Here is a 72,089-nt window from a genome sequence, read left to right as displayed (position 1 = left end):
TCCTGTGCATATAGAATAGCATTGTTCTTGGCAGCGTGTGTTCCCAGGACAATGTGCGGCCAAGACAAATATTTAAAAGCGCCAGTCACCCCCTAAATGCCAATTAAACTGTATAAACATTTTTTGGGGGAACGTAGCCCATATCAAATCATGCCAGGTAGATACAGGTTAACCTAATAATGAAAAATCTTCTATTTATTTATTTTTTGCAGTGAGGGGGCATTGTGCACTTTTGTCGCGGTCTATGCTATAAACAAAAGTGCATCTTTTATCAAATGTTAAGTTGAGCTGTGTACACCTGGTATGATTTCTGTATGGGCTGTATACACCTGGTGTGATTTCTGTATGGGCTGTATACACCTGGTGTGATTTCTGTATGAGCTGTATACATCTAGCATAATTTCTGTATGAGCTGTATACATCTGGTATGATTTCTGTGTGAGCTGTATACACCTGGTGTGATTTCTGTATGAGCTGTATACACCTGGTGTGATTTCTGTATGGGCTGTATACACATGTTATGATTTCTGTATGGGCTGTATACACCTGGTGTGATTTTTGTATGGGCTGTATACACTTGGTGTGATTTCTATGGGCTACGTTCCTTATTATGAATGTTTATGCAGGGTGATAAGCATTTTGTGGGTGACAGATTTCCTTTGAATCGTAAAAATGTTACTATACAAACAAATATTTTGCTCCTGCATCGGGTGATTGACGGCTTGTTGAGGTAGACCGATAATCCATAGCAGTGTAAACGCACCTTAAAGTGAGACTTAATGTTTTATAAATTATTTTATATGTTTTAGGGTAATTAATTTTGAGCAGACCTGAGGGGAACCCAGTCCCGTTCCTCCACAATCGCTCTAAAGACCTATTAGAAAAGTGCAGGAGAGCAGACAGAGCAGCGCGGATTCAGTAGAAAGTCAGAGTCCTGTCTCCTGAGCCATGCACTTCACCTATGGGAGTCTCAGGACACATTACTGCACCAGTCTAAGAATTAATGGACCTTTTTGATGACGCTTCTTTTGAGAATCCTAGAGCATGGTGCATGCTGGGATACTCGAAAGAAGCGTTATCATGGGGCAGAGGCTGCAGTCACTGCCGCAGCCTCTGCCCCTCCTGAAATGAAGCGTCATCAAGGGGCAGGATAGGAAATTATTAATGCATGTATATTAAAAAAATTATTAAAAATTACTTTGCCTTTTGACCAAACCTTTAAGTTACTCTTTAAATGTTTACTACTTCGGCTACTAGCAACTAATCAGTACTGTGGTACCTGTATGGTCCATAGTTTGATGATACCTGGTAACAACAATTTCAATCATCTCCTTACCATTGTTCAGGTATACAAGTTTATATGATAGTAACCTGACATTGAAAGTGATTGCTGTATAACGGTGATGTGTCATGTATTAACGGTTGTTCTCAGGCTGTATTTCTGTACTGACAATTGTTCTGGTGATGTAGGCATGTACTCACTGTGGTTCTGGTGATCTATTCATGTACTGATGGTTGTTCTTGTGATGTAGTTATAGTTATGTACTGATGATAGACTTGGTACTGTACTTGCATACTGATGGTGGTTGTGGTGAATTATCAATGTAGATGTTGTAATTTTTAATTTATTAGACATGATACTTGATGATTATATGTTCATTGTGTCGGGTTGATAATACAGCCATCTGAGTTAGGCCACATTTCTCAGATTTACAAGTGTTTAACTAATGCCTCCACACATATAGACAGCTCATTCGGGAAGCAGCTATTTTGCCAGACTCTCCCTTATGCTGTGGTCACATCAGCATATGGCATCCTATGCGAAAGTATCAGATGCGATCTGCTAATGTCCCAGGGGTTTCCTAACAGCTAAGACTCGATTGAAGGCAACCGTCCAACCAGCAGAAGGAAATACAGCTACCGCCACAGCTAGAGTTCCAAGGGCCAGAGCCTGCGGGCAAAAGGGCTCCTCCGGCACATATATACGCCAGGGAGCGGGTTACCGGTGGGAATCCATCGGGACCGAATATACACAAAGGTGCAGGGAAAGGCAGCCACCACCAACCGTCCGGGAGAAGCCACAGCAGCCGGCTGCGGGACCCGTCCATCCAGCCGTTTGGTTTACCAGAGACTTTGCGTACATTTGTGGCTGAGTGAGTATGTGGCACCCTGGACTTGCCAGGGGCCACAGGTAACAACACACACACACCCCCACCCCCAGCAGGTCACAGCAGTCATCTCCAGTGAGACACGATTTCCTCCCTCGGGTTCAGACAGACACACCAGGTGGGCGGAGTTAAGCAGATAGGCACGCCCACCGAAGAGTCTAGCTGGCCTGAGGCATGAAACTAGTGCAGACAAGTCCAGGCAGAGGAAGGGAGAGGAGGTGTGCAGAGTGGCAGAAGCAGACAGGGGCCTAGGTTGGAGCCTAGGACCCTCTTGTAGCAAGTCAGACAGACGGTAGTGGCCGTCTGCGGGAGCCGGGAAGACAGTCTTGGTGGAACCGTAGATAGCCGGGGTTGGGCGGTGGCCCACCGGTACCGAACCGGGGAGCCAGCTGGAAACCGGAGCACAGGAGGAGCGTACAAGAAGGTGCAGGAAAGGACTTAACTACCAAACTGGGGTCAGGGGATAAACACCGCAGCCGCCTGTGGGACCCGTCTATCCAGCCGTTTGTTTTACCAGAGACTCCGTGTACGTTACTGGCTGAGTGAGTACCACCGTGCCGTCTGGCACCGCGCTACCCCCGCGACCCTGCACCTGGCCAAGCACCGCAATCCACCTTACAGTCAACAACTCCGGGCCCCGGGACTACCAAAATCCCCCTACCCACGGAGGGGAGAGAAAACATCCCAGCTGCTCCCTGTCATCGCTCCCGGGATCCCCGTACAGAGCAGCGGTGGTGCCCCAACCTCACCACACACCGTGGGTGGCGTCACCAACCGACATCCCAAACCCCAACAGACCACCCCTTTCACTCACGGGCGAGGAGCGCCGCTCGAGTTCCCGGATCCAGCCCACCACTCGAGCCACCGAGCAGCAGCAGCAGCGCCGGACCTGAGCGTGGTGAGTGCAGCGCCCTCCCCGCCCGCGACAAGTACAACCGTGTCCTCCAGCACCGCGCTGCGCAGTCCAGGCGACCCTGCACCTCACGAACCCTGCCTCCCCGTCACCTCACCGGGCCCCGGGACAACCAACCCCTACCCATGGATGGGGAAAACAACATCCCTGCTGCTGCCTACCATCGCTCCCAGGATCCCCGTCACCAGCAGTGGTGGTGCCCAACCTCACCACAACCCGTGGGTGGCGTCACGGACCAAATCCTCCAAACCAAACTACCCCCCTTTCACTCACGGGCGAGGAGCGCCGCTCGAGTCCTCGGATCTGGCCCACCGCTCGAGCCACCGAGCAGCCATCGCAGCAGCGCCGGACCCGAGCGTTAGCGAGTGCAGCTCAGCATGCACCGTCCGTCCGGTAGCCCCGCAGTCCCCAAGCCCGCGCCCGGCACCGCATCGTGGGTGGAGGTCCGGACCGTCCAACTGAGCAGCCGTCTGCAGGTGCAAGTGCAGCTCCTCCTGCTGGAGGAGTGGGAGACCGACATGGCGGATGTGGTGGCGGCCATACGGAGACGCGAGGTGGAGGAAGACTTGGAGGAGCGGGTAAGCGACCCCCCTTTCACTCACGGGCGAGGAGCGCCGCTCGAGTCCCCGGATCCGGCCCACCGCTCGAGCCACCGAGCAGCCATCGCAGCAGCGCTGGACCCGAGTGTTAGCAAGCGCAGTGCAGCGGCGTCCTCCCCGCCCGCGACACATGGTGCCAAAATGCTGCGTTCTAAGGCTATGTGCGCACATTGCGTATTTGCATGCAGTTACGCTGCGATCTGCACCGCAGCGTAATTGCATGCGTCCTGCATCCCCAGCATAATCTATGAAGATTATACAGGAGATGTGCGCACGTGGCGTCTTAGAGCGCAGTGCTTCGGCTGCTGCCCGAAGCGCGCGTTCTAAGAAGTGACATGTCACTTCTTTCCTGCGCTCTGCCTGCAGCCCCCGCTCTGTTTATGGGAGGGGCTGCACTCAGAGCGTATGAAATCGGCATTTTTTATTTTTCATTACGGACTCTTTCTGCAGCGATTTGAAGCGCACGTGTGCTGTTCAAATCGCTGCAGAAATTTCTGCAGGGCAGAACGCAACATGCGCACATAGCCTAAAAAGCAACATGTCATTTCTTTCGTGCACTTTGGATGCTGCTCCCGCTCTGTCTATGGGAGAGGCAGCATCCCGAGCACATGAAATCGGCATCTATTCTGCAGACACACTGCATCCATTACACAGTGTTTCTGCAGCGATTTGAAGTGCACATGCACTGCCAAATCGCTGCTGAATTTTCAGCATGGACACTACGCAATGTATGCACATAGCCTTAGTCACCCCTCTGTGAATCAAGAGCGACGCCTGTAACTTTGCCCCCCACACTGACTGACAGTCAGGGGCAGAATGATCGCAATCGCAACCATGACCGTGCCCAGGGGTCTCGCCGGCACCATCCTCTGCTTCAGCGTCCGAGGCTGCACATCCAGCTGAAATGTATTGCAGTATAGAAACCTGTCGGGTCCCTGCACTACAATACAAGCTGTCGGTCAAACAGAAGCTGTCAGCTTTCATCTGTGTCCCAGTGACTGAGGGCGGCATATGCCAATGGCGTTATGTATTGCAAAAGCACTGACACCCATGAAAGTTGCCAGCCACTGTTCGCTGGCTCCACAGGAGGATGCTGCACGACATGAAAGCCAAGGACGTTAAATACAATGTTGTTGTATTTTGCAATAGACAGAATGGAGACATATTTACCAGGATGGGGACATATATACCAGGAGGGGGACAGTATATACTAGGAGGAGCCCAGCAGGAGGACAGTATACATCAGGAAGGGGACAGTAGATACCAAAATGGGGACAGTATATACCAGGAGGGTGCCAGGATGGGGACATATATACCAGGATGGGGACATTTTTACCAGGATCAGGTTATATATATGTGGCGCCCCTGACCTGGTCAGGCACCACTGAGTACTGCAACCATGCTAGGGGCAGTGCAATTATTATTATTATTTATTATTATAGCGCCATCAATTCCATGGCGCTTTACATGTGAAAGGGGTGTACATAATAGGGACAAGTACAATAATCATAAACAATACAAGATACAGACAGGTACAGGAGGATAGAGGTCCCTGCCCACGAGGGCTCACAGTCTACAAGGGATAGCTGAGGATACGGTAGGTTAGGGTAGAGTTGATTGTGCGGCGCTGTATCAGACTGAGGGTTACGGCAGGTTGTAGGCTTGCCGGAAGAGGTGGGTCTTCAGGTTCCTTTTGAAGCTTGTCAAGGTAGGCGAGAGTCTGATGTGTTGAGGCAGAGCATTCCAGAGTATGGGGGAGGCACGGGAGAAATCTTGGATGCGATGGTGGGAAGAGGAGATGAGAGGGGAGTAGAGAAGGAGGTCTTGTGAGGATCGAAGGTTACGTGTAGGTAAGTACCGGGAGACTAGGTCAGAGATGTAGGGAGGAGACAGGTTGTGGATGGCTTTGTATGTCATGGTTAGTGTTTTGAACTGGAGTCGTTGGGCAATGGGAAGCCAGTGAAGGGAATGGCAGAGAGGAGAGGTCGGGGAGTAGCGGGGGGACAGGTGGATGAGCCGGGCAGCATAGTTTAGAATAGATTGTAGGGGTATGAGACTGTTAGAAGGGAGGCCACAGAGCAGGAGGTTGCAATAATCCAGGCGGGAGATAATAAGGGCATGTACTAGGGCTTTGGCAGCTTCTTGGGAAAGGAATGTACGGATCCGGGAAATATTTATGAGTTGGAGGCGGCAGGAGGTGAAGAGGGCTTGGATGTGTGGCTTGAAAGAGAGATCAGAGTCTAGGATTACTCCCAGGCAGCGAGCACGTGGCACTGGGGAAAGTGAGCAGTCATTGATATTGATGGATATGTCAGGTGGGGGGGTTGAGTGAGGAGAATGAGGAAAGACAATGAATTCAGTTTTGTCCATGTTCACTTTTAGGGATCGAGCAGAGAAAAAGGATGAAATAGCAGACAGACATTGTGGGATTTTGGTTAGTAGGGAGGTGATGTCAGGTCCAGAGAGGTAGATCTGTGTATCATCAGCGTAGAGATGATACTAAAAGCCGTGGGACTCTATGAGCTGTCCCAGGCCGAAGGTGTAAATGGAGAACAGCAGGGGTCTAAGAACTGAACCTTGGGGGACACCGACAGATAGGGGGCCAGATAAGGAAGTGGTGTGAGAGTAGGAGACGCTAAAAGTTCGGTTGGTTAAGTATGAGGAGATCCAAGATAGCGCCAAGTCTGTGATGCCCAGAGATGAGAGAATTTGTAGTAGAAGGGAGTGGTCCACTGTGTCAAAGGCAGAGGACAGGTCCAGGAGGATGAGGACAGAGTAGTCTCGCTTGGCTTTTGCGGTGAGTAGGTCGTTAGTGACTTTGGTCAGGGCAGTTTCAGTGGAATGATGAGGTCGGAAGCCAGATTGTAACTGGTCAAAGAGAGAGCAGGAAGAGAGGTGAGAGGACAGTTCAAGATGGACATGCTGTTCCAGTAGTTTTGAGGCATAAGGGAGATGTGATATGGGGCAATAGTTTGACACAGAGGAAGGGTCAAGGGAGGGCTTTTTGAGGATGGGTGTGATTGAGGCATGTTTAAAGCATGAAGGGAATACACCAGTTGTTAGTGATAGGTTGAAGAGATGGGTTAAGGTTGGGATGAAGACTGTGTTGAGATTGGGGATGAGGTAGGATGGGAGTGGATCAAGCAGGCAGGTTGTGAGATGTGATCTTGAGAGGAGAGTGGTAAGATGCAATACAGGCAATCCAGAAGGCTGACCGAGGTGTGACTACACAGGCGCATAGTAATCAGGTCTCACACATCTTCCTTTGAGTGGACCCCTGGGGAATCCAGGAGGGGGCGTGGCCTCCATCTCCACTCAAGGGGTGTGGTAGAGAGCTTGGTTGCTAGGTTGCGTAGGCAAGAACAGGAGAGGAGGAAGTAGTGAGCCAGTTAGTAAGTGCAGCTCAGGGAGAGCAGTCACATGCAGCAGACCGTGGAGTCTGTCACAAGCTGACAGCGTACGCGCAGTGACTACCGACGGGGGAGATCAGTCACCTGGTAGTGCCACCCGAAATCCACCCAAGGCTAGAGAGAGTAACGGAGTGACAGAGAAAGGGGACTGCCAGGGAGGTACAAGGCCCGCAATGGTAACAGGTCCCAGTGCAGAGATTTATCCAATTTTCTCCTGCCAAACCGGCCGGTGGGGGCACTTCAGACCCACACCATACCACCACAAAGTCCGAAGCAATGTAGCAAAGAGAGGGCCCATAGTTCACAGGAGGCAAGCAGCCGGAGTGACCTGGTCCAGGCTACAAGCAAACGGGCCGAAACGAGGGGAGAACAGCTAGCAGCAGCTTCCCTGGGTGACCCCCGTAGGGACTTCAAGTTGGGGTCACCACAAAAACACACAGGGCTAAGGAAGGCGAGTTGGTAGTCAGCCTCATCAGCCAGCCGGAAGGATACCTGTTTCCAGCCTGGTTTATCCCAGCTACGCCCGGGTTACTCACCCTGCCATCTACTGTGAGTAAAAACACTGAAAGACTGTCTGGACTGTGCCTGAGTCATTCTGCGACCTGTGGGTCCACACACCTACACAGGGCCCTGGGGCTTGCCTCACTCTCGGGAGGCCACTACAACTGACTGCACCCACCATCAGCCCCAGGCACCCCTTAATCTGCAGTGGCGGTCACCCTGACCGCAATACCGAGAGTGGCATCACGAACATCCTAAATAGAAGGTTCCCTACCTGTGACCAGACCATCCCACGTGGAGTCCCTGTCGGTAATGCACCGACATAACACCTGTGGGGCTTCACATCTGGCGTCATGAACAGGATAAGGACTAGACCTGTTAAGACAGGTGACCATGTGCCTGGGTGGTCCGCTTGAAAAATTGGAAGTGCCGCCATATTGCCACCATGAAAAGCGCGCCAAGAACAACAGGAGCCCGCGCTAGAAGAAGTTACCACCCACGAAGAGGTGTGGCTAGTTAAATAGAGAGATCCCCTGCAGCGTACTGACCTCGGGTGTGATGGAAAGAGCTCTGACCTTACCCGGAGGCAAAGTACAAGGCTGGTGGAAGAAGAAGGAGAAAGCAAAAGTCTGCTATTAAAGGAAAAGCTGCAAGAGGAAGCCACAAGCCTGCTGCTGAGAGAAGATCGTGCAGAGAGGATGGCGTTCACACGCAACGATCCAGAGCTGGGCTCCACTGTTTGGTGGGACTGGGAGCTGGACCAGTGGTGTGAAAGGCTGGAGGCGAAGCTGATGTAGCAGATCCGGGAAGGAGGACGTGCAGAGCTCAGAGAGATGGCTGGAGTCGCCTGGGCCCACAAGAAGTGGACGGAGAGGCAAGCGAAACGCAGAGCAGTGACTGCCCGGACACCGGGGATGCCGCTAAGAGGTGAGTCAGCTGATGCCCCTGCCTGTGTGAGTGCCCCAATCCCCGCTGCTATGGTCCCTGGAGAGACGCCCAGTGCGGCGACGCCGACCCAACCCGCAGCCACGCCAGGTGCGGCCCGCCATGCCAGGCCCGGCCCGCCAAGATCCCGCCGCAGCAGCGACGCTCATCCACACCGCAGGATTGACGCTGACCCAAGCCGCTGCCATGCTAGGCTCGGCCCGCCAAGACCAGGCCGCAGCCACGCCAGGCTCGGCCCGCCAAGACCAGGCCGCCACCATGCCAGGCTCGGCCCGCCAAGACCAGGCCGCCGCCACGCAGGGCGCGGCCCGCCAAGACAAGACTGCAAGGTCATCTACTCCGGCCTGTAAGGCCAGAGCAGAAGCCGCTCCCCAGCCCAAGGAATTGGACCTCCCGTCCCCACCGGGTGAGGACCCGAGTACCTGAGGCTCAAAGCGGATCTGGAGGCTCATTTCCCAAAGGAGATGGTGGACTGGTATCTGCTCCCTCCGCATTCCCACAAGAAGGCTCCAGTAACATCCACGATAAAAAGCCCACCGCCCTGGCCTGCTGATGAGGACCCATCCCCAGTGCTACAACGAGAGGAATGCTCAAGAGCACTAAGGGGGAGGAGAGGCCCAGAGCCAGAGATTCTGCCGTACTCCCACTGGGATGAGGAGAGCCTGACACCCTTAGAAGATCAACCTCTGGTCATCACGATACCATGCATGCATGTAACCTGGGAGCCTGCGGTGCAGAGGAGCCCCACAACCAGAGCCCAGCGTTGCGCCCGCGCAAAACTGGCCTCAACACAGCAGTCCCCAGACCGGTATGATGTTACAGCCAGAGACCTGGAAGATAAGCAGCACTTAATGAAGGCTCGCTACTAGGAAAGGAGATCCTTTTGCCGTGGTGTAGTGGAAGACTTCAGCTTAAAATCAGGGTATGGCTGTAGCGTTGCACCTGGCATGAAGGAGGGCATATTTGTGAGCAGAAGGGATGTAAGAGCACATTTATCAAGAGGACATCCAGGAAGAAATCTGTACATGAGAGACTTAGTGGAGTTCACAAAACATCGAGGAGAGTATGGTTGGTATGCGCTAGACGTTACGCCATGTCCTAAAGAGCCTTACTGTGGCCCAGCTGCTTCTGCCCGAACCCCAAAGTCTAAAGTAACTACAGCAATAGAACAAGACAGAGAAAAAGAAACAGAAACAGAAGAAGATAAAGAACTGGAAATAGACACCAACAAAGACAAGAAACCAATTGATGACACCACTACAGATGATGACGACGACAGAAATGTAGAAAATGACAGGTGCTGTAGCCCTACAGGCCAAAGCCCTGGTACAGAGGAGTGATGAAATAAAGTAGTAAAGTACAGCAAGTTAAAGTAAAGTTCTGCAACGTTCAAGTTCAAGCATGTGCCCACATGACCTTATGTGAGAACCCTTTATAAGTACACTTTGCACCAGGTTTTGTGCACTTTATCTATGGACCATAGGCTATGAACTGGCTTTAGCCACGAACTCTCGCAATGTGTATAGTTACCCGAGAGGTACAACCACCTGGCCACGCCTGTTTTTGAGGCCTGGCTCGCCTGTGACCAGGGAGCACACCTGTTTATAAGGACTGGCTCTCCACCACAAAGAGGGTACCTGGTCAGCACCAACTGTGGAGGCCACCTCTACATCCTGCCAGAAGAGGCTGAAGGCACGGCTCCACCAGGCCAGGTATACCCTGAAACCCCCAGACCAAGAAAGCTGCCTCTACATCCTGCCAGAAGTGGCTGAAGGCGCGGCTCAACGGGCGAGGAAGATTGAATTAGAGGTCTGGGGAAACAGATGGCCCAGACCTGGTTGCTAAAAGGACCGGTGACCTGCCTCCTGAGAGGGTTTTGGGTGGGTTAACTGACTTATCGGTGGAGGGTGGTGATGCATGGTACCTGGTGGTTTTAAAATGTTTTAGATGTTTTACTGTTTTATGCATTTTAAAATGTTGTCTTGCAGCCCGAGGATGTGCTGGTGATAAATAAGGGGGAATGTGGCGCCCCTGACCTGATCAGGCACCACTGAGTACTGCACCCATGCTGGGGGCAGTGCAATACAGGTAATCAGAAGGCTGACCAAGGTGTGACTACACAGGCGCATAGTAATCAGGTCTCACACATCTTCCTTTGAGTAGACCCCTGGGGAATCCAGGAGAGGGCGTGGCCTCCAAATCCACTCAAGGGGTATGGTAGAGAGCCTGGTTGCTAGGTTGCGTAGGCAAGAACAGGAGAGTAGGAAGTAGTGAGCCAGTTAGTGAGTGCAGCTCAGGGAGAGCAGTCACATGCAGCAGACCCTGGAGTCTGTCACAAGCTGACAGCGTACGCGCAGTCACCTGGTAGTGCCACCCGAAATCCACCCAAGGCTAGAGAGAGTAACGGAGTGGCAGAGTAAGGGGACTGCCAGGGAGGTACAAGGCCCGCAATGGTAACAGGTCCCAGTGCAGAGATTTATCTATTTTTCTCCTGCCAAACCAGCCGGTGGGGGCACTTCAGACCCACACCATACCACCACAGAGTCCGCAGCCACTAGCAAAGAGAGGGCCCATAGTTCACAGGAGGCAAGCAGCCGGAGTGACCTGGTCCAGGCTACAAGCAAACGGGCCGAAACGAGGGGAGAACAGGCAGCAGCAGCTTCCCTGGGTGACCCCCGTAGGGACTTCAAGTCGGGGTCACCACAAAAACACACAGGGCTAAGGAAGGCGAGTTGGTAGTCACCCTCATCAGCCAGCCAGAAGGATACCTGTTTCCAGCCTGGTTCATCCCAGCTACGCCCGGGTTACTCACCCTGCCATCTACTGTGAGTAAAAACCCTGAAAGACTGTCTGGACTGTGCCTGAGTCATTCTGCAACCTGTGGTTCCACACACCTACAGAGGGCCCTGGGGCTTGCCTCACTCTCGGGAGGCCACTACAACTGACTGCACCCACCATCAGCCCCAGGCACCCCTTAATCTGCAGTGGCGGTCACCCTATACCGAGAGTGGCGTCACGAAAATCCTAAAGAGAAGGTTCCCTACCTGTGACCAGACCATCCCACGTGGAGTCCCTGAAGGTAATGCACCGACACAACACCTGTGGGGCTTCACATATACACCAGGATGTGGGCTAGAATGGGGAACATATATACCAGGATGGAGGGCATACCAGTATGGGAGGCATATATACCAGGATGGGGGATATATCTGCAAGGAAGGAGCCCAGGATCGGGGACATTAGAATAGGGTGGGCAACATTACTACATAATGAGGGGTACAACACGTATGTCTTTATAGGATTTTGAATGCTAAATGTATACATACATATACAGTACATCTGACAAACATAGGAAGGAGGGACCAGCTCCAAATTTTGCACCAAGGCCCATCGAGCTCTAGTTACGACACTTCTGACAGCTATTCATTATTAGAACCAGCTGTCAGTGTCAGTCAGTGTGGTGGGCATGATTATAGCCACCACTCTCCATACACAGTTAAGTAACCTAACCTACGCTGGCGCCCCCCTAACACTCCAAACACTGCCGCGAGGATTAAAGTTCATTGCCCGGTTCAATGTACAGATGATGTTCAGGTTTCAAACACTTATTAACCTATAGATTAGCCCCATATCTGCAGGTTGATTGTGTGTTTACATGTGAAAGGTTCCCTTTAAGTTAGAGTTTAAAGCAAATAATAACTGACATTTTTTGCAGTTCATCTGATTACTCTTAATAAAAATACACATAACGCAAATTGCTTCTGTAAAAACTAAAGAAGCGAACGCTGTGAAAATAAAAATTTTGTGCCAGCCTAAAACTTTTTTGCCACAACTGTGCACATATCAATATGTAACTATACAGACTGGCTGCTCAAGTCTCTAGAAAAGCTGAATGTCAACCCATCATTAAGCTTAAAGGGAACCTGTCACCACTTTTTTGGCGTATAAGCTGCGGCCACCACCACCGGGCTCTTATATACAGCATTCTAACATGCTGTATATAAGAGCCCAGGCCAGGGGTATAACATAAGAAACACTTTATAATACTTACCTAACGGTCGCTCGGTTGGCCAGATGGGCGTCTCCGTTCTCTGGTGCCGGCGCCGCCTCTTTCGGCCATCTTCATCCTCCTTCTGACTTCTGTGTGCATGACGCGTCCTACGTCATACACAATCGCCGGTCCTGCGCAGGCGCACTACAATACTTTGATCTGCCCTGCTCAGTACCTGAATGCCGACAAGTGTGGATGACGTCAGACATGTCATGCACTGCGGCTAGAGAAGGAGGACGAAGATGGCCGAAAGAGGCGGTGCCGGCACTGGAGAACGGAGACGCCCATCTGGCCAAACTAGCGACCATTAGGTAAGTATTATAAAGTGTTTTTTATGTTATACTCCCGGCCTGGGCTGTTATATACAGCATGTTAGAATGCTGTATATAAGAACCCGGTGGTGGTGGCCGCAGCTTATAAAGCTAAAAAAGTGGTGACAGGTTCCCTTTAAGTAGCTCTAAAATGATATCCGGAGGTACTTATTGGCTTAAATACTGTACATAGGAAATCTGTGTTGTACCAGCTTGTGCCCTATACACCATAAACTAGTATAAATAACAGCTATACAATGAAAACAATGGACTGTATTACATCATTTTTATTGTGGATGATCACATGTAATAAAGGTTGTTTACTAGCAGAGTGTTGTATTTTATATTGTGGGGGTAGATCGAACACCTTTACCGCATCCTTTTTTGAACCACGAACTAACTTCACACTTTATAGCACATAAGACAGCCCATGGTATATTGCTGTCGCTTTACTACTATCCTCATACAGAATTATGCGGGCTTCACAAGGTACGATCTATTGCACGAGCGATCGTACCTGCCCCCGTCGTTTGTGCATCACGGGCAAATCGCTGCACGTGTCGCACAAAGTCGTTTAACCCCCGTCACACTGCTGAGCGACCTCGCTGTGGGCGGCAAACATCCACTTCCTGAACGGGGAGGTACGTTCAGCGTCACAGCAACGTCATACAGTGGCTGGCCAATAGAAGCAGAGGGGCGGAGATGAGCGGGACGTAAACATCCCACCCACCTTCTTCCTTCCGCATAGCCGGCGGGAGCCACGGGACGCAGGTAAGCTGTGTTCGTCGTTCCCGGGGTGTCACACAGAGCAACGTGTGCTGCTGTAATAACCTGCAGGTAACGGGATACGCAAGGACTGCACGGAACCACGGGGGTTAATCAATGCAGATTTAATAATGTATTGCACAACACAGGTGGAGGAATAGTGCGGGAAAGGAGGGGGAAGAAAAGCGGGAATGTGCACAGCAGTAGATATAATGCAATATACATACAACCACTTTGAATAACTTGTCAAGGATAGGAAGCCTCAGATTGTACTCCCAAAAGCAAAACACAGAAATCCTTATTCAACAAAAAAAACGCAGAGTCCTTGTTATCTTACTCGTATAACACAGTGCAGTCTTTTCCTATCTGTCCCTAACTAAAAGTAGTGTGCACACTTAACTGCAGGTTTCAGCGTGGGGTACCTCGTCACCGTTGGGGCCCGTATTCCGCTGGCAGACACCTCTAAAGTTCAGTCTTTGTCCCGGGTCTGTAACTTGCACGTGCTGCCTGGCTCCTCGCTCCACATCCAGCCTCTTTGGATCTCTAATTTTGTAATTTGCACGTGCTGTCTGGCTCCTCGCTCCACATCCAGCCTCTTTGGATCTGTGTCTTGGGGGAGACACCACGCAACACTCTGAGGTACTTGGACCTCGGAAAAACAGGGCAGACTGAGGCCTTCTATCTTACAGCCCACTCCAGCACACTCCTCTCTGCCAAAAACACAGCCACATGTAGACTCCTCCTCCTCCTGTTCCAGACTCAATCTAGTCACTTGAGCAGCAGGTGGCAGCATAACACAAGGAAGTCCACCAAACAGTCTTTTAACCTATATATATATATATATATATATACATATAAATGTTAAGAGGTCTTACATTTCCCCCCCTCTTTAACCTCGGCCGTCCCGGCCGATACACTCCTGAGGCACTCTGCAAAGGGGCACACGGTGGCAACTCCTGCCCTGCTTCACAACCTGTTGCTTGGGAGCCAATGTCGTAAAACAGGATTCAGTGACAGAACACACAAATTCATCTGCCAAGTACCGATCAGGGGGAATACCAGCATTAGCCCGCTCAGTCCGGCGTGGCACCACAGCTAACTCGCCAGACGTCGGCGCCGTATCAGGGAGTACAGTATTCTCGTCCCCATCTCTGGAGATTAGTGACTCCTGCTCTGCAGGGGTGGCACCTGTGTCTTGAACGGATGGGGGTGTGGATCTCTCCCAGTCTGTTGGGTTGGTCGGGGCCCGCCACCATTCTTCATCATCAGAGCCCTCTTCGAAGGTAACAGGCACAGGCACCATCTCCGAGGTACTTTGTCTGGTCCTGTCTTCTGAATAGCAGGGCCTCAGCATATTACGATGCAGGATGAGGGTGCCGCCTCTTTGCTCGCCTCTCACTTCGTATACTGATCCATGGGGCGAGATTCTTCTGATCACAATGTACGGCTCTGTTTTCCAGCGCTCGCTCAACTTGTGTCTCGGGTGTTTCTCTGCAACTAGTACTCTGTCTCCTGGTAAGAACGGGGTTTCACACACAGGTTTCCGCTGCGGGTGTGTCTTTTCTTGCAACCGCTTGGTGACAATTCGATGGATAGTCTCCAGCCGTCGACGGTGACAATCAACCCAGGAACCTACGCTCTGACCTTCACTGATCTCGGGGGGAGCTAGGTTCAGCTCTTCAATGCCTCTTCCGGCTCTTCCAAACAGTAGCACGTATGGGGTGTACCCAGTGGTGGAGTGGACACGATTATTGTACGCCCACACGAGTTCTGCGAGATAGCCGGGCCAGTGATTCTTACGATCATCCTCCAACGTGCGTAGCATTTGTAGGAGGGTCCGGTTAAATCTCTCGCAGGCTCCGTTGCCCTGCGGATGATAAGGTGTAGTCCTTGACTTCTGCATTCCGTAAATCCTTTGCAGCTCTCTCATGACACTGCCCTGAAAGCAAGCTCCTTGGTCAGAATGTATTCTTTTGGGGCAGCCGTACACCCGGATAAAGTCATCACTGATGGCTCGAGCAGCTGATTCAGCCGTCTGATCTCTGGTGGGCGTCACCACCGCAAATTTGGAGAAGTGATCTGTCATCACAAGGCAGAACTGATAGCCCCGGTGGGAGTGGCCAATCTTGAGATAATCGATCATGAGTACTTCCAACGGCTCTTTGGTTACAATAGTCTGTACTGGTGCTTGCTGTGGAGGAGCCTTACTTAACTCGCAGGAACGGCACAGTTTACAGGCCTTCTCTACTGCCCGAAGCATCTGAGGACAGTATACTATTCTTTGCAACCACTGGTAAGTCTTGTCCGGTCCGAAATGGGCTCCCTTCTCATGCGCCTCTCGGGCCAATGGTACTGCCATCTTCTGGGGTATCACTACTTGCCACCGTACTTCCAACTCTGTAGCTAGGTGCACCTTCCGATACAGCTTCCCTTCTTGCACCGACAGCTTATCCCACTGGCTGAGAATCTGGAGGGCCACGTGCGACAGCGTGGCCCGTATTTCCTTTCTAGGCTTGCGCTGCTGGATCACCCACTCTTTCACTTGAAGCAGTTCTGGGTCAGATGACTGGATTTTCACCCATTCCTCTCTGGTTTGGCCAAGCAGGCGTGATGTCGTGCCCGACGTAATTTCCAGCATACGAGCCTCTACCACTTGAGCGGTGAATTTACTAAAGTCCGGAATTTCGTCTTCCTCCAACTGTTCATCTCTCTCCCCCACTGGGGCTTCGGTGGTAACACGAGAAAGGGCATCCGCATTCTGATTTTCATGCTTAGAGCGGTACTGCACATGATAATTGTATCTGGACAGTCGTGCCAGCCACCTCTGTTCCATTGCTCCCAGTTTGGCGGTGGAGATGTGAGCCAGGGGGTTATTATCCGTATAGACTTCAATTTGAGCTCCCGTGAGATATTCCGAGAACCTTTCGGTTATTGCCCATACTAGTGCCAGTAATTCCAACCGAAAGGAACTGTAATTCTCGGGGTTGCGCTCGGCTTCTCGCAACGTCCGACTTCCATATGCAATCACCCGTTCAGTACCATTCTGTACCTGGGCCAGTACTGCACCCAGGCCGTAGAGGCTCGCGTCTGTATACAACCGAAAGGGGAGGTTATAGTCTGCATAGGCAAGCACAGGGGCGCTAACCAAGGCCTCTTTCAATCGGTGTAAGGCTTCTGCTTGTCTTGGTCCCCAGCAAATTTTCTGTGCTTTTGGTCCTTTCGCAGTGCCTCGGAGCAATTCGTGCAAAGGTTCTGCCTCCTTCGCGAAATCTTTGATAAAGCGACGGTAATATCCGGCTAGCCCCAGGAAAGCTCGAACCTCCCGCACTGTGCTGGGTGTGGGCCATTCTAGCACTGCTCTCACTTTCCCATCGGAGGGCTGTACGCCGGCTTCCGACACCTTGTGTCCGAGATATTCAATCTCTTCCTGAAAGATCCGACATTTTTTTGGTTTTAGTTTAAGCCCATGGGCCCGTAACCGCTGAAACACTTGGCCCAGGTTTTCTAGATGTTTCTCAAAGGTTGCAGAATACACTACTATGTCGTCCAGGTAAATCAATGTGGCCTCGAAGTTCATGTCTCCAAGGCAACTTTCCATGAGGCGCTGAAAGGTTCCTGGGGCATTATTTAGTCCAAACGGCATGCGGTTGAACTCGAAGAGTCCCATGGGTACAATAAATGCGGTCTTGGCCTTGTCTTTCTCTGCCACAGGGACCTGCCAATATCCGCTGGCCAGATCGAGGGAGGAGAAGTAACGTGCCTTTCCCAACGCCGACAGGGACTCCTCTATCCGGGGCAGAGGGTAGGAATCACGAACCGTGCATCCATTAAGCTTGCGGTAGTCAACACAGAAGCGGGTAGACCCATCCTTTTTCTTGACCAGCACGATTGGGGCAGCCCATGGACTCTGACTTTCTCTTACCACCCCGCTCTTCAGCATCTGCGCCAAAAGCTCTTTTACCTCTTGGTAGTAGTTTGGGGGTATTTGCCTGTACCTTTCCCTGATCGGTGGGGCATCTCCTGTGGGTATTTCGTGCTGAATCTTGTCAGTACAGCCGAAATCTTCTGCGTGACGGGAGAACGTGGCTTGATTCTCCCAAATAAAGTCCTCTATGGCTTGGGCTTGCTCCGAATCGAAGGGGCTCAGGTCCACTCCCATCTGCCCTAAGATAACGCGACTGTTCCATTGATCAGTGGGTTTCTCTTTTCTTTCCATAGAAAGAGCCCAAGTCCAGGCTTCCCCTGCCATGGGCTGCAATTCAATCGATTCTGCAGCCGCCACCTCTTCGGGCGCCAGGTAGACATGGGCCAGAACAACTCCCGAGGTCAAGGTGTAGGCCTGTTCACCGGTGTTCACGCAACGGAAAGGGACCCTTCCATTTCTTACTGTTGCTAAAGTGCGAGCCACCAACGGTTCGTCTCCGTTCTCTTCACCACGGTAAGGCTCCACCAACACCTCCATCCCCTCGAGTGTACGGTGGGCCCCAACTGGCAAGGTGAGGACTGTCTCACGATTTGGAGGTAGAGTAATTGTTGTCTGTCTTGGGACTCGAACCCTCCCCACCGGGTAGCGGCTCCCACCATTCTTCCACAGTCCTCGGGCACGGATAAGGTGTTGGAAGACCTTTTGGGCAGGCCTGTTAGCAACTGTCGTCTTCCAGTAATCACAGCCCCCCTTGTTGAAGAGCAACTGGTCTAATTCTTTCAGGACGTTCATGCCCACGATAGCTGGCACCTCTCTGTCGTACCGGCCCTCCGTTAACACAATCCCTTTTTTGCCTAAGTTCTGGCCACAGGCACGTATGTTCATCCACACGACCCCTACAACCGGAATGGGAAGATTGTTTGCAGCCCTCAGTTTGATATGTGCCCCTTTGTCAATGGATACAGTTTGTCCAAAATGTTGGTAGAAGAACTGTTCTGGCATGGTGGTCACTTGGGACCCAGTATCCATCAGGCATTTTACTTCTTTCCCTTCAAATTCGGCCGTGATCGTCGGCGTGCAGGCTGCTATATCTTCAGGGCGTTGGTTTTCTCTAAGCTCAGTTGGTCTCCCCGCCATGTGCCCATCCATGGAGGGAGGCACTAGTTTAACGGCGGTCTTTCTTGAGAAGTCTTCCTCTCCGGACAGTGTCGGAATAAATGGTTCCGATTTCCACAGTTCCAACACCGGTAGTCTTCAGCGGGTCTCGGTCGTCTCTGCTCGATCTGTCCCCTCTCTTCTTGATAGGTATGCGTGCGGGTATTTGGCCGCGGTGCTGTCGTTCTTACTTCTGACGCCGGGGCTTGCATATTCTTCAGCAACTCTTGTAGAGCAGTAACAGTCTCTTGTAACTGATCCACTTTAGCCTCAAGTTGGCTCGGTTCTCGGTTTTTCTCACCCGGGACTACCTTATGCATACAAACTTCACCCAAGGCGTTCTGCGGGTCGCAATTTTCAGTTTGTGTGCGGGAGACTGCTTCTTCCAATATTTTCTGGAAAGTTAGTTTTTTTTTCTACCCTGAGCCGTTCACGGAGGGCACCTTTGATCTTGGGGTTATGTAATCCGCGGAGGAATTGATCTCGCAGGGTACGGTCAGCATAACCGGGGGTTTGTGCTAGCTCTGGCTCTGCTGTAAGCATTTGTCTCATTATTCTCTGGAGTGCATTTGCATACTGTGGCAGACCTTCTTTTTCACCCTGTAGCCTGTAGAACAGTTGCGCCTGTAAATCTCCTGCTTCTGGTTTCCCGCCATACACTCTCTCAAGAATCTTCACCACCTGCTCTAACGTCTTTCGTTCACTCTCAGGGCGCAATAAAATAGTCTCTTGAGCATGGCCTTCAAGGGCAATCAACAATATCTCCCCTTGATTTTCTGCAGTCACTCCTGCTACTCTCAACATGCCCCTCACTCTCTGCGCCCAGTCATGGAGAGGTACATTGCTGCCAGTAAATTTTGGTATATGGGTCAGCATAGCCCCCAGGGACAGCTGCCTTGCTGGTATTCCCCCATCAGGTTGTATTAGAACACCTCCATCAGCGACACCCCCCTGTCCGTCCATTGTTCCGTACCAGCCTGCGTATCCTGCCGACTACGCCAAATGTAATAACCTGCAGGTAACGGGATACGCAAGGACTGCACGGAACCACGGGGGTTAATCAATGCAGATTTAATAATGTATTGCACAACACAGGTGGAGGAATAGTGCGGGAAAGGAGGGGGAAGAAAAGCGGGAATGTGCACAGCAGTAGATATAATGCAATATACATACAACCACTTTGAATAACTTGTCAAGGATAGGAAGCCTCAGATTGTACTCCCAAAAGCAAAACACAGAAATCCTTATTCAACAAAAAAAACGCAGAGTCCTTGTTATCTTACTCGTATAACACAGTGCAGTCTTTTCCTATCTGTCCCTAACTAAAAGTAGTGTGCACACTTAACTGCAGGTTTCAGCGTGGGGTACCTCGTCACCGTTGGGGCCCGTATTCCGCTGGCAGACACCTCTAAAGTTCAGTCTTTGTCCCGGGTCTGTAACTTGCACGTGCTGCCTGGCTCCTCGCTCCACATCCAGCCTCTTTGGATCTCTAATTTTGTAATTTGCACGTGCTGTCTGGCTCCTCGCTCCACATCCAGCCTCTTTGGATCTGTGTCTTGGGGGAGACACCACGCAACACTCTGAGGTACTTGGACCTCGGAAAAACAGGGCAGACTGAGGCCTTCTATCTTACAGCCCACTCCAGCACACTCCTCTCTGCCAAAAACACAGCCACATGTAGACTCCTCCTCCTCCTGTTCCAGACTCAATCTAGTCACTTGAGCAGCAGGTGGCAGCATAACACAAGGAAGTCCACCAAACAGTCTTTTAACCTATATATATATATATATATATATATATACATATAAATGTTAACAGGTCTTACACTGCCCCGGGAATGATGAACAACTGGCGCAAAAAAGATTAAACGATTTTTTAAAAAATGAGCGAGGAGTACATGATCCAGAATTTATAACCGATTTGGAGTCGCACGTAGGTGTCACACGAGACGACGTCGTGAGCGATGCCGGATGTGCGTCACGAAAACCGTGACCCCGACGATGCATCGCACGATAGATCGTCTCGTGTGATGCCCGCATTAGTTTAAAAAGTGACCTATTCCTAATTCCTGAAGTTATGCCAATATGATATTTATTACGGGACTTGAATAGCACATAAAGAGTAACTAAACTTTTTCATTTTTTTGTTTAATACTGCATCCTACAGTGCCTGTGGTGATGGCTTTGCCTCCCACAGCGCAGATGGTACCCCCTGTCCTCCCTACTCAATCTGCTTCCTTGGTTGATTATGCAGCGGGTGCTGCAAGCTTGGCCCGAGGTCGGCACCGCCGTGGGCGCGGTAACCGCTCTGCTGCCTCCTCTTCCTCTTCGTATTCCCGAAGCCCATATAGGTGTAGTTTCTCCAGTAGGGATCATGATCGACGCTCCGGCTGTTCTGAGCGCCGGTCCAGGTCCTCTCGCAGACACCATCGGTCTCGGTCATCAAGATGGCGTTCGCCATCAACCACGGCGGATTCGTCTGATGAGTCTAGAATGTCCTGTAGGCACTCTCGACGCAGATCAAGCCGCCAGAGAGACTCTGAGCCATATGTAGACCAGTCGCACGTTAAAGAAGTGGCTCCACAGATACCACGTAATCCTACAGATTCTCCAGTGGCCAGTAAGTACAATTATTCTGGGGCTTGGGCCGGGCCTGATACAACGGCTATGTCATTAGAAACACTTCTAGCACATATCAATACACCGGGTAATAAAATTTTAGTTAACCCTTTATTATTCGGTCGACAACCTGAAAAGAGACTCGAGCCCCCTCCTCGTGCCAACATACATAAAGACACATTTTTTTTGTGGTATTTCTTCCTTGGGTTTTCACCTCGATACTGAGACCACTCATAAAATATGGGCCAATGACTACATTGACATTTGGTCCCTTGTATCTACTGAGCAATTCACGATTGACAAAGAGCGGCGGAGCTGTCAATCGGCCTTTTGATCGGAAACCCAGAGTCGCCAAAACAATTAACAATTGGTTGCAAGCATTTTTTGTTTTGGGTTGTGTTATGGGTTAAAAACACCCTGAACGTTGTTCCGAACTTTTTATATATGCCGATTCAATTTACAACTCGTTGAAAGCGCATGGCGGGTCGGCTTGGTGGTGTTACGACGAACATTTTCGTCGTCGTTTGGCACTACAACCCCATTTAGATTGGGGGGTAAAAGCTACGGATTCCTGGTTGCGTTTCAAGATGACCCCAAAAACCACCTTTCAGTCCGCAGCCTCTGGCAACTCTGCCAGTTCTGGTTCAGTGGCCGTGCGTAGACCCGACACATGCTGGTTGTTAAATGAGGGTCACTGCCGATTCTTCGGTCTCTGCAGGCTCACACGCTGCAGTCAAGTGCCCTCGCCCTTCCCCAGAATTGCCAGCTAAATCGTCGTCAAACCCGTCCGAACATAAAGACCCCGGTGAGCGTACTCGCGATGGGGCCGTGACTCGACCGTTACCGGCGCAGTTGCGCTTTGGCTTCAGTTTTGGGTTTTTCATCCCCTTTAACTTTACCAGACTCCCTCTTTTTTCCCGAAATCTTAAGTCCGCGACTGAACTTTATGATGTTCTGCTAGACAAGCTTAAAACTGAGTTAACTAAAGGCAGAATTATTGGCCCCTTTGTTTCACCACCATTTTCCAACTTACGAGTGTCTCCTCTCGGGGTCATACCAAAAAAAGAGCCTGGAAAATTCCGTTTGATTCACCACCTGTCTCACCCCAGAGGTTCTTCCGTTAATGACGGTATACTTGAGTCTGATGCGTCGGTTACTTATGTCTCTTTTGACAGAGCCGTTGCGTTAGTCAGGAAGGCCGGTCCGGGGGCACTCATGGCCAAGTCAGACATTGAGTCGGCTTTTCGCCTCCTGCCGGTCCACCCGGATTGTTACCATTTATTGGGTTGCTTCGTAGATGGTTATTATTACTATGACACGTGCCTTCCTATGGGATGCTCAATCTCATGTACCTATTTTGAGTTATTTAGTTCTTTTTTGGAGTCGGTGGTCAAAATTGAATCCCGTTCTCAATCTGTCATTCATTATCTTGACGACTTCCTGTTTGTTGGCCCTCAAGGCTCCTCCCGTTGTCAATTTTTATTGGATACGTTCTGCACCCTAATGGCCAGATTTGGTGTCCCGTTGTCGGAGGACAAAACTATTGGTCCTTCTCCAGTCTTGTCTTTTCTAGGTATCGAGATCGATTGAAATGCAATGATTTTCCGACTTCCAGATGACAAGGTGTCGAAGCTGCTATCGATGATAATGGGGTTTTGAGCTGTCCGGAGTGTGTCCCTCCATCAGATGCAATCTTTGTTGGGCTTTCTAGTATTCGCCTGTTGTGTCATGCCAATGGGCAGAATTTTTTCCCGCAGGCTATCCCTGGCTACAAAAGGTGTTCGGCTCCCCCATCATCCCGCTTGAGGGAGGATTTGGCCGTGTGGAAAGATTTTCTTTCCAGGTACAACGGTTACACTTGTTTCCAAGAGAGCTTTGTGTCCAATACAGATCTATCACTTTTTTCCGAGGCATCTGGGTTGTTGGGTTTTGGTGTTATCTTCAAGAACCAATGGTGTGCGGAGCGTTGGCCTCCTTCCTGGCATGCCAACGGTTTCATTTCCAATGTAACACTCCTTGAGTTGTTCCCCATTGTGACAGCTGTGTCAATTTGGGGCTCGTCTATTCAAAATAAGCGTATCTTATTTTGGATGGATAACATGAGTGTTGTTCACGCGATTAATCACTTGACTTCGTCTTCCCTGTTTTGGTTTTAAAATGTTTGGAGCTCAACATTTGGTTTTGTTTAGAGCTCGCCATGTTCCGGGAACATGTAACATTATAGCTGATTCTCTCTCCCGTTTTGACTTCCAGAAATTCCGGCACCTTTACCCTCGTGCCCAAGCAGAGGGACTCTCGTGCCCACCCAGCATGTGGGACTTACTGGACTGCAGCTGATGCCGTTGGTGACATCCTCCGTGGCCCCGATGACATGGCCTTCTTACAGTAAGGCATGGTCTGAATGGTTAGTTTTTGCCGCGGGCCACATTGCTACATCTGAGTCTTCCAGGCTGGAAGTTACTTGCCAATACCTGATGCATATGTACAATAAGGGGTTGTCTGGCGCGGTCGCTCTGGCCTTGCTTTCCATTTTAAACTAAGCGATTGGTTGGATGTTACAAAGTTTTTTATGGTGCGTCAGGCGGTCAAGGGATGGAGCAGAGGGTGGCCTAACAGGGAGAGCAGGAGGCCATTTTCCTTTAGCCTCCTGTCTTGCATCATTGGCAGCATTTCCGCCATTTGTCCTTCTCCTTTCAAGTCGGCCCTCTTCTCCGCCTCTTTTGCTTCGCCCTTTTTCGGTACAGTACGCATCGGTGAGTTGGTGTCTTCTACCAAGGGCACCCATGGTGGCCTTTGCCATGACGATGTTATCTTGTGTAATGGGGGTTTACGTATTCACATACGTAGATCTAAGACTGACCAATTTGGGAAGGGTTGCTGGATACCCTTATTTTTTATATCTGGCCCAGTGTGCCCCTTTAGATTGGTTCATAACTAATATGTCTGTTCGTGACTTTTCCTTCTCGTTCATGAAGATGGATCCCCTATGATGAGATTTCAATTCCTGTCGGTTTTCGCAAATGTCTGATGTCCCTTGGTTTTTCTCCGTTTGAGTTTGGTACTCATTCCTTTAGGATCAGGGCTGCGACAGAGGCAGCCCGGGCGGGATTGCCCAATGAAGTCATTCAGCGCATCGGCCACTGGCGTTCGGCTTGTTTTGCGTGATATATCAGACCGGAATTACTGCTCCATTAATAATTTCCCTTACAGGTGGTTTGTTTGAGATGCTAGTTGCTGTTCCCGAACTAACAGTTTTTTCCATTTAGGCGCTGCTAAACCGGTGATTTGGCTGCTCGGCCATTCATATATTTTCTGGGCTGGACAGCGGGCGGAGAATCGACCTGGTAGACGGGCCCTTGGATTTTGTGGTTTCGAGGTCAACTGGAGAGGAATTAGGGGTCTGATCTGGCCTCAAGTTCTCCCGGAAGTAGTTGGGATCGCTAGGTCGGCCCTATCACCAGTGGTCCTTGTCATCCATGCCGGGGGTAATTACCTCAATTTCCGCGGTTTGGCGGAGCTGATTACTACCATGCGATCGGATTTGGACAAGTTTGCATTTTTTCCTGAGCTTGTCATCGTCTGGTCCGAGGTCGTTTCACGGGTTGTATGGCGGAGGGCCCAAGGTGCCGCAGCGCTCAAGTGCGCTCAACGTACGCTCAATTCGCGTATATCGCGATTTGTGCGTTTCAAAGCTGGAATTGATGTTAGACACCGACAATTGGAAGGGGACAATTCGTCCCTGATAATTACAGATGGCGTTCATTTGAACGAAATCGGTTTAGACATATTCTTGTCTGGTCTGCAAGACGGCATAGAGCAGGCGTTATTTTTTATGAGGGGGGTCGGAGCACAGTCTAAAGCCTTTGCTCCTCCGTGGCGGTATTTATCCAAATCAGGTATGATGTAATGTAAGCTGAAGTGTGCCGGGAGTCCGGCTTGGCACAACGCTTCATTTTCGAAGTTGCTAATAGTTATGGTTAATTTAGCTGTGACCGACCTACCTCCACAAAAAAGAAAAGATGAAAGTATATAGGTGTTTTGTGATAAAGCTCTCCCAATAAAGTTTTATATTTTTGGTTACATCTGTGTCGGTGTGTTTAATTGGACATGGGAGGGTTTGTTTGGTGTTCAGGGTCTCAGCAGTCAGATGAAGATAGTCTGTTGGGTAAGAAACTAAAAATAAGGGATCTTAATGCTGAGTATCTGAAGTTGTGTGAAGAAAATGTATTAAAGTTATATACCCGCTACCTCACGCCTGAAGTTGAATTTGTTGAACTAAAAGATGTGCGATTAAGAACTGTAAGCTTCCATGTTTGCTTTCACTGAGGATGAGACATTGCCGATATGCAGCTGCCCAAAAGGTACGACGTGCACCTAACAAACCCTCGCACCAAACCAGATCACTACACCATCGCTCACAACATCCGCCACCCTGTGGGGATGGACAGGGCGTCTGAAGACTGTGTTTTGACCACTACTACCGCTCTTGGCCACCCTCACACTCAAGCTGAGCCCAAGCTACTGTGCTCTACAATGGCAAATTTCCATTTTCACTCTACGACATCCATTGCTGGTTGCAGTGATGATTTTGACACCCATGGATTCAAAATCATCACTGCATCCCTAGATGAATTCCCAGAAGGGAATAATTACAAATTGGGGTCACTTGATAGAGGTTTCTGACACTTAGGGGCTCTGTATATGGAGTCTGAAAACTATTCTAGGAAACTCTGTGCTCTAAAAGTCAAATAGTCTCGCTGTGTGGACAAACAGTACTGTACAGTCACATATGGGGTATTGGCACTTTCATGAGAAATTGCAGTTTAGGTATTCATGGTTACAACTAACTGTCACTATGAGTGAATATAACCATGAATACCTAAGCTGCAATGCCCTGCACATGAGGTAAGAGACATGGCTTTAACAAGAGAACTATACTACATTTCTAATTGGAGGTATTTGCTAATATTATTATTATTATTATTACTCCTACTACATATTGTGACTTTGAGTATTTGGTGACTATTTCAGCTCTTAGCGGTTCAAACTCTAAAGTTGTCTATATGTAAATCTTTATATGCAGCTATTTTATTAGATTTTTACTATTTATTTTGTACTCATTGGCCAGCCACCAGCTAATGTTTTTCACTGTTTCTATGTTTCATTTGTTTGTATGCACATTACTTTTTCTATATGCACATTTTTTCCAGTAATGCATTTAATGTTTGGAGAGTTGGAGAGTTGAGGGGATGTTTTTATATAATACAATTTATACTAATTAATCATGTATCCGCTTGCCTTTATTGGTGTGCTTGTTAGTGCTAGATTGTTTGTGTTTCTTCTTTTTTTTCTACTAATTTTATATCTAGTAAAAGCACAAATAATTTACTATTTCGGATCGTTTGGAGCTTTGAAATTCTCTCTCTAGTTGTTTCTTGCTCATCTGTAAGTGGTGTGCTCACACCGGGGATACACAGGGCAGCACATTGTACCATAATGCATCATGACTCCATGAGTTGATGATATTCAGGAAGGAGGGGAGGTTCTCTAACTTTTACAAACACTGTTGGTACAGGGAGGATGAAATTTCATTGACTTCTCATTTCAGACAGGATTTTGTCTAGTGCACAGTGAGGAACCTCCGTCACCTTCCACCATGCTGCAGCTGCAAGGAAGTGGTGAGTAGCCGCCCGGTGGAGGAGGCAATGCGATGCCGCAGGCTGCCGGCACTGATTTACAGAACAGCAGCGGAGGTTTTCTTGGCTGTGGCGATAATGCAGAATAATGGGATGCCCAGTTATCTTTTATGAGTTTCATATTTCAATATTTTGTTTTGTCCTTTATAACCCCATAGGCTAAATTGACTTATTTTTCTTGTAAAATAATATTACATTACTGATGAATGTGCGCGACGATTATTTTTCATTCACTGTAAATATAATTGGGGTAAAATTTTACAATTCCAAAATATGGTATTTGGAAATGTTAAACCATTATATGTGGTGTTGGAAGTTTTCTGTGCTGCAGATCTAGCAGTTATATAGAGCTCATGAATATGCTGGACTACCTGGCAGCATGCGAAGTAGTTCTCTAATGATAATCTCCTGCTGCTTAAACAGTGATTTTATCAAAACTGCACTAAGCAGCCAGTAAGTGACACATCGCTGGAATTAGGGTCTCTGCCCCTACATATTGCAGTGCTCAGATTAGGTGGCAAAAACCTGGTGACAGATTTCCTTTGATGAATACTGTAGCTTCTCATTGGAATAAAGTACAAGGCACCAGTATTATAAGTGGCACATGGTAGGTGCTGGCTCCGTTATTGCATTTGCCCAGGTTAAACCTTGGGGGATCGGAGCAATGCTCATATTAATAAAAGGTAGGAAAACTATCAAAAAGGTTTATACCAGGGCTGTGGAGTCGGAGTCGGAGTCGTGGAGTCGGAGTCGGAGCTCATTTTGGTGGAGTCGGAGTCGGAGTTGGAGTCGGTATAAAATGCACCGACTCCGACTCCTAAAATATATAATAAATTGGGGACAGGAGTGCAATGCAAAATGTGCTGAATATTTTACTAAATAATAACATTTAGTATAATGCTTATATTTAAGTGAAAAATTTATTGTAGTATAATGTGAACATCAGACATTTAATTGTTTTTATGATACAATAATCAAGATATTTGGATAGAACATAAAATATTTATTGGATACAACTTTAGAACACAAAAAACTAATAAATTGTAAATATGTAATATTATATATATATACACAGTGTATATACACACACAAGATATATATGTAATCTACTGTATATTACATAGTGTATTACATATTTACAATTTATTACAGTTTTTTGTGTTCTAAAGTTGTATCCAATAAATATATTTTATGTTCTATCCAAATATCTTGATTATTGTATCATAAAAATTATTAAATGTCTAATGTTCACATACACATATTCATGTACTACAATAAATTTTTCACCTAACTATAAGCAATATATGTAGGAGTCGGAGTCGGAGCCGGAGTCGGAGCCGGAGTCGGAGTCGGTGCAAGAGAATTTGAGGAGTCGGAGTCGGAGTCGAAGGTTTGGCTTACCGACTCCACAGCCCTGGTTTATACAGCTGTTTTGACATTACACAGTAAGTATACTAGTATCATCAGGGCTACATTTAATAAAATATGTAGTTAGGAGAGTGAAAGCTGGCGAGATATGCTGCTTTGATCATGTGAAATGAGATAGCAATCTCATGTGTATGGCTGCTCAATGGTCCCATTAAACAGGATTGGGGAACAAAATGATAACATTTTGCAGTAGGCTGTAAAGCAAGATGCTGTTTTTAGGCAATTTGCATTGTACTATGTATGACCACTAAATATCACCATATGGACCGCCATGACAAAACACCACAAATGACTGACAAAGCTTAAAAAACTATTTTATTTCCGCAAACATATATAAAAGAGATAATACATTCACTTTTTTTCCTTGTGTTGCAAACATATGGCCACAGGGGACTTTTTAGAGCTCTTATGAAATGAGACAACACAAAACCTGTTTCTTGCTTGTAAGCTGCTGAGAGTTTTTGGTAAATGGAAAAAGTGACTTTTTGAAAAATGAAAGTGAGAAAGTGGGTTTATGGTCAGATGTTTTTGTTGCACCTCGGTAAGCGCCACCACGGAGTGATGAGTGCTCCATCTTACGGCACGAGAAGAATGAGTCACCTTTCTTCCAAACTTCTTCACTAATAATTGTATAGGGGGTTGTGGTACTTACAATGTCATCTCAAGGTGACAGTGATATATTATGTGGTCATTATGTGAGTGGTATACAGTATTTCTCAAGATTCACTATCCCGTTAACGTTTCTGACTTTTCTAGTTCACCCATGATGTTCACTCTTCTGGATAAATTCAGCACAGAGTATCATGGAATAACTATGTAGATAAAAGTTTAAAAAAATTTCATCTCCATGTTTTTTCAATCTGCACATTGTCATTTTCTGATCCAAAGTTTACCCCTTTCAAAGTAGAGGGCTGAAATCCGAAGAAAAATCCATAATGTTTTACATAACTGTTAATGACCCGTTAAATCCCCCTCTTATTCGGACCAGTGCCACTGCCTCGATGGCAGTGATTATTTGCTGTACTTCGTTCCCTGCAGCCAGTCACTGCCCAAAGCTTTATATGTGGCAGATCCATGCATCCCTGCTGAAAACAGTAAATGGCAGCAGCAGTCACATGAATAGTGGCACAGAAGCAATGACACTGGAGTGGCAGGAGGGACTCAATGACTGATTAATGGCTATTTCCTCAGCCTGTTGTCTTACAGCCTGACACAAAAAATGTAGAGGTGAAGGAGGGGGACATTGCTGATCTCCCTGAGACACAAAGAGAAAATTTCTTAGATATGAGACAGAATAGGCTCTAAAGCTGGGTTCACACATAGCGACAGCGACAACGACATCGCTGTTACGTCACCATTTTCTGTGAGGTAACAGCGACCTTGTATGTCGCTGTTATGATCGCTGCTTAGCTGTCAAACACAGCGACGCAGCCGCGATCATAACGTCGCTACATGTGCAGAGAGCAGGGAGCCGCGCACACTGCTTAGCGCTGGCTCCTTGCTCTCCTAGCTACAGTACACATCGGGTTAATTAACCCGATGTGTACTGCAGCTACATGTCACAGAGCAGGAGCCGGCACTAGCAGCAAGAGCGGCGGAGGCTGGTAAGGAAGGTAAATATCGTGTAACCAGGGAAAGGTCTTCCCTTGGTTACCCGATGTTTACAGTGGTTACAGCTTTCCGCAGCTGCCAGACGCCGGCTCCTGCTCCCTTCATTTCGTCGCTCTCTCGCTGTCACACACAGCGATGTGTGCTTCACAGCAAGAGAGCGACGACGAAAAAATGAAGCAGGACATTCAGCAACGAGCAACGACCTCACAGCAGGGGCCAGCTCGTTGCTGGATGTCACACACAGCGACAGCGACGGGATGTCGCTGCAACGTCACAGAAAATGGCTGTGTGTGACACCACCTTTAGAAAAGCAAGAGATTAAAATATAGTTTTACAAATTGTGTGCATTATCTGTATTACTTTAGATGATAAAATTCTGGATGCTTCCATATACAAAGTTTTCCACATAACTGTCGTGCGGTGTTCGGTGTTGCACTCGCTGGGTGTCATGGCGGCATCAGACTCTGTTCACACTGCAGAGTTCAACAAGAAGCCTGGAATCCCTTAGTTGCACAGCCTGTGCTGGGTGTCGGCTGCATCTGGCTTCACTGCTCTCCAGTACAACAGGAGTTCATCTGCTGGGGGCTCTGGCTGCTGATTACTATCCTCAGCCACCTTCACCCTTTATAAGGTTCTGGTTTCTGGGGCTGAGTGCCAAATATAGCTTCCTCGGTTCCTGGGGTTATCCAGTTCTATGGTGATCTATAATTTGCAGTTCTGCGTGGTGTGTGAGTTCTCCAGTTGTGCATTTATTTCCTACCCCTTTTGCTTTACTCCCCAGTTCACTTACTGTCTCCTTTGTGTTTGAGTGCAGTGTGCACAAGTTTTTGTTTATTCTTGTCTGTACCAATTTGTGGGGTTTTTGTTACTGGGCATCTGGCCCGCTCCCTGGTCAGGGGGATGTAGTATCAGTGCTCGGATTGGAGACAGGGTCACGCTGGGGGCTCTAACCTGGCTACCATCGAGTCTACCTTCAAGTTATGGTAAAGCACAGGGGCCCCAGTCTTAGGGTTAGCCTGGGAGACCTTGTTCCATCGGTACATACCCTGTGACAATAACACGCTTCTTGACACGATTGACCACTTCAGTCAATCTCTGAGTGCAGCGGTCTCATGCTGTTTATACATATATAACTGATGAGCCCAGCAATTGGCTGCAGCCCAGTGACTGTTTACAATGGGGGGTGGCGTAAAAAGTGGAATATCAGCTGCAGAAAGAAGTGTGATGAGTAAAAATGCGGCAAATTTATCAAGCATTCTGCAGCACTGATACAGTTAGCACAAATTATATAGTTAGAGATGTACATTTTAAAAGATAAAAAAATGAAGACAACTTATTGAATTGTCCAGTTCTGTCACGTAATTAAAAATAATGTTCATTTGCCTCTATTATACCCAGTTTATAAGAAGCAATGTTAGAGGTATAATGTTAGAGATATACCTGTGTGCAAAACTGAATGGCAGAGCCGGATCCACCAGGGAGGAAGCAGCAGCAGCCGCCGGGACTCACTAACTGCAGAGGATCTGTTAGACTCCTGTCATGGTGTCCGGCATTTTATTGGACAAAATAGCACAAGACGCTGCTCCTGTGACAGATGTGAACAGAGGCATGGGCTGCATTTCCAGCTCATACAGAGCATCATCCAGCTTTTCTGGAGTCCTGAACAGAAATTCCACCTATGCAAAATCTCACTGCATAGCCAGGGAAATTTGCTATATAGGAATCTTGGAAATCTTAACAATCACCTTGGGAGCTGTAGTGCCATATCGGATGTCACCAGTTTTTCTACAGATGAAGAAATTATAATTGTAAGCTTGTAAGCGGACAGACATTTCACTGCTAGTTCTATAGACTGCTGACATGCCGATACCACTCAGGACCACGATCCTTTGTTCCCACCTCGCAAAATAAGATGCGCACAACCTGCTCTCTTTAGTGGACAGGTTCATAATGCTCAAACCATCAATATCAATCATTGAAAATCCGAAATGATGTGCCCCTCAGGCTCCCGAAGGCCACGTGCATCCTCCTCGGTCCCGTATTTTCAATTTAACTCTCCATAATTTTACCCCGAGCTGTGACCTGAACATCAAAACTGAAACAAGAAGAACAAATCAAGACACAAATAGGGGTAGCACACAAAAAAGGGGGGGAGGGGGAGGGAGGTAAGCTCAGGCAGCCAATGCCGGAAAAGAGGCCACTCTGCCTAAGGGGTTGCCCTATAAGCCTATGGGGCAGTCCATAATCATCTAAAGGGTAATTATTTGGGCCGGAAATACATCCCAACAGGGGAAGGGGTGCCCTAACACCAGCCTAATAACAATCTACAGAAGGGGCCTGGAGTACAGGCACCACCACAAAAGGTTCACACTAAACTGGACTACGTTAGCCCCTCGCATGCTCGATTTGTCAAGAGAGGGATAAACTAAAAAACCGCAACCTCAGCCAGCAGTCAGAGGCCACTTCCCTAAAAAGTTTGCGTCCCCCAGAACTTTATGAGCACCAACTGTCATCTTCTATCTCAGTAATGGAAGAATCTGTATTCACTGAAGCTAAATTTCACTCTTGAATTGAAAATGTTGAAGATTTCTCTAATTAGATACATAACGAAATGTCTAATTTTCATGTGTACTAATTTATGAGAAATAAAATGAAGGTGATTCTTTAATAGTTTCCTCAGGCCGAGCAGTTTATCATCACATCTACACGGGAGGTTATGCCCGGTACTTCAGCTGAGAGACATATATTGATTCCATTCCTTAGCATTTGCCACTCTCACTGTAACTTACAAGAATCCCCGTGAGCTGTCTGGTTTTTCACCCACATGATGTGAATACAATACGTCACTATCATACATACAAAAACACGCTCTGCCGATAAGAAATGACTGTACTGATGACAACGCTAACATATAATGTCGAAACTCATGATATAATCATGTGTAGAGTAGACGATGCAGATGGGCACGATATATATGTATTATTCAGAACTAATATATATCAAGCAATGCATAAGTCTCAGCCAATACACTTAGACACCCTATAAAAGACACATGGATACTTAGATGGTAGTATAATAAGTTTATTATACCTTTATAAAGGGTAATATGTTAACCATTGGCTATGTACTGGCACAGTTGAGCATCTTTGTAAATAGTCTTCCCTTTCTGACGTCACACAGATGGTGAGCTGTCAATCTAGATAAAGAGGTTGGTACTGGGTGGGAAAGCATCCTCAGGGGGCAGTGGTTAGTTATAGGGAACCTCACAACTGGCACAGGCTGCCCGATCCACTGGCAATATCAGACTATGGCTTCATGATTCCAGTTTTGACATTTCAGAGAAAAAATAGCTTAATAACCACCTGGGACTGAGCCGCACGGGAGACTAGTCTTACAGGTGGGTCCCCAGCAGCTTCTCCCCACCCACTCCCCTTGAGTGACAGTTCTTTCCCAATACTCGCATGTCAGTCACTGGAAGCGGGCGGTGAGAAACTACTGGGGATCTGCCTGCCCGACTGGTCCCTTATGCAGCTCAATCCCTGGGGGCTATTAAATGCTGCAGTGTTTTAGAGTTACACATATATGTCAGAAATCATACAGCCAGTCTCTAATGCATGCTGCCCGTTGATAGGGCAACATGTATCTTCTGTGAGCTTCCTTTTATGCAATCTGTCACACCCAGAGCACATAATGTCTCATTTGTATATGATTGAAAATGCAAATTACTTGGATATACACAAAAAAATACAAGATATAATGATGCCAATGATCAGCATAGTCATATATGTGATTCGGAGGGGGTGGATAGAAATTGGGGGACAAAGACAGAAAAGAGTTCCTGTGTAAAAACAATAGATGAGCCCTTTAACTCATCATAACGCACATCTACATGCCTTGGAAGTGGTAGTGGGCCCCTATACCTCTTGAGCTTCTATGTGGCTGCGCATAATGTACCAATTGAATGTCCGCCCCTGTGGGTAGATCTTACTGACAGATTCACTATAAAAATGTTCTACTATTTTGCTGAGGCAGATTGAATTAAAGAGGGTTATAGCCATCTCCAAGATCCTACTCTAATATTTAGTAGGTGTAATAATATTAGCAAATACCTCAATTTACAAATGTAGTATAGGTCTCCTGAAATAGACATGTCTCTTACCTCATGTGCAGGGCATTGCAGGACCTTAGGTATCCATGGTTACGACCACTAGTAAATAGCTTGCTAACTGTCACTATATGTGTGGTCTTAACCATGGATACCTAAGGTCCTGCAATGCCCTGCACATGAAATAAAAGACATAGCTATACAAGGTGAACTATACTATATTTCTAAATGGAGGTATTTGCAAATATTATTATTATTGGGATAGGATCATGAAGATGGAAATTCCCTATTAAATCCTTTATCTAGCTGAGTGGTTTTGCAAAACTGATACAAATTTGTGCTTCCCTCACCCTTTTCTTCAGTGTTAATCTGGCCATATCCATCAGATGGTTTGCCGACCTCCCCATATAGCATAAGATCGTATCTACAAGAATGAAAATGTTTTATCAAAATATTTTTTCTTTCATTTTCAGAATTTCTCCTCATGGTTCTAGTCCTAACCAACCTACAGGTAAGTGTGCTCTAGACAAGTCATGGGAGCCGGGTTATGTGTAACCACACTTTCTTGTATGGGGGCACCTCACCACATTGATCAGTAGCTGCAGCACTGTCTTCACGAACCCCTCCCTACCGACAACTGCTCTTTTTACTTTCTACCTATTCCTTTTAACCACAAAATTCTTTGTAACGTTTTGGGGTTTTTTTTTTACTTGCTATCTTAGCTCCTTTTGTCAAAAGATCTTGACTTCAAAGGCAGGATCCAGAATAAGACTTCACCCACTCAGCCTCATGTACTGAGATTATCTGCACAAGTATAACAGTACCTGGGACTACGCCCATGAGACATATAACCTCCTAACCACATAGGGTCTATATACCGCTGTGCCTAAGCTCCCAGCATTTTCTTAACCACTAAACCCCCTCACTTTATTCTAAGTTCAATTCCACTGAGAAATTCTTGGAAAGTCAAGTCAGAAATGTTCTCTATTTTACGAATATTTTTTACCATCTGTCACAAGAAGTCCCTGAAAGCAACCAGATTTCCCTCTGTCCTCCCTCAACTCTGTGCCCTTTATGACCCATCCCAATTCTCCTGTTTCACAGCTAAAATGCCAAAGTAAAGTGTGAGGATACACAACAATGCAGATTTGAAGCCCCCATAGACATTGTACAGGGAAACTTAATTTCAAATTTTATTTTAAAGACACTGTTATTTAAAGGGAACCAGCCATCAGGTTTTTCACATATAAAATACAGACAGTGCCATACTGGTGGTAGGATGCTGAATCAAAGCATATCTTTAGATTAGAGATTGGATGCTTGATTGCTGAAAAATTCAAACTTTCAGAAATGACGTCATTGGTGCATTGGCTTCAGTATCAAGGCGGGAGTTTGTGGGCCGAGTCCTCAGGAATGCTTCCTCGTCCTGGCTTGCCTCCTCTTGTTTATTTAAATTTTACATTGCTAGTGTGAGGGTGTCTTCAATAAAATGGCGCCGCGATCTGTGGTGCCATTTTATTGAAGACACGATGGAGACAAATATGACTGGCAGTGGCACATGCCCACAAAGTCTTGCCTCGATACTCAAGACACTTCACCAATGACGTCATTTCCGTAGGTTTGATATAGGATTTTGCTGCAATCAAGCATCCAATCTCTAAACTGAAGGTATGATTTCAATCAGCACCCTAGCACTAGTACATACCTCCCAACTTTTCAAGAAAGGAAAGAGGGACAAAGTATGCGGCGCGCGCAGCGCGCCGTGGCAAATTTTGACCACACCCCTAGCCACACCCATTTAGCAGTAAGGGTCATTCAGCAGATGCCCCGGACTGTTCATTCATATTCATAGCAGTCAGAATTTTTTTATATTTCTGTGTCACTATATGACATGTTGCTTATTTGTGCCTATCAATCCGTGTTCACACGTTGCATAAATTCTGTTTCTTTTTGTTTCTGTTTGCACCAAACTACACAATAACAATCTTCTCTGTTGTTTCCATTTTTGCTGCATTTTTTCTGCCTTTTCTCCATTATTTAATGCGTTTTTGGTTCAGATGTGAATCTGCGTTTTTAAGTGTTTTTATTGTACAGAGAAGCTTTTTCCTGCATTTTTTTAAGCTCCACATAGAAACCTCCAGAGAAACACCCCCCCCCCCCCCCCCGAAAACCGCAGAATTCAGCAGCGTCTTTTCATGGAATCACATCCACTTTACTTCGACAATTAAACACAGCAGAATAAATGTGCAAAGAAAAAGCAGAAAAAAATGCAGCATTTACACCACATGTGAATATGGACTAATTGTCCAAGCAAAGTGGATGAGACGTCCTGAAATCTCCGCCCCTGGTGCGTGGAAAGACGCCGCTGAACTGTGCGGATTTGGTGTTTCTTTCTTTATAAGCTTCAGGATTCACATCAGCAACAAACATGTATCAAATAAGGGGGACAATGTATAAAAAATACCGCAAACACGCAATAATCAGAGAACATTGTTATTGCACTCGTGGCGCGGACACCTGCAGAAAAAATGCAGCATTTACGCTATTCATGGCCTCAGTGATCCATTTTTATTACATTTTTTATGGGTTTTAATAAAGAAAAATAATAAATTGCGCCTTTTTTTTTTCCCGCCATTTACCGATCCCCATAAATAATCTGATCGCTGTGTTGTTCAGGTCATTACGATTACAGGGACACCAAATATGTCCATGTTATTTGCTGATTTGTGATGTTTATTATTTTATAAAAAAGTGCAATAAAATTACATTATTCTATTTTTTTATTATTTTTAGTAACTTTATTAGAAGAAAAAAAAATCCTCTTTTCCTCTCCCTCTAGAATACAGGACATAGAGATGCTGCTCTGTACAATGTAGCTGTGTCCTGTGTAATCTGCTGTGTAAGAGGCTGCATTGTAGGTTTATTTATGTGAAATCCTCCCTCTGACATCATCAATCCTAGTGGCTCAACAGCTAGAGCAGCTAGGAAAGCCAGGAGATTGCTGGACACAAGTTTTGAACGTTGCTGGTTTGAATCCAAGTTGGTGAAGATAAAAAAAAAAATAAATTGTATTTGTATTTTTTTCCTCATTTCTTTATAGTAGTTTTATGGGAACAAATGAATCTGACTCTTTCACCAACATTGAGATACAGTATTTATCTATCTATCTCTATCCCTCTATCTATCTATGATTCTATCTCTCTATCTATCTATCTATCTATGATTCTATCTATCTATGATTCTATCCCTCTATCTATCTATGATTCTATCTCTATCTATATATTATCTGTCGTGTATCTATATATCCCTCTATCATCCATCCCTCTATCATCCATCCATCCCACTATCATCCCTCCCTCCCTCTATCCCTCCCTCTATCCCTCCATCCATCTCTCCCTCTATCCCTCCATTCATCCCTCCATTCATCCCTCTATCATCCATCCATCCCTCCCTCTATCCCTCCATTCATCCCTCTATCATCCATCCATCCCTCCCTCTATCCCTCCATTCATCCCTCTATCATCCATCCATCCATCCATCCCTCTATCCCTCCATTCATCCCTCTATCATCCATGCATCCATCCCTCCCTCTATCCCTCCATTCATCCCTCCATTCATTCCCTCTATCATCCATCCATCCCTCCCTCTATCCCTCCTTTCATCCCTCTATCCCTCCATTCATCCCTCCATTCATCCCTCTATCATCCATCCATCCCTCCCTCTATCCCTCCCTTCATCCCTCTATCATTCATCCATCCCTCCCTCTATCCCTCCTTTCATCCCTCTATCCCTCCATTCATCCCTCTATCATCTATCCATCCCTCCCTTTATCCCTCCATTCATCCCTCCATTCATCCCTCTATCATCCATCCATCCCTGCCTCTATCCCTCCATTCATCCCTCTATCATCCATCCATCCCTCCCTCTATCCCTCCATTCATCCCTCTATCATTCATCCATCCATCCATCCCTCTATCCCTCTATCCCTCCATTCATCCATTCATCCCTCCTTCTATCCCTCCATTCATCCCTCTATCATCCATCCATCCCTCCCTCTATCCCTCCATTCATCCCTCTATCATCCATCCATCCATCCCTCTATCCCTCCATTCCTCTATCCCTCCATTCATCCCTCTATCATCCATTCATCCCTCCCTCTATCCCTCCTTTCATCCCTCTATCCCTCCATTCATCCCTCCATTCATCCCGCTATCATCCATCCATTCCTCCCTCTATCATCCATCCATCCCTGCCTCTATCCCTCCATTCATCCCTCCCTCTATCCCTCCATTCATCCCTCTATCATCCATCCATCCCTCCCTCTATCCCTCCATTCATCCCTCTATCATCCATCCATCCATCCCTCTATCCCTCCATTCATCCCTCTATCATCCATGCATCCATCCCTCCCTCTATCCCTCCATTCATCCCTCTATCATCCATCCATCCCTCCCTCTATCCCTCCTTTCATCCCTCTATCCCTCCATTCATCCCTCCATTCATCCCTCCATTCATCCCTCTATCATCCATCCATCCCTCCCTCTATCCCTCCATTCATCCCTCTATCATCCATCCATCGTACCTCCCTCTATCCCTCCTTTCATCCCTCTATCCCTTCATTCATCCCTCCATTCATCCCTCTATCATCCATCCATCCCTGCCTCTATTCCTCCATTCATCCCTCCCTCTATCCCTCCATTCATCCCTCTATCATCCATCCATCCCTCCCTCTATCCCTCCATTCATCCCTCTATCATCCATCCATCCCTCTATCCCTCCTTTCATCCCTCTATCCCTTCATTCATCCCTCCATTCATCCCTCTATCAGCCATCCATCCCTGCCTCTATCCCTCCATTCATCCCTCCCTCTATCCCTCCATTCATCCCTCTATCATCCATCCATCCCTCCCTCTATCCCTCCATTCATCCCTCTATCATCCATCCATCCATCCCTCTATCCCTCCATTCATCCCTCTATCATCCATCCCTCCCTCTATCCCTCCATTCATCCCTCTATCATCCATGCATCCATCCCTCCCTCTATCCCTCCATTCATCCCTCTATCATCCATCCATTCCTCCCTCTATCCCTCCTTTCATCCCTCTATCCCTCCATTCATCCCTCCTTCTATCCCTCCATTCATCCCTCTATTATCCATTCATCCCTCCCTCTATCCCTCCATTCATCCCTCTATCATCCATCCATCCCTCCCTCTATCTTTGCAGCTGAATAATCTGCTTCTGGTGTCTCACCTGCAGTATAGAGGTCAAGATAACAAAATCTTCCTATTTCTTTGAATACAGGCAGTAGCTCAGTGGTAAAGCTGCTGCCTTTGAAACAATGAACTCATAGCTCCACGAGTTCGAGTCCCGGCCGCCCTGAAAATCCAGAGCCGATGATAATTTAATTTATTCACTTCACTGAGGGGAGGAGCCGGGACATCAGCTGTGAGCCGCGGGAGTGCGGGACAGCCCTGATAAATCGTGCAAGTCCCGCAGAATCCGGGACGGTTGGGAGGTATGCTAGTATGGCAGTGTCTGTACTTTATATTTGAAAAATCTGCTGGTTGGTTCCCTTTAAAGAGTTTGTCTGACAATTACGGTACAAACTGATAGGATATCAATCAATGTTTGATTATTGAGGATCCTCAGCAGAATGAAAAAGGCAGTGTGACTTCTTCATTGCTTGCACAGGAATGGTCTGTACTTAGAAATGTGACTGTGCCTGGTAAAGCAGCTCCGTCCTATTCATCTGAAACTCACTCAGCTGCAGTACAAGGCATAGGCTTGTGTATAAGGCTAAGTTCACATTTCCGCTAAAATGTATCAGTCACAATCCACTGCTCTTGTAAACAACGGAATCCGTTTAGCGGATTCCGTTGCTCCCATAGACTTGTATGAGCAGCGGATTGTGACTGATGATGCTGATGATGACTGATGTCGTGGAACGACTGACCGCTGGGCGGGAGGAACGCAGCATGTAACGTTTTTTGAGCAGCGAGATCCGTCAGATTTCGCTGCGCATGCTCTCTGGGTCCCTGCACACTTCACCAGCTTTGGTTGGTTACCCGATATTTACCCTGGTTACGGTGCAAGGAGCCAGCGCTAAGCGGTGTAGGCCCGTAACCAAGGTAAATATCGGGTAACCAAGGTAAACATCGGGTGCTTTGCTACCCGATATTTAGTCTGGTTACGTGTGCAGGGAGGCCGACACTTCCCCGCTCGGCCCCGCCCCCTCCCGCACTCCGCACATGTGTGTATACACACGCACTCACACTCACTCACACATACACTCACCTGTCCCAACCATGCAGACAAGCACTGCCACTGACACCCTCGTCTGGCCTCGGCTCCGCCCCCTCCCGCACTCCGCATGTGCACACACATACATCCATACATACATACATGCATGCATGCACACACACACACACACACACACACTCACACATACACTCACCTGTCCCCAGCCATGCAGACCGCAGCACTGCCACTGATATCCTCAGCGCCTGGCCCCGCCCCCCACTCGGCTCCGCACCCTCCCGCATTCAGCATGTGTATACACACACACACACACACACTCACACTCACCTGTCCTGCAGTCCCTGCGGCACTGATGTCCTCAGTGCCACGGCCCCGCTCGGCTCCCCCCCCCCGAACTCCGCCCCCCCGCACACAAAGGAATCCGACAAAGAATTCTGTTCTTTGTCATCCGTTGTACAGCGTTGTACAGCGCATCAGTCACATGCGTCAAGCGACGCATGTGACTGATACAAAACAACGGAAATGTGAACTTAGCCTTAGTTGCTGTGCCTGAATAAGCAATTAAAGTGTAAGGCTGTGTGCAGACATTATGATTTTACCGCGTTTTTGAGTGCAGATTTCTCACAAAAACTGATGCCATCATAGTCAATGAGTATCCTGAAGATGTGCATGTTGCTTATTTGTAAGTTGTAGATTTGGTGCAGAAAATAATCTGCAGCATGTCAATTTTTTCAATGTTTTGCAGCGTATTTTTCACCCATTGACTAGAATGACATCAGTCAAAAACACAATAAAAACACAGGTATAAAAATGTGTATTTACTGTGTTTTTGCTTGCTTTTTTGCATGCGTTTTAAATAGCAGTGAATGCTATAGCGATAGATAATAAAAGCGTATTTGGCATCAGTGTAAGGCCTAAGCCACACGGCGAGAAAAACAGTGCGAGTGGAGTGCGATAATACATCGCATTCCCCTCGGACCAATTCTAGCCTGTGTGTCAGCGCACATGAGCGATTATTTTCTCAGCCCTAATCGGACTGAGAAAACAATCGCAGCATGCTGCGATTGTAATCCGAGACTCTGTCTCTCGCACCCATTCAAGTGAATGGGGCGAGAGAAAAATCGCACTGCACTCGCGGTACATCGGTGTACCGCTAGTGCAGTGCGAGAATGGCAATAGCCGGCTACGCAGGAGAGAGGGAGAGAAATCCCTCCCTCCCCTCCTGAGAGCCACCCCGCCCCCCGCAGCTGAGGTCTACTCGCACGAACGGACCTCAGTTGCAAGGACACACGCATGACACTCGGCTCTGCTGTACTGCCAGAACGAGCCGAGTGCCATGCAAGTGGATCACAGTAGTCCCCGTGTGGCCCCAGCCTTAGTATGAGTGTGAAATGGCCCCTCGGTGCCCCAGGGGTACATTTATATGATAATTATTCTTCTGAATTATTTAAACATGTACTAAACAAATTATAATGGCTATGTGTAGTTGTTATTTGACTTTACAGCTTGGTCTGCTGATCTGTTTGTACTGGCTTAGTATTCCCTTTGTGAGATTCCCATACTTTTACACCTTAGAACCATTATTCATACATATCCTGTTTACGTTATTCTGTATTTATATATACATGTAATAAAATTAAGGTAGTCTCAAGTTCAACACTGTTATGGATAGTGAGATATAGCGCCTGAAAGTCAAAAGTTCATACCATTTTGCTCATCAGTATAGTTATATATAGAGTAACAGATGGAGTGATAGACAGAGAGAGCAACAGGCATAGAGAGCATAAAATATATGTAATAAAATTGCACCCTGTGGAGCTAATTGGACAGCTTTCTATGATTAAATAAATACATAAATGAAAAAAAACTATGAACTGTCTCCCCCAATTTTTGTAACCAGCAAATGTAAAGCCGACAGCTGTGAGCTAATATTATTAGGCTGGGAATGTCCATGGTTATTGGGTCCTTCCCAGCCTAAAAATAGCAGCTCGTAGCCATCCCAGAAGTGGCACATCACAGTCGATGCACGAAATTTTGGTGTTTTGACTTAGCTGTTTTCAATTGCCCTGGTGCATTAGCAATCGGGGTCATGGTTTTTGGAGTTGATATAAGCTGTGTGATGTCAGCTGGCATCAAGCCCTGGTGTTAGTAATGGAGAGGCATCTTTCAGACACCCCCATTAATAACCCAGTAAATAAAAAAAAACCCCACAATAAAAAAATACTTTATTTAAATAAACACTCCCTCACACTTTCCCTGGTTCACCATTTTAATAAAAAAAACAAAACCATATACGTCTGATGTAGTCCAGGAATACAGATGTAGTCCAGAGAATCTGATGTAGTCCACAAATGTAAATCTGAAAGACATAAAAGAGAGAAATAATAACAAAACACTCTCTCTTTAACCAATTTATTAGAAAGCAAAGTTTACAGGTGCAATGTTGTCCAGCAGTTCTCACAACGTTATTTAATTACTTAAATCAAAGGCTATGAAGCCTCAAAATGAGACTCCATAGACTTTGATCAGCAGCCACTCCAGGGTTTCGCTGCACTCCGCGAGATATCACCTGATGTCACTGCTCATCAGAGTAATAAGCGATGATGTTCCTGACGTCACTGCTTATTACAGACGCTGGGTCTCATGGAGTGCAGTGTGAACGAGGATTGTCTGCTGCTCAAAGTCTATGGAGCCTCGTTCTGAGATGGAAGGAAGAGAGAAGGTGAGTACTTGTTTTTTTTTAATATAAGTGAGTAAACGGTGGCCAGAGGCTTGGGAAGGCAGTTCTGGGGAAGCTGCATTATTGTACATGGAAGCCTGGAGAGGCTGCTTTATACATGGAGGTCTTAGGAGGCTGCATTATATGTGGAGGTCTGGGGTAGCTGCATTATTATACATGGAGGCCTGGAGAGGCTGCTTTATACATGGAGGTCTGAGGAGGCTGCATTATATATGGAGGCCTGGAGAGGCTGCTTTATACATGGAGGTCTGAGGAGGCTGCATTATATATGGAGGCCTGGAGAGGCTGCTTTATACATGGAGGCCTGTAGAGGCTGCTTTATACATGGAGGTCTGGGGAGGCTGCATTATATATGGAGGTCTGGGGTGGCTGCATTATTATACATGGAGGCCTGGAGATACTGCATTATACATGGAGGCCTGGAGATACTGCATTATACATGGAGGCCTGAGGAGGCTGGGTGCATTGTTATACATGGAGGCCTGGAGAGGCTGGCTGCTATATTATACATGGAGGCCTGAGGAGGCTGGGTGCATTGTTATACATGGAGGTGGTCTGGAGAGACTGGGTGCTATATTATACATGGGGGCCCGAGGAGGCTGGGTGCATTGTTATACATGGAGGCCTGGAGAAGCTGGCTGCTACATTATACATGGAGGCCTGAGGAGGCTGGCTGCATTATTATACATGGAGGCCTGGAGAGGCTGGCTGCATTACTATATATGGAGGTCTGGGAGGGCTGCATAATACAAAATGAAGGACACCTTATACATGGAATATAGTGGTGCCTTATGCATGGAGGAGTATGGGGCTGCATAATGCAATATGAAGTTTTATGGGGTTGCGTTATAATACATATAGGACTATGGGGGCTACATTATAATATATGGAGGACTATGGAGGCTACCTTATACATGGACTATGGGGGTGCATTATAAAACATTGGGGACTATGTGGTGCAGTGTAATATATGGAGAACTATGGGGTGAATTATAATATCTGGAGAACTATGAGAAATTCATTATAATAATTGGAGGGCTACTTTATACAAGGAGGACTATAGGGCTGCATTATAATATATGGAGGCCTATGTGGTGCAGTATAATACATGGAGAACTATGGGGTGAAATATAATACATGGAGAACTATGAGAAATTCAAGATAATAATTGAAGGGCTACTTTATACATGGAGGATTATGGGGGTGCATTATAATATATGGAGGACTATGTGGTGCAGTATTATATATTGAGTACTATGGGGTGAATTATAATGCATGGAGAACTATGGGAAATGAATTATAATACATGGAGGACTATGGAAGTGTATTCTAATATATGAAGGGTTATGTGGGACCCTTTATACTATTTGGAAGGCTATGTGGGTGCCATTATTGTATTTGGAGAACTATATACAAGGGGGGACAAAGATACAAGCAGGGGATGGGAACGTTTTGTGCTGAGGGAAAAAGGCTCTTTTCCCTCAGCACCCAGCTTTCCCATGCTTTGCTATACATCTTCTCTCAGCACCCAGCTTTCCCATGCTCTGCTATACATCATGTCTCAGCACCCAGCTTTCTCATGCTCTGGTATGGGAAAGCTGGGTGCTGAGGGAAAGATGTATAGCAGAGCATGGGAAAGCTGGGTACCGAGGACAAGATGGATATCAGAAAATAGGAAAGCTGGGTGCTGATAGAGGGATTTCAGATCATGGGAAATCTGGGTGCTGTGGGTAAGAGGCAAGTGTCAGCATCATTATCCTGTACCCCGAGTGTCAGTGTCATTATCCTGTACCCTAAATGTCGATGTACGTGGAGGGGGGGCCCAGGTCTGAACTTTACACCGGGGCCCATCAAACTCTAGTTACGCCCCTGGCTAAACGTCTCATGATTGGCATGTTGGACCAAAGATAATGCTATAACTAGTGATGAGTGGACACTACCATGCTCCAGTGATTGGTACGCATACTCGAGTACTTGAGTATAATGAATATCAATGAGGAATTCGAGCATTTTTCCGGAAGATTTCTCTGAAAAATGCCTCAGTTTCCCATTGAGTTCCATTATGCTCAAGTACTCAGGTTGCGCCCATCCGAGCATCCAACTGCTCATTACGAGTACCGGGCACCCGAGCATGGTAGCGCTCGCTCATCACTAGTTATAACAGTCAGAACTTCCAATTGCTCAAAAAGAAAATCGATTATCACATTCCTTCAAAGAGTAACCATTATTTTTATTTCATAAATCAATAAAACAAATGAAAAGTAGAAACTTTGTAGAATATTATTAGTGAATTATGCTTCTTTTTCTGACAGGACTGTTGTTTAATTGTCAAAATCTTCAATTCATGGGTAAAATCTGTATTCAGTGAAGACAAATTGCTACATTACTGAGATAGGAGATGGCAGTAACTACTGATATGATTCCATACAGACAGGAGGGCGGAGGCTCTGCGTTTAGCTATTCACTCATCATCCCCGATCCCCACTACATAGAAGACGAAAGATTCCTTTGATAAAATTCTATCTCATCAAGTTACAAATCTGTCTTCACTTAATACAGATTTTACTTATGAGTTTGGAATTTTGAGGATGTATGATCAGTCCTAGTAAAGAAAGAAGCAGATTTCTCTGATAAGATATATTACAAAGTTTATTACTTTCACATGTACTATTGATTTATGTGATCAAAATTGAAATGACTATAAGGCGGGCTTTGCACACTACGACATCGCAGGTGCGATGTCGGTGGGGTCAAATTGAAAATGACGTACTTCCGGCATCGCATGCGACATCGTAGTGTGTAAAGGTTCGATGATACGATTAACGAGCGCAAAAGCGTCGTAATCATATCATCGGTGCAGCGTCGGCGTAATCCATAATTACGCTGACGCGACGGTCCGATGTTGTTCCTCGCTACTGTGGCAGCACACATCGCTGTGTGTGAAGTCGCAGGAGCGAGGAACATCTCCTACCGGCGTCACCGCGGCTTCCATAGGATATGCGGAAGGAAGGAGGTGGGCGGGATGTTTACATCCCGCTCATCTCCGCCCCTCCGCTCCTATTGGCCGCCTGCCGTGTGACGTCGCTATGACGCCGCACGACTCGCCCCCTTAATAAGGAGGCGGGTCGCCGGCCAGAGCGACGTCCCAGGACAGGCGAGTCCATGTGAAGCTGCCGTAGCGATAATGTTCGCTATGGCAGCTATCACAAGGATATCGCAGCTGTGACAGGGGCGGGGATTATCGCGCTCTGCATTGCAGCATCGGCTTGCGATGTCGCAGCGTGCAAAGTACCCCTAAGGGTATGTGCATACAATGAGTATTTGGATGTAGAAATTTCTGCACCATTTCTGCATCTCTTGGCAGGAAAAACAGCTGCAAAAACATGCATTTAAGCTGCATTTTCGATACGTTTTTCTAGCGTTTTTGGACACCAATGAATACTATAAACAGATATATTATGTAGAGATAGACAATAAATATAGATAGATATAGAGAGACAGACATAGACATACAGACATATATTAAGGCATATAGATAGACATATGACATATAATTGAACAACCTTATGACATATAATTAAATTGCACCATGTGGAGCTTATTGAATAGTGTTTACTGATTATATAAATAAATGAAAAAAACAACGTGGATTCCTCCAATTTTTGCAACCAGCAAAGGTAAAGCAGACAGCTGAGAGCTGATATTATCAGGCTGGGAAGGTCCATGGTTATTGGACCTTTCCCAGTCTAAAAATACCAGCCCGTAGCCACCTCAGAAGTGGAGCTTCACATTACATACACCAATACAGGAGCTTTGTCTTGGCTCTTCCCAATTGCCCTGTTGCATTGGCAATTGGGGTAATGGTTTTTGAAGTTGATGTCAGCTGTGTGGTGTCAGTTGGCACCAAGCCTTCGTGTTAGCAATCGAGAAGTATCTATCAGACACCCCCATTACTAACCCAGTAAGTATAAAGAAGTAAACACTCACAAAAAATACTTTTTTTTTTTTAAATAAAAACTCCCCCACACTTTCCCTGGTTCCACCGCTGCTGTCCTCCCCGCTGCTCGTTCTCCCGGTGCTGCGGTCGGCGTCCTCCTGTCCTGCAGCACAGCAGTCGCTCGGGAGTGACGTCATCGCACAGGGGGAGAATGGTGATGCATAGCGCGGCACCGGCCGCGCTATGCTTCATCATTACTGTGCGCGGTGACGGGGGAGACGCCGCAGCCGCTGACACCAGGTAGGGGGGCCCGGTGTCGGCGGCAGCGGGTCAAATAGCGGCTGCGAGGTCTGTGACAGATCAGCGCAGCTCCTCTCACACTGACAGGAGCTGGCTGCTGATCTGCCTGGCGGCCGCCGGGCCCCTAACCTCCCGGGCCCCGTCGCGATCGCGACCGCTGCGACCGCGGTAGTTACGCCACTGCGTTTAGCGTAGAAGTCATATGCAAGAAGCAGTTCCATTGCATTGACACTCCACTACTGCACTTTGAGCCTGATTTGCATATGGCTCATAAGCAGGATTCCTTATGACTAACATATCAAATATCTATTAAAAAAAGATATAATCTTTATTGGTTGACAAGCAGTCATACAGCCAACCACAAATTCCATATGTATAACTTTGATTCTAGGTTCCATTTAAACACCTCACAAAAATCAAAATCTTGATGGCTATCCTGGAAAACATTTGAAGCCCAGAAGCAACATTTTCATACAAATAATAAAGAAAAACTCTGCTCTTTTCCCTCCCTTGCAGTACCAGCTAACAGATTTCTTACTTCTGGAGACCTAATTTACATGGCTGACTATAGCCCAAACCTGATCTACTTCATACCTAAACCCACCTCTACCCCCTCTAATTTTCCCCCTTCTTCAATAATGACAAACTACAGGTTTCTTTGGAAAAGGTTGGCCACAACAGCCCTTTATTAATCTTTTTTTAGCATGTCATAACGTACAAGGAACTATGGAAGCTCCACCAATAATGACCTGGTGCCATCAGCTGCTCCCCTCTGCCCTCAACTGCATTGCACCGATTCGACTGCTGTATGGCACCTCACATAAATTGTCTCTCTAAGACCTCAGCTCAGTAGTGACCCCAAGTATTTTAGATCACTTATAAACTAGGAAAGGGGGGAGTAGGAGATTGACCCCAGAGTGGGTCCCGCACTCTCCCTTTTCCATACCAACAGTTGGCTTTCCAAAGACCTCCTGCCCACTGTCATGACATAGGGGTTAACCCCAATCAACCTACAACACACAAAATAGACTTTTTATTCACCAAATTGTAATCACCTACAAAAAAGGGAAGGGTGGGATGCTGATCCACCAACGAACTAAACCTGCCCCGCCCTGCCTACCATATATACGCTGAACCCATACCAATCAGGTGAGATCCCATAATGTGAGCCCTCCCTAGATCCCTCCCATATTTGAGAGGACCCCAACCCCCAGCCTGCAAGACACCATCTTAGATCAAAACAAGGCGCCCATCTTCTACTACCCTCAAAACCAAACTGGGGCCTAGCAGGTGTCCAGTCATGGTGCCCTCCCTTTTAGGTCCTTTAAGGTTGCAGTGTGGGCCTTACTTTCATTTAAAACGGTACTATCAACTTCTGAAAATACATAAATGACTATTTACTAACCATACATATATGAGCAAAGCAGTAAGCAACATACAAGAGTGAATTAAATGCACAAAAACACCAATACAAGACAGATGTTAATAGAGAGCATTTTTGTGAAGTCAACCATTGGTATCACTGTCTCACCAGAAATAGGGAGTTCCCAGAACGATGATGTATGATAGTCGCGATCTCACCAGTCTTGTAATCTTATGCAATCTGTAATACCACAATAAATAATAATATTCTCCCAAAATGTAGAAATGTATTGTTCTGCTTTAAAATGAACTAAAATATTGGAAGAAAAAAATCCCGGAAACATCACAGAAAACAATAAGAGCAGAGACACGCGGGGGACTGTTCATTGTTTATTTCTATAGTCAACATTTTCCATTTTTCCTCTTTTTGTCTTTTTATCCCCGTCTATCAAGACCCATCAGTTACTTTTCCCTTTTTGTGAGGACACGTTTTTTGCAGAATAAATTGTAGTTTTCAGTGGTTTGTTCTCCTATATGTGGAGAATTTAGGACTATTATGCAGAGGTGTTACTATATCCGTTTGCTTTTTATTTTTCCATTTCCAGGAGAGTTGACTTTTATGTATTTGTTTTGTTTTTTTGGGGGGGTGAGAGATCAGTGGGGGTAGTATATTGTTTAACCTTTTTTTACCTTTTTTTAGCCCATCTTTCAACCAAAAATAACAGCCCTTGTGTATCACAGTGTTTTGTCAATTATTGATCTTCTGTGAGCATAAACATAGCAGACACGAGGCCTTCAGTGGGTTCTAGGCTGCCATGAAAACCCATCTGCTCCTCACGGTCATTTGCAAGGCGAGAGGGATGGGTTGGCAGAGGCCACACCCCCTTTTTTAGCACTAAATGTGGTAGTTGGAGATTGATGTCAGCTATAGAAAATATAAGCATACATCTACGCTATGTAGTCTAGCCATACAGTATATCGCCCATTGGAACAAAAACTAAAAAATGCCAAATTCAGAAAAACAGCGACATTTACACAACGTAGAAAAAAAATGTTTCATTTTTATGTAAAGTCATAGATCTTCTTTAAGTAATGAATTTGTAATGTATTTCAATTAAGCACACCTATGTACAATATTACTTATTCATGTTACAGGTAGACTCAACCAAAACAGACATTGAATCCAATACTTATGCAAATAGCAGCATCAGCCCCTTCACTCTTGTGAGTATGGACTAATTTTCTACTGAGCTTAGGGTGGGCTTCTTCTTATATACACAAACCAATCTGAATAAAATGAGCTGCAGTCTAAAGCATGCGGAGGAGGAGGTTAAACTATCTTAGACATATCAGGCATACTCAGCTTCTAGGAGCCCCGTGGTTCCAGCCCAGGCCGCTCCATCTTAGGAGGTGAAAATGGGCCCCCTCACCTTCTCTGCCACTGGTTGCACCAATGCTATGTCCGCCTCTGTGTGGCAACTTGTGATTGGCTGCAGCTGTCAGGTGAATAGGAAAATTCTTAAAGAAACATCCAATAATATACTCTTTCAGCCACCTGACCACTGCAGTCAATCATAGGCTGCACCAGTCATATGTTGACTTTCGAATGGAGGAGACTTCATTTTTGGTGTTGGCACAATCCTCCAGACTGGTCTGCACTGGATGCACAAATGGTCACGGAAGGTGAGGGTGCCTCCATTTATTCTTTGAACCCCCCCCGTATATTTGTTCCTTTTGCCTTCTTTATAATCCGCCCCTCTTTTAGATGATTGATCTTGCACAATGTTAGCACCTAGTCAAAATGCAGCAGGTAATTTTGCAACTTGCATTGTGAATCTGTGAATCTGTGAATCTGTGAATTCCTGTCCTTTCACTCCAGGTGAAACAGGATGTGGTTTAGAGAAGCTCAGAGAATAGAAAATGTGCAAATGTTCACTATGTGCTGCAGATTGCCAACATCATGTGTGTCTGTCAGGGCATGTAAAATGTAGAGTGCCAGGTACGGATTCCCAGATGCAGATGTCGAATGTGGCTCCCAAATTATGGCTACTACTTACCAAGTTGCCAAACGTACAGACACAGAATTCCATTTAAAAGGACCTGTCACTTGTCATAAATATGTAACTTGTTTTGCCTGGTGTAAGTGCTGCTGGTCTCCTGAATCTGGCACTGTTTTTCATTTGATCCTGCACTTCTCCTTCCATATATAGAAATTTAGTCAATTTTATCAAAAGGGCGTTGCCCTCAGTGCTTCTCTATGGGGGTCTTTTTGCAGACCATGTCCAGTTGGCTAGTATAAATTTAAATAAAAGGAAAAGGGGGCCATAACTTAAAGGGGTTGTCCATTACTAGGACAACCTCTTCTGACTCCACTTGTTTGTCCCAGTTAAAATTAAAGACCCTGTACTCACCTCCCGTTCTGGCGCCGTTTCAGCCCTGTTGGGGATCACAGTTCAGGGCTCACATGACACTGTGATGGGCGCCCTGTGTCCAATCACTGCCGGATTCTCTCTCCCCGCTATCGGACCAAATGAGTTAATCAACGGGAAGAGACACTGCGATTGCCATTCACTTCCTGTTGATTGCTCATTTGGTACGAAGGCGGGGCGAGAGAAGTCGGCAGTAATTGAACCCAGGGCTCCCATCACAATGTCACCTGAGCCCCGAACCGTGATCACCAACAGGGCTGAACCAGCACCAGAACTGGAGGTGAGTACAGGGTCTTTTATTTTAATTTGGGGAAACAAGTGGAATCAGAAGGGGTTGTCCTACTAGTGGACAACCCCTATAAGAACAGAAAGGCACAAGAAGGAAAAACTAACAAGGCCATATTCAGGAGAAATGCGACATTTATACCAGGTAAAAAGAGTACATATTTATGGCAAGTGACTGATCTTCATAAGTACAACTCAATAATATATTTTTATGGGGTGTGAATGTCAGTTCTTCTGCGTAGACAAAACTAGCTGAGAAAATTGTGGCTACCTGCAGCCATCACTTACTGCATACTGTTTATGAATAGCACCTCTTACCTCCCTGATCCTATCTGTTTCATTTGTTCAAAAAATGTACCCCATATTAAGGTAAAGGGGAAATTTATGAAACTATCTAAATGAGAAAACTGTTTATGTTGTCTATATCACCCCATCACAGCTTTTATTTTTTTCTTCAATGAAAACTGTGCTATGATTGGTTGATATAGCCAACAAAAACAATTTTCTTTTAGGCAGATTAAAAAAATCTACCCTACCCCAATAATAATTTCTATATATAAGTTATTTAAAATACCATAGTAAAAATGAAACAACAAGAACTGGCCTGTATGCCCCATCAGCTTGGTTTGCCTGATAAGCTTTACCAGGTGCCTTGTCCTTTATGCACAGTGCATTTTACTAGGGAATAAACACCAAAAAGAACCATTCACGCGGCTAGTGTCAGACTAGGGTGCCAAGGCCTCACCGGTAACATTGACTAGCGGGACCACTGTTCAACTACATGAAAATTTTATATTACCCACATTCAAAAATGTACTTCTGCCTCTATATAATAATACACTTGATAGTCTGTTGAATGAATGATGAGGTGCGGCTTGGTCTCTACAGAGTGAATCAACTGCCAAATACTGCTTAGGGGTGGGGAGCTCACTCTTGCATAGGAGCTCACCGGGGAATTCACCTGTTCCCCCTTGGGCCACTCCAAGCCTGTATGCAGCTGTTATGCATCCTGTAGCATTTAAAATAACATCTAATATTTGCTATTTCACAGGTTAGTGATGGAATACTAAATTCTACTGACATGACCACAGAAGATGACTATGTCCCACTGGATTTTAATACTTATCAACAGCAGTGTATAAAGAGTGACGTTCGAGACTTCAGTTCCAAGTTCCTGCCGGCAATGTACTTCATTATCTGCTTGGTTGGATTAGCTGGAAATGGCCTGGTCGTGCTGAGATACTTGTACTTCAAGAGACTAAAAACAGGAACAGACTACTACATGCTGAACTTGGCAATTGCAGATATTGTTTTCCTCTTCACCCTTCCTTTCTGGGCAGTGAGCATTAGTTATCGTTGGGTTTTTGGTAACGGGATGTGTAAGATTATCTACTGTCTGTACAAAATGAGCTTTATCAGTGGGATGTTCCTGCTCATGAGTGTAAGCATTGAAAGATACTTTGCAATAGTCCAAGCACCTTCTGCTCACCGTCACAGATCCAAGACTGTACTAATCAGCAAGCTCTCCAGTGTTTGCATTTGGGTCCTGTCCTTCACCTTATCCATACCTGAGATGATCAACAGTGGTGTCAAAACGGTGTATGGAAAGGAAAGTTGCACCATATTGCAAACAGATCTAAAGAGTTTTAATGCAATGCTGACGATCATCCAGATGGTCTTGGGATTTCTTCTGCCCTTTACGATCATGTCTTTTTGTTATAGTATGGTCATCAGAACACTGCTTCGGGCACGCAACTTTGAGAAGTACAAAGCTATCAAGGTCATCATTGCCATCGTCATTGCATTTGTGATCTTCCAGTTGCCATACAACAGCGTCCTTTTGGTGAAGACCTTTTACAACAGCAGCAATTGTACCGAGAGCAAAAAAGTGGACATAGCTGATTATGTAACTTACAGCCTGGCATGCTTGCGTTGTTGCCTTAACCCTTTTCTCTATGCTATAATTGGAGTGAAGTTCAGGAATGACATGTGTAAATTCTTCAAAGATTTGGGCTGTCTAAATCAAGAGAAGTTTTCCCAATGGTCTACAAGTAAACCAAGCAAGAGAAGCTCTTTTGCAATGGAGACAGACAACTACCACCTATTCACCTTGATATTGCAGTGCAACATTTTCTTTATATATACATCAATATGTCTTTGGGACGACCACTTAAGAGTAAACCAACAAAAATGGTCTTCAACAGGGATGTCTATCTCAAAGAAGAGGACTACTAAGCATAAGGAACTGAAGTCTCACTCAGAAAAATCAAGCCTAACTAGTAGTTGGTCTTCTCAAAGAGGTGTCCTTCTAGAGAGGCTACACCTGATGGTTTTCAAAAATTGAAAAAAAAATATACACAGACACAAACATACATATGCTATATTACCATGATTTTTTCTCTTGAAACTCAGATACTGAACTTTTATTTTTACTTTTTCAGCAAAATGAATCATTGCCATAAAACTCAGAAAAAGAACAGTTGACATTTGTCATATTTTTATCTCATCGGTGTCTAAATGACTGGTTGTAACTGAACAGAAAACTGTTTAATCGCAAGATAAATTTCCAGGCAAACTCCGATATCGTCATGATATTACTCAGTTCTAACTAAAAAGACATATCTGTAGGATGCACCTCCAAAATAGTTACAGTTATAAATCATCGTCTGAAATTAAGTCAGTCACAATCAATAATTTTGTCTGATAACCATCCAGAACTTTCCCAGAAATCTTTTGACAAGAGTCAACGCCTACGTATGATAAGGTTGAGTGACTGTAAAGGACAATATGGATTTAAATGTGTAGGACTGCATTAGTTTAGTAATTGTTCATCAATATTTGGGTCAACCTACTTCTATCTAATGTGTATGGCCACCTATAGGGCTCATTCAAAAGTTTTAACAAACAAGTGCTATTCATGGTTCATATATCTGATTTTTTTCCTCAGACCAGATGGCCCACACAAAATCACGTAGACATATGATATTGATCTGAGTGCCAGATCATGCTTGCCAATACAAGTTGATGAAAGAAATCAGACAGCAATCAGATGTCATCTACATGATGTCTGTTTTTCATGGACTGTTTGAGAAATATCCATGGGTATTTTTTTTTCAACTAACTAACTAACTGATAAAACTCTGATAGTAAAAACTAACACTTCCAAACAATGAAAATCTCATAAATGACACTGATGAAATTCGGACCATTTTTATTGTATGAGAAAACTCCCTGATGTCTGAATGAGACTTAATCCCCAGTCACACTAAACAACTTACCAGCGATCCCAACAACGATACAACCTGATAGGGATTGCTGGTAAGTTGCTAGGAGGTCGCTGGTGAGATGTCACACTTATAAGCGACGCTCCAGCAATCCCACCAGCATCCTGACCTGGCAGGGATCGCTGGAGCGTCGCTACACGTGGAAGCATGCTGCGCTTGGTAACTAAGGTAAATATCGGGTAACCAACCCGATATTTACCTTGGTTACCAGCGCACACCACTTAGCGCTGGCTCCCTGCACACCTAGCCACAGTACACATCGGGTTAATTACCCGATGTGTACTCTGCTATGTGCGCTGGTAACCACGGTAAACAGCGGGTAACCAAGACGCCATTCCCTTGGTAACCCGATATTTACCTTCGTTACCAGTGTCCGCCGCTCTCACACTGCCAGTGCCGGCTCCCTGTTCCCTGCACTCCTAGCCACAGTACACATCGGATTAATTACCCGATGTGTACTCCAGCTACGTGTGCAGGGAGCAGGGAGCCGGCACTGACAGCTGAGAGTGGCGGACGCTGGTAACGAAGGTAAATATCGGGTAACCAAGGTAAGGGCTTCTTGGTTACCCGCTGTTTACCGTGGTTACCAGCCCGCAGAAGCTGGCTCCCTGCTCACTGCACATTCAGTTGTTGCTCTGTCGCTGTCACACACAGCGATGTGTGCTTCACAGTGGGAGAGCAAAAACTAAAAAATGGTCCAGGACATTCAGCAACAACCAGCGACCTCACAGCAGGGGCCAGGTTGTTGCTGGATGTCACACTAAGCAACATCGCTAGCATGTTGTGCCTCAGCAGCGATGTTGCTAGTGATGTTGCTTAGTGTGACGGTACCTTTAGTACAGCAGAAAAGAAAACCCAATGGCTTCTTTTGTATGGTCAAGTCAGGAAAGATAGCTGTAGGCCAAACAAACCTTCAGCCAAAAACTATCTACTGTATATGAGGACTTTAAACATACTGTAGAAAAAGAAAGGCAAACAAAAAAAGGAGAGGACAGTATTTATTTAAACAGAGAGAAAAACTGCCTTAGAAATTTACATGATAATTATGGAGTTACATTAATAACCACTTATAGTCGAGAATGTTATAAAATAAAAGATATTATAAAAAAATATTTCCCCACTGTATATATAGATCGGGACCTAGCTACTACGGTATTCTCAAGATACAGACTGACAGTAAGTGAGAACTAAAGGTAATATGGTTGGGCCAAGGTTGTGCATCCCACAGAATAAAATTGTGTTATACTTGATCACAAACAAAGACATCTTTTACACGTCTGTGATTCTGGTTTGTGGCAGTTTTTATACGTATCAGAATCACGAACATACGCAGACCCATTAAAATCACGTGTCTCTGTGCGGCGTACATGCGTATCCGTGGTTTCCGCACAGAGACATGTCCGTTTTTTTCTGGCATCACTGATGCCACACGGAACACACAGTGGTTTTATCTGTGAAACACGTACCAGAAAAACACGGACATTGAAAATAAAAAAACTATTTAAACTCACCCGTCTCCAGCGACGCTGTCTTCAGCCACTGCTGTCTCCTGCTTCCAGTCCGGCTACTTATGCTCATGAATATACACTGCACAGCCGACCCAGAAGTAGCAGCAGCCGCAGCATCGCTGGAGACTTCAGCACCACGGACAGCAGGAGTGGGGATATGTGAGTTTAGAGTGCCTGATCTCCATGGATCACGGATAACACATGGAGAACATACGTGTGCCATGAATCACGGCACATGGAGGGACATATGCGTTTTTAACATGTCATTGAAAAACGTCTGTGTTTTTCACTGACGTGTGAATCAGGCCTAAAGGATATGATAGATGCGGGGGTACACAGTGCAACTTGGGCAAGTACACCAAAGAGAGAAAACATTTACATTGTTTGGCTCTAAAACAATAATATAACATGATTCATGAATTGTAGTCCTACCCCTGGAATACTTTATACATTGTAGGTCCGGTGTGTTTGATGTACAATAACTACACTTGGAAACCATATTGGTGGCAATATAAGGGATCCACTAAACCTAGGAGATCCTGATATGCCAGACGCATCAAAGCATTTTATATATAGGTGTGACGGTAAGCAAAAAAGTTATAGGATCACGGGAAGTGACCATGTGAAATAAACAACTACAGGTGAAGACTGGCTTAGGAGAGAAGGGTTTAGGAGACAATCCTGGAACTGGGATCTAGATATCTCAATGGTTAACCCTTTGTTCAGATTTTATGTACATTTGTTAATTATTGACATTTAATTTAATAATTTTACTATATCTATTCCAATATGGCAGCAAAGATATACTATGTTTTCTAGTCTGTTTCCATTTTTAGTTTTTGGACTGGCCACAGGTATTCTGAATTAAAAGGAATACGTCATCAGATTTTTACTTTGGCATCTGAAAACCGCATGATTTAGGGGGAAGACCCTTATTCTGCTGGTGAATCACTTAATTTATTGGGTCTAGCAGGTCTCAGAATGCTGAGCTCTATATAACCCATCTACACCACTGATTGGCAGCTTTCTGTGTACGCTGTGGTTAGGCAGAAAGCTGCCATTCAGTGATGCTGACGTGGTTATACAGAGTTTATGAATATGGAGACTACATGGCAGCTGTTTTACTAGTCATATAGCGCTAACCGCCTGCTGCTTTTATCTAACTTACATAAGGCAGAGCAGTAAGCGATACATTTCTGGAATAAGGGTATTTTCCCCCTACAAATTGCTGCTCTTAATCACAAGAAAAAGGAGCAAAACGGACCTCATTATTTCATCATCGGGTCACTCCCATCATACACATTAGAAACCAATAGGAGAAAAATTGGGAGTTTTTATGACCCATCATTAATTGCAACAGTATAATTATAACACATGCTCAAACTGTTTAATAATTTAATTATTTTTATTTGTCACAAAATTCTAAAAACAGTTCATTATATTAGAAAACTGAATGCAAAATCAGAGACCATAATTTAATACATAATCATACCAATGACAGGTGAATGTGTGGACACTATAAAAAGCCCAAATTGGAAGGGAAACCGGACAATAGAGCAAACACTGACCCAAATAATACAAGGGTAAGAAGATAGATACGTATTATAAACGTATCTGGAGCGCAGGCTCAAATGTATATATAAAGCAGTGGAACAAAAGCCAAATCCAAGCTGTTCAGCACAGCGGGCACTAGGTGGCGCTCAAGCTCAAATAACCACACCAGTCTGCCCGTGCGTTCAGCGAAAATTCAGACCGCACAGTGCTCCAGACTCACCCATATTAAGTAATGTGATGCTCAGTCACCGGGTCCCTTCCCTCACCCGACGTACGTTTCGAGGTAGATCTTCTTCGGGGGCCATAAGCATAAATTGCTGCTCTTAGATTACATGGCAAAAACCTTGTGCCAGATTCTCTTTAAAGCACCACTACAGCAGTTTATTTTTTTCCCCCGCTGTAGTGGTGCTTTAAATGTAAGCCCCCTGCATTTTAATACTTTACTATCGCTGCTCTGGTCCCATGGCACCATCTTGTGCCTGTAACATCTGACTGGTCGCAAGTCAAAAGCTATGTCACAGGCACTCAATGCTACTCTATGAGAGCCAGAGCAAGGCTCTCATAGAGATGCGTTGAAGAGTGACCTGCAGAGCGCTCCATGAAACACTTGAGGTGCCAGCAGGTCACAAATCACAGGAGACCGACCGGAGCACCACGGGAAAAGGACGAGGGAGGCGGAAGTTGAGTAGAAGAGAGGGGGCAGGGGATTTAGGGGTACTTTGCATGTTGCGACATCGCTACTGCGATATCGTCGGGGTCAAATCGAAAGGGATGCACATCCGGCGCCGGTAACGACATCGCAACGTGTAAAGCCTAAATGCACCGATAAATGATCGCAAAAGCATCGTAAATCGGTGATCTGTGTAGCGTTGGTCATTTTCATAATGTCGAACCAATAGGAGATACGATGTTGTTCCTCATTCCTGCGGCAGCACACATCGCTGTGTGTGAAGCCGCAGGAGCAAGGAACATCTACTTACCTGCCTCCATCGGTTATGCGGAAGGAAAGAGGTGGGCGGGTTGTTTACGTCCCGCTCATCTCCGCCCCTCCGCTTCTATTGGCCGTCTGCCGTGTGACGTCGATGTGACGCCGCACGACCCGCCCCCTTAGGAAGGAGGCGGGTCGCCGGCCACAGCGGTGTCGCAGGGCAGGCAAGTGCGTGTGAAGCTGCCGCAGCGATAATGTTCGCTACGGAAGCTATCACAAGATATCACATGTGCGACGGGGGTGGGTACTATCGCGCTCGGCATTGCTAGCCGATGCTAGCGATGTCGCAACGTTAAAAGTACCCCTTTGATTTAAAGCAGCACTGCAACGGTGCAATAAAAAAACGCTGTAGTGGTGCTTTTACAGCCTCTTATATGTCTATAAAGCTATTCAGATCAAGAGTTGTGACCAGATAATATGGATGTGTGAAACCAGCCTTAGACAATTTTAGAACATCGCAATATCATAGTGATATTATTCACGATGTGTTAACAAAAAACATATGTTAATTTCACACATAAGATTGTCAGATACTTTCATATGCTGAACTTCTGTGCAGATTGCATGTATTGCGATATTTGTACAATTATCTGTATTACCATTAATTCGCAATAATAATCTATATCTTTGTGCTTTGATAAGAGATGCTATTGGAAGAAGCGATGGATCACAATATATCTTATGTAAACTGAGTCAGTGGTGCCACCTACAATATAACTTAGTGCTTGGTGCAGGTGACTGACTACATCCCATATGGGAGGTTTACCAGTGACCAGCTTTATATTTTATGCCATGAGTAAGATTCTCGAACACAGGTGGGTTCAAAACGCGTAGGAAGGTGAATTGTCTGTATTACAGGATGTCCTGTTCTAGTATTTGGAGACATTCTTAACATGAATCAAAAAATTATTTAAGAAAAAAAGAGGATGCGTGCTTAATTCTCCATAATAATATATATATATATATATATATATATATATATATATATATATATATCTCAATCAACAGAACCCACCAAAAGACAGGCAGTATGAAATCATAGGAGAGCTACTGCATAAACTATATGGAATGAGTTGTGTATACAAAGATCAGTATATAACAGTCATTTGTGTTTATTGTACATATGTGTTTTTCTATTTTCGTGTAATAAAATGTACTTCTTCCACACTGCATCGGTTATGTCCTTTTTCTTTCCCTTTCTAGGTACCCCATAGAACACAGGATGTTCCCCTTTTGATGTACACATGTGCCTAGTTTTCAGATTCTTAGGTCCATGTCTGCGCTATAATACAGAGCCTATATAATACATATATTATAATGTACTGCATGCTGTAAATTACAATTTTATTCTGTCATTTAAATTATTCCCATTATAGGTACATATCCCTATTATTATAATGGCACAGGGATCCAGAATCTAATCGCCACTCAGTTTAATGAGGTCACCTGAGGTCAGATTACCTACGATCACAGGTAGAGGACCGTGGGAACCTTCAGCTGTGACCGCAAATAACCTCAGTGACGTCACCGCTCATTGCACCGCTCATTGCTCCGCTCAGTCTCTGCCTGAAGCTCACAGCGGACGGTCATGTTTTATGGAAGCGCATTGTCACTTCGGATGTAGCAGAGTTGGAATCATTGTGGGACCTCATGTGGATTATATTGGAAATGGGTGTTTTGGGGGTTAATAAAAAGATGACAGCGGTTTTTGTATTTTATTTCAAATAAAGGATTTTTTCGGTGTTTCTGGTTATTTCTTTTCACTTACAGATTAGTAATGGGGGGGTCTCATAGATGCCTTCCATTACTAATCTAGGACTTAGTGGCAGCTGTGAGCTGTTATTAACCCTTTATTACCCCGATTGCCAACGCACCATGGCAATCGGGATGAGCCAGGTAGAGTTCTGGGATTTTTGCATCTAATGGTTGCGACAATCCTGGGTGGCTGCAGGCTGCTCTTTTTAGGCTGGGGGGGATAGTGACTTTATGGACTGTCCCCAAGAAGCTCAGAGATCAGGGGCACTAGTGCAATGAGGGGATAGGGCTTTCCAACCCAAGCAGCCCACAGAAATCCCAAGTGTGAGCCCTTGAGAGCACAGCTCCACCACAAACAGTAGGGAGCGGGGCCCGGACAGCTTTATGCCAACGGTCTGCTTTACGGCCGCATCATCACCAACACTGCCTGAGTGAGTACATGGTCCTCCCCTGCTTCCAATCCGCACACCGCTCCCCAACACCTCCATCCAGAGTCCCGGGGTCTCCCCTTCCCGTTGAGGGAAACGTCATCTGGCTGCCCCCACTCCATCTCCCCCCGGGTACTCCCATCGGCAGAGGCGGTACTCCCCTTACAGCGAACCACAGGTGGCGTCACAAACTATTATCCCCTGTAAATACCCCCCTTTTCATTTGAAGTGGCCGTAAGCCCCGGGTCCGGAGACCCTCGAGCCACAGCAGACCCCAGATCCAAGCGGTTCGACCGCTGCAGGGGCGGCACACATCAGGCTTGTTTAAATGTTCTTTTGCGTACTTCTGATGCTGAATTTTATGGTGAGGATGCGGGAGAGGTTTTCTTCCATGAAGACCATATTTGTGCAGGTGTCACTGCACAGTAGAACAATGCACCACAACTCCACAGTCTGCTAAATCTTCCTGAAGGCCTTTCACAGTCAAGAAGGGGTTTTGATATGCCTCTCTAGCAATCCTACAAACAGCACTCACAGAAACGTTGCTTGGGCTTCCAGACCTTATCTTGACCTCCACTGTTCCTGTTCCTGTTAACTGCCATTTCTTAATTACATTTCAAACTGAGGAAAGGGCAACTTGAAAACGCTTTGCTATCTCCTTTTAGCCTTCTCCTGCCTTGTGAGCCTCCACCATTTTAATTTTCCGAGTGCTAGGCAGCTGCTTAGATGAACCCATGACTGCTGGTTTTGGGTACAAGGTTAGAGAAGGCAGGGTGTTTATAAAGCTGTGAAATTTGCATCATTTGGCCTTTTCTAACGATCATAGTGAAGAATCCATAATTGTAACAGCCTACGTAAGGTCTGAAACCTTTGTCAAAGTTATCTGAGTACACAATTCTCCAAGGGAGCCCAAACATTTGCATCGGCCAGTTTTACTTTTTGTAATTTTTATAATGTAATAGATTTTTTTTTTGCCTAAAGTACAAAGGAAATATGTCATCTTTAACTTTATGCCTTTAAAGATCATTTAATCTTTAAAGGGAACCAATCACCAGGATTTTCGTATATAAGCTAAAGCCAGTGCTATACTGGCACTATCAGGCTGATTCTATATATATTATTAGTGGTCAGCTCGGATGTTTAGGTTTTGAAATCCAAGAAAGTGAAGTTTGTAAAATTAGCTGCTTGTTGAGTGACAGTTGCAATGGAGCAGATCATATATTCATAGTTATCCCCTCCCTCTGTTAGAATTAGCATAAGCATTATACAAACGACTCACTTTGTCTAGCAGGACCTGTGGTGAGGTCATACCCATGTGACCAGAAGGGGCGGGGCCTCAGCCACCAAAGCTGGATACCAGGTCATATGGGTATGACCTTGTGCCACCCCCGTGCCAGCAGCCTGCCGCTGCTCGGGTCCGGACCTTCCGGTGGGTGGCTCGAGGGTCTCTGGACCCGGGGGATCCCACGGACACTCCGAATGAAAAGGGTCGGGGGGTGGTAGATGTATATATACGGGCTGGGCCGTACTAGGTTCGTTACGCCACCCACGGTATGTGGTGATATTGGACACCACCGCTGCAATTACGGGGCACCCGGGGGAGATGTTGTGCAGCAAGTTGTTAACCCCTCCGTGGGCAGGGATGGTGGCCCCGGGACCCGTTGGGGTTGGTGGTGCAGGGAGATGGGCGACCGCAGGGTGCTGGTGTACTCACTATTAAGGAAACAAGTCTCTGGTAAACCAAGGTGATAGTGGTCGGTGCCCGCAGCCGGCTGCGTTCTGGTTCCCCCAACCGGCTGGTGGTCTCTGTCTTTCTCCTGCACCTTTTTTTAGAACGGTGGACTGCCTGTGCTTGCAACTTCAGGAGTCCGCTCCCAGCTGGTTGTCGCCTAAGGAGCCCTTGCCTGCAGACGCTGGCCCGTGGGATCTCTGAGCCATGGCGGTGGCCTGTTATCCCCCTCGGTGGGCTGTTGCCTTCAAATCGGGACTTTGGGTGGGACAGGACCTCTAGTCCTGGCCACAATCAGGTATTTAACCAGTTCCAGACGCTTCTGGACCTAGCTTCAGGGTCTGAGTACCCCCCTGTGTGCTCTGGTTTCCGAGTCGGTTCCCCGGGTCGGTACCAGTGGGCTACAACCCTGTCCCGGTCCACCTCGGTTCCACCGAGCAGTCTTCCCGGATCCTGCAAACGGAGACCGCGGTCTGCCTCCTAGCCAAAGGCACCAGGGCTCCTACCCTGGTACCTGTCAGTTTTCCTTCAGGCCTGAGACACAGGCCTGACCTCCACTCTCCTTCAACTCTAAAACTCAACTCCCTTCTGACTGAACTCTTCCCGCCCCCGGGCTGTCTAAAACTCCTAGGTGGGCATCTTCCAACCACCTGGTTCCGCCCCCTGGTGTGTCTATCAAGCCTGTAGGGGTGTCTAGGGTTTTGAGGTTGGCTGATGTCACCTGTGAGGGAAGGGTGTTGTGTGGGGCCCTATTTGTGACTACCTAGCCCAGCCAGGGCGTCACAACCTCACCACAGGTCCTGCTAGACAAAGTGAGTCGTTTGTGTAATGCTTATGCTAATTCTAATAGGGGTAGGGGATAACTATGAATATATTATCTGCTCCAGTGCAACTGTCACTCAAGAAGCTGCTCATTTTACAAACTTCACTTTCTTGGATTTCAAAACCTAAACATCCAAGCTGACCACTACAGGTATGTATAGAATCAGCCTGATAGTGCCAGTATAGCACTGGCTTTAGGTTATATGCGAAAATCCTGGTGATTGGTTCCCTTTAACTTGTTTATCTGTTCGCAACAACAGTAATTTTCCCCAGTGGGGCCCAAACTTTTATATGCCGCTCTACATGTCCTCCTAAATTGTATAGTGCTGCAGAATATATTAGCGCTTTAGAAATAAAATTATTAGTATTATTATTATTATGTTTATAATCGAGATTACAGATGCACTGCAGTTATTGGTCAGCAGGTGGCAATATTCCCTAATCAGTATTTCCAGAGCAAATTATTGCAGGTTATTGCAATGCCGCCTTTTACCAGAAGATGGCAATAATACCACAACTTTGTAAAACACAACCATAGGCATTCAACAATTTTAAGATAAAATTAGTTTTTTATTCTAAGACTATGACATAAAATCCATTACTTTATATGTCAACATGTGCTAAAATTGAACAGTGCATTGAAATCACATTATTTGGGATACTTGGCTACAAGAATTATACAACCAACATAAAAAACCTGGAGTAAATCTATCAGGACAAAAAGTTCTAAAGCTGGTATAACACTGCTCTGTTATTTTCTGTGCAAGAGTATGAGAAACCCATCTTGTCTTTGCATTTGGTAACACAGTTTAGGCAGTTATTGCAGCCACATGGACCTTAGGCTAAGTTCACACTTCTGTTGTTTTGCATCAGTCACAATCCGTTGTGTGACTGATGCAACGGATGCATTGCAGATAGTGGCACAACTGTTGTGACTGATGCTGCAAAAAAACAATCCGTTGTTTTTTTTTTTCTTTACTGTTTTACCGGCGACAGGCTATTGTGAACGATCAGCTGATCGCCCGGCCGCCGGCTTTTGTGAACGATCAGCTGATCGCCCGGCCGCCGGCTTTTGTGAACGATCAGCTGATGATTCACAAAAGCCGGCCGCAGGGTGATCAGCTGATCGTTCCGGCCGCTGCAACTGGAACTGGATTTACAGTCGTTCATGGTTTTTTTAGTGTGCGCATGCTGACAGTAAAAAAACGATCTGCCGCACATAAAAAAAAGTTACATTCAATGTTGCTCCCGCCTGACCTGTCAGTCAGAAACGACTGATCCGTCACGCGGAGGATGCAACGCAGGGCCATCAGAAACAATCCGTCACTAATAGAAGTCTATGGGGAAAAAACGTATTCCTGAAAAATATTTTCCTCAAGGCAATGGATTGTGACTGATGCAAAACAACGGAAGTGTGAACTTAGCCTTAAACGTAAAAAGGGTTGTGAACTACTGGACAACTCCGGCTTAATCGATTCAGGACCTTCATTAAAATAACAGCAATCTATACTCACCTCCCGCAGCGGCGGTGATGTTCCAGCTATGTTGGTGCCACTTTACCTGAAAAATGACATGATGCTGCGTCACATTCACATGCACATTGCAGCCAATGAGAAGCCTCTGATCAGCTGCAGCCTTTACTATTTTATCAGAGTGGACGTCTCATGATGTAATTTTGATGAACTGCAGCTGACCAGCAGCCACTCATTAGCTACAGCCGATATGTAATACAAGTCGCATCATTCTTCGGGAACAGCAGTGCCAACATCGCTGGAACTACGCCACTACGGGAGGTGGGTATGGAATGTTATTCTTTTAATTTTGGTCCTTAATTAAGCTAACATTGTCCAGTAGTAGACAATCTCTTTAAAAGGGATTTTCTTTCTGCACTTGTTACTGTAGTCTTCCTCACTGACTGCATAGTTCTCCTGTGCATATAATGGCAGCTAATGGAGGAGCATGTGACCAAACCTTTCCAATAGCTTCCTTCAAATGAAAAACAGCAGGTTCTCTGTGTATGCACTTGTCTGTATGTATGCACTCTGGGTATATGCGCTCTGGGTATATGCACTCTGGGTATATGTGCTCTGTCTACACATGTGTCTGTATGTACAGTATGTGTGCTCTTTATATGTGTGTGTTTGTATGTGCTCTGTTCATACATATATATCTCTATATGTACAGATGTGTGATAAAGTGTTTTCTCCTTCCTGATTTCTTATTCTTATATAAACACCACTTTTGGTATGGTGTTTATGCAGCGCTTTGTGGCCTCCAAACATGTTGTGAATTATGACATCCAAAGAGTTACATTTTATGTCCAATCTGACCACACTATATTCCCCCTGTATTTCACAGGGTTGTCTAAATGTTGTTTAACAAACATAGGGTATAATATAAAAAAGCAAAAAAGAATATCATTACTTACAGCAAGATGGAATTGCAGATGTATAAGGCCAAAAGACTACTGCTACTCCAGCAGGATACAGATAAACCCCCACAAGGTGGAGGCAACACAGGTGCAGGAGGGGCCAATCACAGGCGTCACCTAATAGGCTGCGGGTTTGTGACTGTGCGTCTGCTAGTGTGAACAGGGCTCTATGCAAGTCATTAGTGTGCAGTTTTACCATCCAGCCATCACCTCCTCCATATTCACCTCCTCCATATTTGGAAGTGAGTGTGAATGGCTCCACCTGCACCTGTGTTGCCTCCACCTAGTGGGGGTTTAGCTGTATCCTGCTGGAGTAGTAGTAGTCTTTTGGCGTGAGCAATATATAGCTGCAATTCCATCTTGCTGTAAGTATTAACAAACATAGATTGTTGTGTGATGAGCGTGTTTACAGGCCATGGAGGGTGAGAGCATTACTAATTGTTTTCTTTGAAACAATTGTACCTACCTGTAGGTCTTAAAAGGTGGTCCTTGGTAGTTACATAGTTACATAGTTACTTAGGTTGAAAAAAGACCTAGGTCCATCTAGTTCAACCTTCCTCCACCAGTTCTACATTTAGTCACTAAGTCATTTATAACCAACAATGTTGTGTGTACTGAGGAAATCATCCAGCCCTTGTTTAAAAGCGGTTATAGTATCTGCCATTACTACCTCTTGTGGTAGGGCATTCCACAGTCTGACTGCTCTAACTGTAAAGAACCCTTTCCTATTTAGCTGTCGGAATCGCTTTTCTTCCACTCGCAGTGAGTGCCCCCTGGTCCTTAGTACTGTCTTTGGAAGAAATAAGTCATGTGCCAGTCCTTTATATTGACCACACAATATGGGTAGTGATGGGCGGACCAGCAGATAACCGCGATCGGCGAGTCTAATTGAATTTAAAAAAAAAAATGGTTCTGGCTCGGAATTGATCCCGGATATCTGCCCGGACGCCGATCCCCAAATAAATTTATGGGGATCCGAATCTGGGACTTTAAAATGGTGGTAGAAGGGATAGAGGGATTGGAGCAAGCCTGTGTACCAGTCTCCTGTGCGGCTGTAATGCTACTTCCAGGGCCATTCATTAACCTCATGCATATGCACTGCTCCCCCAGCCCACCAGCAGTCCCGGCATCTGTGATTGGTTGCCGTTAGACCATGCCTCCACCCTATGTGACAGCATGTCTGACTACAACCAATCACGGGTGCTGTGTGTGTCCTTGTCGTGGTGTAAAAATAAATAAATGGTGTAGGGTCCCCCCATATTATGATAACCTGTACAGATAAAGCATATGGCTACAGGCTGCAGCCCCCAGCCATGTGCTTATCTTGGCTGTGTATCAAAATAAGAGGGATCGCATGAGGCTTTTTAATAAATAATTAAAAAGAAACGGCATGCTGGCCCCACTAATTATGATACCCAGCCATGATAAAGCTGACAGCTGGGGTCTGGTATTCTCAAGCTGGGGAAACCCATGGTTATTGGACACATCAGCATAAAAATAGCAGTCTGCAGCCACCCAGAATTGTTACATCCATTAGATGCGACAATCCTGGAACTTTACCCACCTCTTCCCTATTGCCCTGGTATGGTGGCAATCAGGGTAATAAGGTGTTAAGGTCTCATCACTAGAGATGAGCGAACCGGTCGCGGTTCGGCTCGAGTTCGGTTCGCCGAACGGAGGTCTCGTTCGAGTTCGGTTCGGCGAACGTTCGACGAACCACTCGAACCGCATAGGAAACAATGGCAGGCAATTACAAACACATAAAAACACCTAGAAAACACCCTCAAAGGTGTCCAAAAGGTGACAAACAACTCACAACACAACACAAACACATGGGAAAGTGACAAGGACATATACTCATGCGAAAACAAAAGAGCAGGACAAGGAAAAAGAGAAGGAGACACAGATATAGGCATGGCACGCCATTCTAAAATCATGTAAAACACCGCAAGGTGACTCCAAGCGGAGTCTCCCTTTTTCCAAAAATTGGGCCCCACACACACCCACCCCTTCAGTGGCAGCACTTGTGCCCCAGTTGTACACTTCACAGCTAGATTTGCATCAAGCACATTCAAAAATACGCCATACTTAACCGTCCCCAGGATGATACCGGGGTAGGTAGCAAAGTCTTTCCTGATCCCAGCTCTGTGCATCTTGGATCATTTTTAAAAACAATGTAAGCAAGGGTTACTCCAAGTGGAGTCTCCCTTTTTTCCAAAAATTGGGCCACACACACACACACACCCACCCCTTCAGTGGCAGCACTTGTGCCCCAGTTGTACACTTCACAGCTAGATTTGCATCAAGCACATTCAAAAATACGCCATTCTTATCCGTCCCCAGGATGACACCGGGGTAGGTAGCAAAGTCTTTCCTGATCCCAGCTCTGTGCATCTTGGATCATTTTTAAAAACAATGTAAGCAAGGGTTACTCCAAGCGGAGTCTCCCTTTTTTCCAAAAATTGGGCCACACACACACCCACCCCTTCAGTGGCAGCACTTGTGCCCTAGTTGCAAACAGGATGTTTTGATTTGCATCAAGCACATTCCAAATCCACAAGCATTTACTCTCCCCAGGATGACACAGGGGTAGTAAATTCCTTGTGGATCCATGATTTGTTCATTTTGATGAACGTTAGTCTGTCCACATTGTCACTGGACAGACGCGTGCGCTAATCTGTCAGCACACACCCAGCAGCACTGAAGACACGTTCAGAGACCACGCTGGCAGCTGGACACGACAAAATCTCCAAGGCGTAAGTGGAGAGCTCTGGCCATTTTTCAAGATTTGAAGCCCAAAATGAACAAGGCTCCATTTGCAAAGTAATGGCATCGATGTTCATTTGGAGATACTCCTGTATCATCCTCTCCAGCCGTTGACTATGTGTCAGACTTGTTGTCTCTGGTGGCCTTGCAAAGGAGGGTCTAAAAAAATTATGAAAAGATTCAATAAAATTGCTGTTACCAGCACCAGATACGGTGCTACTGGTACGGGTAGACTGTTGAAGATGACGAGACCGTCCCATGTTTGTCAAGTTACAACTGTGAGATTCACTCCCTGCACCTGCACGGTTGTTTGGTGGAAAAGCCGAGCTAAGATCGAGTAACAGCTTCTGCTGATACTCCTGCATACGTGCGTCCCTTTCTATGGCTGGAATTATGTCACAAAATTTGGACTTGTACCGGGGATCTAATAGTGTGGCAAGCCAGTAGTCATCATCACTTTTAATTTTGACAATACGAGGGTCATGTTGGAGGTAGTGCAGCAAGAAGGCACTCATGTGTCTTGCGCAGCCATGCGGACCAAGTCCACGCTGTGTTTGTGGCATAAAGGTGCTAACCGTTCTTTCTTCCTCTGACATCTCCCCCCAACCTCTTTCAACTGAAATTTGACCAAGGTCTCCCTCATCCGCTGAGTCTTCCATGTCCATGGACAGTTCGTCCTCCATTTCTTCATGTTCTCCTGCACCTTCCTCAACATTTCGCCTGCTACCATGCGCCCTTGTTCATCCCTGTCCCCCATGGTCCCATGCCTGCCGCGTTGGTGATGATGAACGTCTGGACCTTGGTGATGTTGTTGTGTCTTGCGCATATGAATCCTCCTGTAGTTCCTCCCCTTCCTGTTGTCCCACCCCCTTACTCCGAATAGTGTTTAGCGTGTGCTCCAGCATGTAAATAACTGGAATTGTCATGCTGATAATGGCATTGTCAGCGCTAAACATATTCGTCGCCATGTCGAAACTGTGCAGAAGGGTGCATAGGTCCTTGATCTGAGACCACTCCATCAGGGTGATCTGCCCCACCTCTGCATCTCATTGGCCCAGGCTATACGTCATGACGTATTGCACCAGGGCTCGGCGGTGCTGCCACAGTCGCTGTAACATGTGGAGAGTGGAATTCCAGCGTGTCGCCACATCGCATTTCAGGCGATGAACCGGCAGGCCGAAAGACGTCTGGAGCAATGCAAGTCGCTCAGCAGCGGTGGTTGAACGGCGGAAGTGAGCAGACAGTTTTCGTGCCCTGTTCAGAAGGCTATCTAGGCCGGGATAGTGTGTTAAAAATTGCTGGACAACAAGGTTCAACACGTGAGCCACACAAGGCACGTGTGTCACCTTGCCCAGGCGAAGTGCCCCACCCAGGTTTGCAGCATTGTCGCACACGGCCTTACCAGGCTACAGGTTGAGTGGAGACAACCATTTATTAAACTCAGTCTCCAGAGCTGCCCACAACTCATCCGCTGTGTGACTCCTATTTCCAAGACATGTCAAGCTAAAGACCGCCTGATGCCGTTGCGCTCTGCTGCCAGCATAGTAATGAGGGGTGCGTGATTCCTTCTGCGCAGTGAGAACGCTGGTGGCCTGACCAGGCAGGCTTGGGGCGGAGGTGGAGGACCCAGATGAGGTGGAGGAGGCAGAAGCAGCGGCGGAACTTGGACAGACAGAGGATTGACACACAAGTCGTGGGGACGGCAAGACTTGTGCAGCAGACCCTTCACCATCTATCACCATAGTTACCCAGTGCCCAGTCAGCGACATGTAACGTCCCTGTCCATGCTTACTGGTCCAAGTATCGGTGGTGAAATGCACCCGTTCACACACAGAGTTTCTCAAGGAAGCGGTGATGTTGTGTGCGACATGCTGGTGTAGCGCGGGCACGCCTTTCTTAGAGAAGTAGTGGCGACTGGGCATCTGGTACTGGGGCACAGCGACAGACATAAGGCCTCTAAAATCCTGTGTGTCCACCAGGCGGAAAGGCAGCATTTCGGTAGCCAAGAGCTTACAGAGGGATAAAGTCAACCTCTTAGCTTTGTCATGGGTTGCAGGAAATGGCCTTTTATTTGTCCACATCTGAGGGACGGAGATCTGGCTGCTGTGTGTAGACGGTGTTGAGTAGGGTGTCCCTGGAAAATTCAGATTTGAGAGGAAAGTGCAGGCGTAGACATGATGTTGCCTTCATCCAACGTTGGTGCTATCGATGTCTGAGAGAGCTGCACACACGCACTTGTTTCCCCTTCCAAACCAACTGACGACCTACCAAGCAAACTGCCTGTTGCGGTTACAGTGGTGGAAGTTGTGCGTGGAAAACCAGGTGTGACAGCTGTCCCCACAGTCCTAGAAGATGAAGAGCGCGCGGATGCACTGGAAGGGGCAGGCGGTGGATGGTTCGCTCCGCTAGGCCGCATTGCAGCACGGTGAGCTTCCCACTGGGACATATGATATTTATTTATTTGACGATTCATGGAAGAAGTTGTCAAACTGCTGAGGTTTTGCCCTCTACTAACAGAATCACGACAAATTTTACAGATCACATAAGTTGGGCGATCTTTGGCTATGTCAAAAAAGGACCAGGCTAGGCAAGGCTTAGAGGGCATGCGACCTGCTGATCCACCCCGACTAGTGCTCAGAGGCACAGTGGTGGCTAAGGATGCAGTTGTAGATGTGCCAACAGTACTCCGACTCCGACTCCGACGATGTCCCAGTGGGAAGCTCACCGTGCTGCAATGCGGCCTAGCGGAGCGAACCATCCACCGCCTGCCCCTTCCAGTGCATCCGCGCGCTCTTCATCTTCTAGGACTGTGGGGACAGCTGTCACACCTGGTTTTCCACGCACAACTTCCACCACTGTAACCGCAACAGGCAGTTTGCTTGGTAGGTCGTCAGTTGGTTTGGAAGGGGAAACAAGTGCGTGTGTACAGCTCTCTCAGACATCGATAGCACCAACGTTGGATGAAGGCAACATCATGTCTACGCCTGCACTTTCCTCACAAATCTGCATTTTTTTAGGGACACCCTACTCAACACCGTCTACACACAGCAGCCAGATCTCCGTCCCTCAGATGTGGACAAATAAAAGGCCATTTCCTGCGACCCATGACAAAGCTAAGAGGTTGACTTTATCCCTCTGTAAGCTCTTGGCTACCGAAATGCTGCCTTTCCGCCTGGTGGACACACAGGATTTTAGAGACCTTATGTCTGTCGCTGTGCCCCAGTACCAGATGCCCAGTCGCCACTACTTCTCTAAGAAAGGTGTGCCCGCGCTACACCAGCATGTCGCACACAACATCTCCGCTTCCTTG

General features: G+C 46.4%; 1 protein-coding gene across 1 annotated transcript; it reads left to right on the top strand.

Moving 5' to 3' along the window:
• The first annotated feature begins 26,968 nt into the window (after window positions 1–26,968).
• On the top strand, window positions 26,969–53,716 carry CCR7 (C-C motif chemokine receptor 7). The gene is given in 5 exon segments (XM_075347686.1): window positions 26,969–27,039; window positions 34,675–34,712; window positions 49,956–50,024; window positions 52,566–53,599; window positions 53,601–53,716. Coding segments are annotated over 5 exon segments (1,191 nt in total). The 5' UTR covers window positions 26,969–27,017; the 3' UTR covers window positions 53,629–53,716.
• Window positions 53,717–72,089: the final 18,373 nt, after the last annotated feature.

The sequence above is a fragment of the Anomaloglossus baeobatrachus genome, chromosome 5 (genome assembly GCF_048569485.1).
Source record: "Anomaloglossus baeobatrachus isolate aAnoBae1 chromosome 5, aAnoBae1.hap1, whole genome shotgun sequence".
Lineage (NCBI taxonomy): Eukaryota > Metazoa > Chordata > Amphibia > Anura > Aromobatidae > Anomaloglossus > Anomaloglossus baeobatrachus.
Note: the sequence above shows the minus strand (reverse complement) of the source record. Positions and strands in the feature narration are given on the sequence as shown.